The sequence below is a fragment of the Bos indicus genome, chromosome 16 (genome assembly GCF_029378745.1).
Source record: "Bos indicus isolate NIAB-ARS_2022 breed Sahiwal x Tharparkar chromosome 16, NIAB-ARS_B.indTharparkar_mat_pri_1.0, whole genome shotgun sequence".
Classification (NCBI taxonomy): Eukaryota; Metazoa; Chordata; class Mammalia; order Artiodactyla; family Bovidae; genus Bos; species Bos indicus.
In genome coordinates, this window is record NC_091775.1 from 4,452,616 (window position 1) to 4,524,184 (window position 71,569).

General features: G+C 44.3%; 1 protein-coding gene and 1 long non-coding RNA gene across 4 annotated transcripts; one reads left to right on the forward strand and one right to left on the reverse strand.

Annotated features, from left to right (window-relative positions):
• Positions 1–636: 636 nt before the first annotated feature.
• LOC109570729 (uncharacterized) lies at positions 637–33,352 on the reverse strand. 2 transcript variants are annotated; one of them, XR_011560711.1, is made up of 4 exons: positions 33,238–33,352; positions 28,752–28,888; positions 4,376–4,515; positions 637–754 (listed from the first exon to the last, which is right to left on the reverse strand). It is a non-coding gene; the product is annotated as an uncharacterized lncRNA (long non-coding RNA). The 2 variants fall into 2 exon arrangements; XR_011560713.1 differs by lacking the exon at positions 637–754 and adding an exon at positions 761–2,590.
• A 55-nt stretch (positions 33,353–33,407) lies between these two features.
• Positions 33,408–43,619, forward strand: DYRK3 (dual specificity tyrosine phosphorylation regulated kinase 3). 2 transcript variants are annotated; one of them, XM_070767848.1, is made up of 3 exons: positions 33,408–33,704; positions 35,672–35,783; positions 41,802–43,619. In XM_070767848.1, the coding sequence occupies exons 2-3, from the start codon at positions 35,700–35,702 to the stop codon at positions 43,374–43,376; spliced, it is 1,659 nt and encodes a 552-aa protein (XP_070623949.1). In that variant the 5' UTR covers positions 33,408–33,704; positions 35,672–35,699; the 3' UTR covers positions 43,377–43,619. The 2 variants fall into 2 exon arrangements, with proteins under 2 accessions (XP_070623949.1, XP_070623948.1); XM_070767847.1 differs by having other exon boundaries at positions 33,408–33,666.
• Positions 43,620–71,569: the final 27,950 nt, after the last annotated feature.

The window sequence follows — 71,569 nt, forward strand, 5'->3', positions numbered from 1 at the left end:
GATAAATTTATTTATTTTTGGGCTGGGTCTTCATTGCTGCGAGGGCTTTTCTCTAGTTGCCGCGAGCAGGCGCTAGTCTGCAGTTGTGGTGTGTGGGCTTCTTATGGCAGTGGTTTGTCTTGTTGTGAGCGTGGGCTCCAGGGCACGTGCACTTCAGGGGTTGCCCTGAGTGGACTCATTAGCTGTGGTTCCCAGGCTCTAGAGCCCAGGCTCAATAGCTGTGGCCCATGGGTTCAATGGCTCCGAGTATGGAACCTGGGATCTTCCCAGACCAGGGATTGAACCTGTGTCTCCTGCAATGGCAGGTGGACTGTTTACTACTGAGCCACCAGAGAAGCCCTTAATATTTTTATTTATTTATTTGGCTGTACCAGGTCTTAGTTGAGGCCTGTGGGGTCTAGTTTCCTGACCAGGGATCAAACCTGGGTCCCCTGCATTGGGAGCACGGAGTCTTAGCCACAGGGAAGTCCTGACACTTTAGACTTCTGGCCTCCCGAACTGCTGAGAGAATAAATTTCTGTTGTTGTTAGCCATAGAATTTGTGATAATTTGTTACCACAAACTAATACAAGAGAAACTAATATAAGCCCTGTGAAACTAATACAAGAGAAATAAAAACACATCCTCACAAAAAGATCTGTGTGCAATGTTCATAGAAACTTTATTCATAATAGCTCCAAACTGGAAACAGCTCACATGTTCACTGACAGGTGACTGGATAAACGTGGTAAATCCATTCAGTGGACTCATACTCCTTAAGAAAAAGAATAAGTGACTGAGATAAACACCCATATGGGCAAATCTCAGAAGCAACTTGTTGAGAGAAAGAAGCCAGACACTAAAGAGAACATACTGTAACTCCATTTATATGAAACTCAAGAACGAGCACCCACTCCAGTGTTCTTGCCTGGAAAATTCCATGGACAGAGGAGTCTGGGGGGCTACAGTCCATGCGGTCACATAGTTGGACACGACTGAGCACGCATGCATGCACAGGAACAAGCAACGCTAATCTATGGCAGTTGTCTCTGAGGCAACATCATTAACTGGAAAGGGGCCCAAGGGAACTTTTTGAGGTAATAGAAACAGTCTATATCTTGATTGGGGTATGTGTTTCACAGGGGTACAAATTGGTCAGAACTCATCAAATATACACTTAAGATCTGTGCATTTACTGGGTGTAAAATTTACCTTAATGGTAACTAAAAAAATCCAAAAATAAAAAAAGTGGGGAATACGATTATATGGACTTGAATGTATGTGAGAGTTTGTGTTTCCAGGAAAAAGGTAGAAAAGGGGAATTACTTGGTAATTACTTGGTAAAAGGTAGAAGAGGGTGATTTTTTTCCAAGATCAGATTTCAAGTCTAATCCAAAGTAGTTCAGATAAAGATTTTATTCCTACCTGTAGGGTTGCCAGATTTAGCAAACAAAAATAGGTGTCCAGTTAAATTTGAATTTCAGATGTATAATTTCTTGTATCACTGTATCCCAAATCTTGCATGAGACATATTTGTACCCTACCTATGATTCTGTCATATAGTGAGAATATGCTTGTAATCTGTGAGGTCCAGCCCAGGAAAGGCAGGTAAAGCCAGAGAAAAAAGGACTATCCTAGGAAGGTGAGTGGAAATTCCTATAGTAGGTATAAGTTCAATGACTGATTGAATCTGTGAGAGCTGATTCTTGGGGACTAAAAAACAAAAAGGGGCTAGGGCATGCAGATTATGGTGTGTGGATGGATCTGAGTCCTCTGTGCACCTAGCAATGGGCTTTGCCTATAAAAGACACCTGAAAAAAATCTGATTTTGGTGCACATAATCTGGAGGACAGGAAGTAGAAACTATGGGTTTGGGATCACATTCACATTGATGCTATTTCCTGCAAAGCTTAGGCAGTCTACAAAGAAAGCTATTTGTTTAAACAGAGACTGCATGAGAGAAGATGATGCTTGCCTTCTAATCATCAAATCCCAGGGAAAACAAAAATGTTCTCATCGCTTTTTTAGAGGTCAGCTTTAAAAAGTCATATTTCCTTTCCATTACTCTCTAGTTCCCAGGGCCATGGTACTTCTGGGAATGTTGGTGTGAGGACACATTGTTCTTCAGTGAGCCTTGTTTTTTTTTTTCTATTTTTGGCCACACAGCACAGCTTGTGGGATATTAGTTCCCCAACCAGGGATCAAACTCAGGCCCCTTCAGCAAAAGCACCAAGCCCTGACCACTGGACCGCCAGTGAATTTCCTCAGTGAGCCTTTCTTAACCTTCATACTCAGTAGGGTGAAGGAGCACAAACCAGATTATAGATGGAGTTTTCTAAAGTTATCTTTTTCCTTATTGAGAACTGTGATTTCCTGATTCACTTGTGCTTTCTGCTTCCAAGGAGGACAGCAGATGTAAAAAGCTCAGGTGAGGGAGCAAGCCCTGGGGCTCTCTCTGAACAGCGGAGAAACCCACCAGGAGCTCAGGAAGCCTGAAGAAAAGAGGCTGCTTTCCAGGGCCTGCCAGAAGTATACTTTGTGATCTCTGTGGCTCCTTGAGGGGTCTTACTGCAGAAAGACTGTTTCTTCATGAGCAAGACCAGGCTTTTGTCTTAAAAAGCAAGCAAACAAATAAAAGTGAAGACTTCCCTGCATCAGGTGACCAGCAAGCACAATTTTGAAGGGAGGAGTGGATTTTAAGATGGAGATTTCCATTTATCAGGGACTGGTTTCTAAAATTCTGGCGACATTGTCATCTTTACTGAGAGCCTCCTATGTGCTTGGTATTGTACTTGATGGGGGGGATATGAAGATTATCAATAAAACAAATTCCTGTCTTAAGGAGTAAGACAGACCCGTGCATGCATCGTTATAATCAAAGCCAGTGGAAGTACCTGGAATTCCTTCATACCTAGATATGTGCTTATTTGTTTAGAGGAGAGAGGGACTGAGCTGGCCAGGGAAAAGGGCAGAGAAGATCTCCAGCTTTAAGACCTCGAATCCCTGCAGACAACAGTACCAGCATCCTTAGAAGGCAATTTTGACATCATCAGTTTTTCTGAATTTTTTTGGGAATCTTACACTTGTCGCCTAACTGTCCCCACAAGGCACTTATCCAAGTATTTCTTCCAGGCACATATGGTTGTCTCCACTGGAGAAATCCAGATATAAACAGTATTCTCATTCATACATTTTCAGTTAATTTTAACTTTCCTAGTGGATTAACTCCCTGGGAAAATGTTTGACTACAACTTCCCTTAATCCAGCTTTTATTATGATACAAAGACATACATGAAATGAGAGGATTATGAACACGGAGACATATCGATAGGGCCCTTAGCGTTGGGATTAAATTATCTCGCATGGGGAATACTTCACCAATTGTTTTACAGAGCATACGAAGGGGGTGCATTTTTGATGGAGAGGGCAACCTGCCTGCCTCATTCAGGTGATGGCCGAGATGAATTGCACAGCCTGGCATCCAGACATTTGAGATCTGGGAAGGTGAAGATTTCCAGTAGCTAGGTGACCCAGTGCAAATTTTCAGGATTTAAGTGACATCAGAAAATCTGATCTCCATGTCCAGCTATAGCAAATATCAGTGGGTTTTGCTGCCCAACATCCATTCATGCCTTTCCTGGAACCTGCTCTAGCGGTTTTTCTCTGGAGAATTGCTATCTCCCTAACTCCTTGTCCTATGTACTTCAGATGACACTGCTTTTGGCTCCAGGTGGCTCCAGCCTGACCAATTACAGCATTGCATTTTCCTAGTCAGAGATTTGGTTCAAGAATGGAGCCAATCAAAGCCAACAACATACAGTTAGACTTCGTGGAGACTACTGAGAGAGCTTTTCCACTAAGTTGATCCTGGAAGTGCCACTAGGCAGCCTGAGAATGAAGCCAGTGTGGAGACAAGCAATAAGGAGGGAACAGGCACACGCCATGCCTGAATTTAGCCCTATTGCTTTTAAAAATTATTTTCAAATGTTTATAAGACATTTTCTTTAAGCAGTTCTAGTTGGTTTTTTTATATTTGCAATAGAAGAAGCCCTGACCTGTACACTAGGTGACAGAGAGCAAGTTTCCTTGGCCCAGGTGCCGTGAATGGAGCAGGTTTAGTGGGCTTCAGAGGTCCAGGTAACTCAGTAGGACTTGGTCTCCAAGGTCTACACTAGTGAGTTCCAAACTTTATTGATGAACAACAGCCACCACAAACATATTAATGGAGCTCCTTACCAAGAAATTCTTGATCACACTATCTAGAGAAATGGAGGATAGGCAGGAATTGATGTTTTTCAAAAGTACCCATAACATTTATCTGTTGCAGCACCCCAAAATTTAGTAGCTTAAAATAACAATAACTGTGTCTGTTCACAGTCCTCGAGGCGCTGCTGACCTGGTTTTTCTGTTCGCTTTGCTTGGGATCCTGATGGGGCTGCTATTATCTGTCAACTCATTTCCTGTCTTGCTAGCAGTTGATGTTGGTTGAGGGTTCTCCACTAATCTAGCTCAGATTTGTCCACATGGTGGCAGCATCTGAATGAGAGAGAGCAAGAAGGAAGGAAGAAAAGGAGAAAAAAAAGAAACTGTGAGGTCTCTGAGGCCTAAACTCATAACCACACAAGACCAATTTTGTTGCATTCTATTGGTCACAGCAAGTCACATGGCTAGCCAGAGTCAGGAGCTGGGAAACTACTCTTCACCACCTAATGGGAGCAGCTGCAAAGAATATGTGGCTGTGTTTAATTTACCATAGTACTCAAGCTTCTTAAGCTTTAATGTAACAAATTACCAAAAACTTAGTGGGTTAGAACAACACAGATGTAATATCTTACAGTTCTGAAGGCCAGAAGTCCTAAAATCAAGTTATTGGCAGAGCTGTCTTCTTTCTGAAGGCTTTATGGGAATCTGTTCCCTTGCTTTTTTCAGCTTCTAGAGGCCACTTTTATTCCTTGATTTGTGTCTCCTTCCTCGAGCTTTAAGACCGAAAACAAGCATCGTATATCCCATCCCTCCCCCCACTTCTGCTTCTGTTGTTACATCTTCTTTTCTAACCCTCCTGCCTCCCTCTTCCATATTATAAGATGCTTGTGATTACAGTGGGCCCATCCTGATAATTTAGGATAATTTCCCTAATTTAAGATCCTTAATAACATTTCAAAGTCCCTTTTGCCATATAAGGTGACTTACTGACAGGTTCTGGGGATCAGAACACGGACATATTTGGAAAACAGTATTCTGTCCACCACATTTGGGAATTTTATACCAAGGGAAACTGTCACACAATTCAAAGGATCCAGTGATCAAGTTTGGGTTACCTTGACAGGCTCTGAGAGCTCAGGTAGCCAAAGGACTGAGCTTTAGAATCAAGCAGACCAAGGTTTGGATTCTAGTTCACCACTGGGGGAAAAAAAAGAAACATACTGTGATAGTTGTGATTAAGTTTTATCTGGGACAAAATGAAAACTATATCCCAGGAGACAGCTTCTGTGATAACTCTGAGGGACTGCTCTGAAGTGGTAAGGGGGGAGATGAGTATATATATGATGATGGTAAAGAGGGATTCATGTAATCAAGTACACATTTTGGCAGAAGTTTGCTGTTAGTAACAAGAAACATATGTTTCCTTTTGAGAAGATACGAGAAGATGCAAGAAATTGGGCTTGTAAAACCTTCTCCTGAAAATATCTAACTAAATGAATGCCTGTTCTGCCAGTTTTTCTCAGAGCACAGTGCCTCACCCCTGATTTCCACCCTGAACCCCTTTCAGGGTAAGCCGCAGGGCAGCAACTACAGTGGCTTCATTCTTGCGGTGCCAGATGGCAGGTGATAGGTTTTAGTTGGCAGTGTCCGATCATGGTCATAAATTTGACCGTGGTTTGGGAGACATCTAGTGACTATTTTGTCCCACAGTGTTAAGGAACGGTTATTCCTAGGTCAGGTGAGGCTCTCAACATGCAAACTCAATGTGCTATTACCAGGCCAGGCGCTACTAATATAGTCAAATGTCTCTGAATCACAAGACAGTCTTACTAGTCTATTGTGGTCCAGGACACGATGCCCCCTCGTTGCTTTTTCTCACATCTAGAGTTACACTATATAACCATTGATCTAGTATAGAACTATCTATCTGGTCAACTGCTTCTAGTCCCCTGGTCATCATTTTATCAAACACTCAGTCACACACATTTGGTAATGCAAAAACAACAATTTTGTAAAACAGGAAAAATACAAATGATAGTAGTAAGGTTATAAGTAAGAATTTAAGCCAAGAACTTCTATTAGGTGCAGCCAGTATATTCCCAGGTCATCTGACTTAGTCTGTTCTGTGCCAATCCTTATTTTTAAGGGAAGTTATATACTGGCATTGCCCATAAGGCACCCAACCCAATTCCCTACTGCTGTTAGCTGATTATCCTTTGTATGATTTAATTGTTCCTGACATACAGGAGCCTTTAAATTTAAATGTCCATAGCCTGGTGTTAACCACATAAATATATACTGCAATTGTGGGAGGTTCCTTCTAATAAAAACAGGAGGTTATAGCTTTTGACTGAGATTTGACTCCGTATTCTGATTGAGCTTGAGTGATCCTAAAAGAAAATTCATTTTTATAGTAGGAGTCAGAGCAGTTATTATTAATTGGCCAGGTGAGGGGGTCCCACTTAGTAATATCAATACTGGCCTAAAGAGAACTATAATTTCTTTATTCTAGAATAAATTTTCCTAAGGGTCACCCAGTTGGAACCTTCGAGTGGAGAAATCCACTAAAGTAGGGTATAAGTAGTTGATCATAAACCAAACAATTAGGTTAAATTCAAACTCTGCAGGAGACTGAAATATGTTTGGTTCATAAGCAAAGGTATGAGCAATTATCAGAGTAATTGGTATCCAGGCCTGGTCCAGAACCTTGGGTCAGCTGTCTGCTTCAGATGTCATCTTCTTCTCATTCTGGTCTGGTAGTTTCTCCTCCACTTGAGTCCTGTTTTAAGGTGATTTTAAGGTCAGCAGTCCTTTCTATAGGCCAGTGCAGTGCAGGGGCCCTTTCTAAGTGGAAACATTGGTCCAAGAGGCAATTTCCTTAAGTTTCACTGTGTCTGAGCTAGGTAAGAGTACAGAGTACCTGATAAAGGTCTTTCCATCTAGGTTGGAAATAGTCCGTTCAGTTCAGTTCAGTCGCTCAGTCATGTCCGACTCTTTGCGACCCCGTGAACCGCAGCACGCCAGGCCTCCCTGTCCATCACCAACTCCTGGAGTTTACCCAGACCCATGTCCATTGAGTCGGTGATGCCATCCAGCCATCTCATCCTCTGTCGTCCCCTTCTCCTCCTGCCCCCAATCCCTCCCAGCATCAGGGTCTTTTCCAGTGAGTCAACCTTCATATGAGGTGGCCAAAGTATTGGAGTTTCAGCTTCAGCATCAGTCCTTCCAGTGAACACCCAGGACTGATCTCCTTTAGGATGGACTGGTTGGATCTCCTTGCAGTCCAAGGGACTCTCAAGAGTCTTCTCCAACACCACAGTTCAAAAGCATCAATTCTTCGGCGCTCAGCTTTCTTTATAGTCCAACTCTCACATCCATACATGACCACTGGAAAAACCATAGCTTTGACTAGATGGCTTTGTTGGCAAAGTAATGTCTTTTCTTTTTAATATGTTAAGTTGATCATAACTTTCCTTCCAAGGAGTAAGCGTCTTTTAATTTCATGGCTGCAATCTCCATCTGCAGTGATTTTGGAGCCCCCCCAAATAAACTCCACCTCTGATTCCACTGTTTCCCCATCTATTTACCATGAAGTGATGAGACCAGATGCCATGATCTTCGTTTTCTGAAGGTCAAGTTTTAAGCCAACTTTTTCACTCTCCTCTTTCACTTTCATCAAGAGGCTCTTTAGTTCTTCTTCACTTTCTGCCATAAGGGTGGTGTCATCTGCATATCTGAGGCTATTGATATTTCTCCCGGCAGTCTTGCTTCCAGCTTGTGCTTCTTCCAGCCCAGCGTTTCTCATGATGTACTCTGCATAGAAGTTAAATAAGCAGGGTGACAATATATAGCCTTGATGTGCTCCTTTTCCTATTGGAACCAGTCTGTTGTTCCATGTCCAGTTCTAACTGTTGCTTCTTGACCTGCATTCAGGTTTTTCAAGAGGTGGGTCAGGTGGACTGGTATTCCCATCTCTTTCAGAATTTTCCGGTTTATTGTGATCCACACAGTCAAAGGCTTTGGCATAGTCAATAAAGCAGAAATAGATGTTTTTCTGGCACTCTCTTGCTTTTTAAATGATGTCTTTTCCAGCATGCATAATCTCTGGCTGAAGGTCATGATGCATCTGATCTTCATCCAAAGATAGATTACTGAGATAAGCTTCAGAAACAAATTAGAATGTCCTTTTATTTTACAATAATATAACAGTAAGGAACTGACTTGGAACTGAGTCTTAGGCAGTAAGTACAGAGATAAATTAACAAAACCAGAATTTTTTTTTATTGAAAGATAATTGCTTTACAGAATTTTGTTGTTTTCTGTCAAACTTCAACATGAATCAGACAGAAGTTACATATATCCCCTCCCTTTTGAATCTCCCTCCTATCTCCCTCCCCATCCCACACCTCTAGGTTGACACAGAACACAGGGTTTCCCGAGTCATACAGCAAATTCCCGTTGGCTATCTGTTTTATATATGGTAATGTAAGTTTCCATATTACTCTCTCCGTACATCTTACCCTCTCCTGGCCTCTCCCCATGTCCATAAGTCTGTTCTCTATGTCTGTTTCTCCATTGCTGCCCTGTAAATAAATTCTTCAGTACCATTTTTCTAGATTCTGTGTATATGCATTAGAATACTACATTTATCTTTCTCTTTCTGACTCACTTCACTCTGTATAACAGGTTCTAGGTTCATCCACCTCATCCGAACTGATTCAAATGCATTCCTTTTTGTGGCTGAGTAATATTCCATTGTGTATATGTGCCACAGCTTCTTTATCCATGCATCTGTCAATGGACATCTAGGTTGCTTCCATGTTCTAGCTATTGTAAATAGTGCTGCAATGACAGTGGGATACATGTGTCTTTTTCAATTTTGGTTTCCTCAGGGTATATACCTAGGACTGGGATTGCTGGGTCATATGGTGGTTTTATTCCTAGTTTTTAAGGAATCTTCATACCATCTTCCATAGTGGCTGTATCAGTTTACATTCCCACCAACAATGCAAGAGGGTTCCCTCTTCTCCACACCCTCTCCAGCATTTATTGTTTGTAGACTTTTTGATGTTGGCCATTCTGACTGGTGTGAGGTGATATCTCACTGTAGTTTTGATTTGCATTTCTCTAATAATGAGTGACGTTGAAAATCTTTTCATGTGTTGTTAGCCATCCTATATCTTCTTTGGAGAAAAGTCTGTTTAGGTCTTTTTCCCACTTTCTGATTAGGTTGTTTGTTTTTCTGGCATTGAGCTATATGAGCTGTTTGTATATTTTGGAAATTATTCCTTTGTCAGTTGTTTCATTTGCTATTATTTTTTTCCCATTCTGAGGGTTGTCTTTTCACCTTGCTTAGAGTTTCCTTTGCTGTGCAAAAGCTTTTGAGTTTAATCAGGTCCCACTAGTTTACTTTTGTTTTTATTTCTGTTACTCTAGGAGGTGAGTCATAGCAGATCTTTGGTTTATGTCATCGAGTGCTCTGCCTATGTTTTCCTCTAAGAGTTTTATAGTTTCTGGTCTTACATTTAGGTCTTTAATCCATTTTGAGTTTATGTATGGTGTTAGGAAGTGTTCTAATTTCATTCTTTTACATGGAACTGTCCAGTCTTCCCAGCACCATTTATTGAAGAGGCTGTCTTTACCCCATTGTATATTCTTGCCTCCTTTGTCAAAAATAAAGTACCCATAAGTGCATGGGTTTATTTCTGGGCTCTCTGTCTTGTTCCATTGGTCTATACTTCTGTTTTTGTGCCAGTGCTATACTGTCTTGATGACTGTAGCTTTGTAGTATAAGCTGAAGTCAGGAAGGTTGATTCCTCCAGCTCCATTCTTCTTTCTCAAGACTGCTTTGGCTATTTGGGGTCTTTTGTGTTTCCATATGAATTGTGAAATTTTTTGTTCTAGCTCTGTGAAAAATGCCATTGGTAATTTGATAGGGATTGCATTGAATCTCTAGGTTGCATTTGGTAGTATAGTCATTTTCACAATATTGATGCTTCCTACCCAGGAACATGGAATATCCCTCCATCTGTTTATGTCATCTTTGATTTCTTTCATTAGTGTCTTATAATTTTCTGTGTACATTTCTTTTGTCTCCTTAAGTAAGTTTATTCCTAGGTATTTAATTCTTTTTGTTGCAATGGTGAATGGGATTAATTCCTTAATTTCTCTGATTTTTCATTGTTAGTATATAGAAATGCAAGTGATTTCTGTGTATTGATTTTGTATCCTACAACTTTGCTAAGTTCACTGATTAGCTCTAGTAGTTTTCTGATACTGTCTTTAGGGTTTTCTATGTACAGTATGTCATCTGCAAACAGTGAGAGCTTTACTTATTTCCTGATCTGGATTCCCTGTATTTCTTTTTCTTCTCTGATTGCTGTAGCTAGGACTTCCAGAACTATGTTGAATAATAGTGGTGAAAGTGGACACCCTTGTCTTGTTCCTGATCTTAGGGGGAATGTTTTCAGTTTTTCACCATTGAGAATATAATGTGTGCTATAGGCTTATCATATACGGCCTTTACTAGGTTGAGGTAGGTTCCTTCTATGCACATTTTTTTGAAGAGTTTTAATCATAAATGGGTGCTGAATTTTGTGAAAGGCTTTTTCTGCATCTATTGAGATTCAGTTTAGTTCAGTTCAGTCGCTCAGTCGTGTCCGACTTTTTGCGACCCCATGAATCGCAGCACGCCAGGCTGTCCATCACCAACTCCCAGACTTCACCCAGACTCACATCCACCGAGTCAGTGATGCCATCCAGCCATCTCATCCTCTGTCGTCCCCTTCTCCTCCTGCCCCCAATCCCTCCCAGCATCAGAGTCTTTTCCAATGAGTCAACTCTTTGCATGAGGTGGCCAAAGTACTGGAGTTTCAGCTTTAGCATCATTCCTTCCAAAGAAATCCTCTATTGAGATTATCATATGGTTTTTATGATTCAATTTGTTAATATGGTGTATCACATTGATTGATTTGCATATATTGAAGAATCCTTGCATCCCTGGAATAAACCCAATTTGATCATGGTGTGTGAGCTTTTTGATGTGTTGCTTAATTCTGCTTGCTAAAATTTTGTTGAGAATTTTTGCATCTATGTTCATCAAGGATATTGGCCTGTAGTTTTCTTTTTTGTATTGTCATCCGTTAACAAAACCAGAATTTAATATCCACTAAAACCTGCTCTTTTCTCTCTATAATTGCCCTCATTTTTACCAAATATAGCTAAATTGAGACGAATTTGTTTGTATATTAAATCTGCTTTTAATAAACTTTGTCTGATTACTTATATAAGTGTAATTGATGTAATAGGCTCTTTTAAATTGACTGTTAGGAAATGTTCATAAAGAGTTTCAGACTGAACTTTTTTAAAGGTCTCTCAGGGCAAGGAAAGCCATGCCAAAGGTTTATCACAGACTTTGCTTTACAAATTTGGGTGAATTCCTCCCTTTTCAAGGTTCCCAAAATATCACCAGCCAGGAGGTTGCCTTCCTCATTCACCTGATAAGGCTATTGGGAACCTATGAGTTTCCAATTTCTGGAGGGCTCAGGTAAAGAGAAAAGATAAATGTTTCAATTCTGTTTACAAAGGTCAGTTCAGTTCAGTTGCTCAGTCATGTCTAACTCTGCGACTCCATGAATTGCAGCACGCCAGGCCTCCCTGTCCATCACCAACTCCCGGAGTTCACTCAAACTCACGTCCACCGAGTCAGTGATGCCATCCAGCCATCTCATCCTCTGTTGTCCCCTTCTCCTCCTGCCCCAATCCCTCCCAGCATCAGAGTCTTTTCCAATGAGTCAACTCTTCGCATGAGGTGGCCAAAGTACTGGAGTTTCAGCTTTAGCATCATTCCTTCCAAAGAAATCCCAGGGCTGATCTCCTTCAGAATGGATTGGTTGGATCTCCTTGCAGTCCAAGGGACTCTCAAGAGTCTTCTCCAACACCACAGTTCAAAAGCATCAATTCTTCGGTGCTCAGGCTTCTTCACAGTCCAACTCTCACATCCATACATGACCACTGGAAAAACCATAGCTTTGACTAGATGGCTTTGTTGGCAAAGTAATGTCTTTTCTTTTTATTATGTTAAGTTGATCATAACTTTCCTTCCAAGGAGTAAGCGTCTTAATTTCATGGCTGCAATCTCCATCTGCAGTGATTTTGGAGCCCCCCCAAATAAACTCCACCTCTGTTTCCACTGTTTCCCCATCTATTTACCATGAAGTGATGAGACCAGATGCCATGATCTTCGTTTTCTGAAGGTCAAGTTTTAAGCCAACTTTTTCACTCTCCTCTTTCACTTTCATCAAGAGGCTCTTTAGTTCTTCTTCACTTTCTGCCATAAGGGTGGTGTCATCTGCATATCTGAGGTTATTGATATTTCTCCCGGCAGTCTTGCTTCCAGCTTGCGCTTCTTCCAGCCCAGCGTTTCTCATGATGTACTCTGCATAGAAGTTAAATAAGCAGGGTGACAATATATAGCCTTGATGTGCTCCTTTTCCTATTGGAACCAGTCTGTTGTTCCATGTCCAGTTCTAACTGTTGCTTCTTGACCTGCATACAGGTTTTTCAAGAGGTGGGTCAGGTGGACTGGTATTCCCATCTCTTTCAGAATTTTCCGGTTTATTGTGATCCACACAGTCAAAGGCTTTGGCATAGTCAATAAAGCAGAAATAGATGTTTTTCTGGCACTCTCTTGCTTTTTAAATGATGTCTTTTCCAGCATGCATAATCTCTGGCTGAAGGTCATGATGCATCTGATCTTCATCCAAAGATAGATTACTGAGATAAGCTTCAGAAACAAATTAGAATGTCCTTTTATTTTACAATAATATAACAGTAAGGAACTGACTTGGAACTGAGTCTTAGGCAGTAAGTACAGAGATAAATTAACAAAACCAGAATTTTTTTTTATTGAAAGATAATTGCTTTACAGAATTTTGTTGTTTTCTGTCAAACTTCAACATGAATCAGACAGAAGTTACATATATCCCCTCCCTTTTGAATCTCCCTCCTATCTCCCTCCCCATCCCACACCTCTAGGTTGACACAGAACACAGGGTTTCCCGAGTCATACAGCAAATTCCCGTTGGCTATCTGTTTTATATATGGTAATGTAAGTTTCCATATTACTCTCTCCGTACATCTTACCCTCTCCTGGCCTCTCCCCATGTCCATAAGTCTGTTCTCTATGTCTGTTTCTCCATTGCTGCCCTGTAAATAAATTCTTCAGTACCATTTTTCTAGATTCTGTGTATATGCATTAGAATACTACATTTATCTTTCTCTTTCTGACTCACTTCACTCTGTATAACAGGTTCTAGGTTCATCCACCTCATCCGAACTGATTCAAATGCATTCCTTTTTGTGGCTGAGTAATATTCCATTGTGTATATGTGCCACAGCTTCTTTATCCATGCATCTGTCAATGGACATCTAGGTTGCTTCCATGTTCTAGCTATTGTAAATAGTGCTGCAATGACAGTGGGATACATGTGTCTTTTTCAATTTTGGTTTCCTCAGGGTATATACCTAGGACTGGGATTGCTGGGTCATATGGTGGTTTTATTCCTAGTTTTTAAGGAATCTTCATACCATCTTCCATAGTGGCTGTATCAGTTTACATTCCCACCAACAATGCAAGAGGGTTCCCTCTTCTCCACACCCTCTCCAGCATTTATTGTTTGTAGACTTTTTGATGTTGGCCATTCTGACTGGTGTGAGGTGATATCTCACTGTAGTTTTGATTTGCATTTCTCTAATAATGAGTGACGTTGAAAATCTTTTCATGTGTTGTTAGCCATCCTATATCTTCTTTGGAGAAAAGTCTGTTTAGGTCTTTTTCCCACTTTCTGATTAGGTTGTTTGTTTTTCTGGCATTGAGCTATATGAGCTGTTTGTATATTTTGGAAATTATTCCTTTGTCAGTTGTTTCATTTGCTATTATTTTTTTCCCATTCTGAGGGTTGTCTTTTCACCTTGCTTAGAGTTTCCTTTGCTGTGCAAAAGCTTTTGAGTTTAATCAGGTCCCACTAGTTTACTTTTGTTTTTATTTCTGTTACTCTAGGAGGTGAGTCATAGCAGATCTTTGGTTTATGTCATCGAGTGCTCTGCCTATGTTTTCCTCTAAGAGTTTTATAGTTTCTGGTCTTACATTTAGGTCTTTAATCCATTTTGAGTTTATGTATGGTGTTAGGAAGTGTTCTAATTTCATTCTTTTACATGGAACTGTCCAGTCTTCCCAGCACCATTTATTGAAGAGGCTGTCTTTACCCCATTGTATATTCTTGCCTCCTTTGTCAAAAATAAAGTACCCATAAGTGCATGGGTTTATTTCTGGGCTCTCTGTCTTGTTCCATTGGTCTATACTTCTGTTTTTGTGCCAGTGCTATACTGTCTTGATGACTGTAGCTTTGTAGTATAAGCTGAAGTCAGGAAGGTTGATTCCTCCAGCTCCATTCTTCTTTCTCAAGACTGCTTTGGCTATTTGGGGTCTTTTGTGTTTCCATATGAATTGTGAAATTTTTTGTTCTAGCTCTGTGAAAAATGCCATTGGTAATTTGATAGGGATTGCATTGAATCTCTAGGTTGCATTTGGTAGTATAGTCATTTTCACAATATTGATGCTTCCTACCCAGGAACATGGAATATCCCTCCATCTGTTTATGTCATCTTTGATTTCTTTCATTAGTGTCTTATAATTTTCTGTGTACATTTCTTTTGTCTCCTTAAGTAAGTTTATTCCTAGGTATTTAATTCTTTTTGTTGCAATGGTGAATGGGATTAATTCCTTAATTTCTCTGATTTTTCATTGTTAGTATATAGAAATGCAAGTGATTTCTGTGTATTGATTTTGTATCCTACAACTTTGCTAAGTTCACTGATTAGCTCTAGTAGTTTTCTGATACTGTCTTTAGGGTTTTCTATGTACAGTATGTCATCTGCAAACAGTGAGAGCTTTACTTATTTCCTGATCTGGATTCCCTGTATTTCTTTTTCTTCTCTGATTGCTGTAGCTAGGACTTCCAGAACTATGTTGAATAATAGTGGTGAAAGTGGACACCCTTGTCTTGTTCCTGATCTTAGGGGGAATGTTTTCAGTTTTTCACCATTGAGAATATAATGTGTGCTATAGGCTTATCATATACGGCCTTTACTAGGTTGAGGTAGGTTCCTTCTATGCACATTTTTTTGAAGAGTTTTAATCATAAATGGGTGCTGAATTTTGTGAAAGGCTTTTTCTGCATCTATTGAGATTCAGTTTAGTTCAGTTCAGTCGCTCAGTCGTGTCCGACTTTTTGCGACCCCATGAATCGCAGCACGCCAGGCTGTCCATCACCAACTCCCAGACTTCACCCAGACTCACATCCACCGAGTCAGTGATGCCATCCAGCCATCTCATCCTCTGTCGTCCCCTTCTCCTCCTGCCCCCAATCCCTCCCAGCATCAGAGTCTTTTCCAATGAGTCAACTCTTTGCATGAGGTGGCCAAAGTACTGGAGTTTCAGCTTTAGCATCATTCCTTCCAAAGAAATCCTCTATTGAGATTATCATATGGTTTTTATGATTCAATTTGTTAATATGGTGTATCACATTGATTGATTTGCATATATTGAAGAATCCTTGCATCCCTGGAATAAACCCAATTTGATCATGGTGTGTGAGCTTTTTGATGTGTTGCTTAATTCTGCTTGCTAAAATTTTGTTGAGAATTTTTGCATCTATGTTCATCAAGGATATTGGCCTGTAGTTTTCTTTTTTGTATTGTCATCCGTTAACAAAACCAGAATTTAATATCCACTAAAACCTGCTCTTTTCTCTCTATAATTGCCCTCATTTTTACCAAATATAGCTAAATTGAGACGAATTTGTTTGTATATTAAATCTGCTTTTAATAAACTTTGTCTGATTACTTATATAAGTGTAATTGATGTAATAGGCTCTTTTAAATTGACTGTTAGGAAATGTTCATAAAGAGTTTCAGACTGAACTTTTTTAAAGGTCTCTCAGGGCAAGGAAAGCCATGCCAAAGGTTTATCACAGACTTTGCTTTACAAATTTGGGTGAATTCCTCCCTTTTCAAGGTTCCCAAAATATCACCAGCCAGGAGGTTGCCTTCCTCATTCACCTGATAAGGCTATTGGGAACCTATGAGTTTCCAATTTCTGGAGGGCTCAGGTAAAGAGAAAAGATAAATGTTTCAATTCTGTTTACAAAGGTCAGTTCAGTTCAGTTGCTCAGTCATGTCTAACTCTGCGACTCCATGAATTGCAGCACGCCAGGCCTCCCTGTCCATCACCAACTCCCGGAGTTCACTCAAACTCACGTCCACCGAGTCAGTGATGCCATCCAGCCATCTCATCCTCTGTTGTCCCCTTCTCCTCCTGCCCCAATCCCTCCCAGCATCAGAGTCTTTTCCAATGAGTCAACTCTTCGCATGAGGTGGCCAAAGTACTGGAGTTTCAGCTTTAGCATCATTCCTTCCAAAGAAATCCCAGGGCTGATCTCCTTCAGAATGGATTGGTTGGATCTCCTTGCAGTCCAAGGGACTCTCAAGAGTCTTCTCCAACACCACAGTTCAAAAGCATCAATTCTTCGGTGCTCAGGCTTCTTCACAGTCCAACTCTCACATCCATACATGACCACAGGAAAAACCATAGCCTTGACTAGACAGACCTTTGTTCGCAAAGTAATGTCTCTGCTTTTGAATATGCTATCTAGGTTGGACATAACTTTCCTTCCAAGGAGTGAGCGTCTTTTAATTTCATGGCTGCAGTCACCATCTGCAGTGATTTTGGAGCCCCAAAAAATAAGGTCTGCCACTGTTTCCACTGTTTCCCCATCTATTTCCCATGAAGTGATGGGACTGGATGCCGTGATCTTCGTTTTCTGAATGTTGAGCTTTAAGCCAACTTTTTCACTCTCCACTTTCACTTTCATCAAGAGGCTTTTTAGTTCCTCTTCACTTTCTGCCATAAGGGTGGTGTCATCTGCATATCTGAGGTTATTGATATTTCTTCCGGCAATCTTGATTCCAGCTTGTGCTTCTTCCAGTCCAGCTTTTCTCATGATGTACTCTGCATAGAAGGTAAATAAACAGGGTAACAATATACAGCCTTGACGAACTCCTTTTCCTATTTGGAACCAGTCTGTTGTTCCATGTCCAGTTCTAACTGTTGCTTCCTGACCTGCATACAGATTCCTCAAGAGGCAGATCAGGTGGTCTGGTATTCCCATCTCTTTCAGAATTTTCCACAGTTTATTGTGATCCACACAGTCAAAGGCTTTGGCATAGTCAATAAAGCAGAAATAGATGTTTTTCTGGAACTCTCTTGCTTTTTCCATGATCCAGCAGATGTTGGCAATTTGATCTCTGGTTCCTCTGCCTTTTCTAAAACCAGCTTGAACATCAGGAAGTTCACGGTGTACATATTGCTGAAGCCTGGCTTGGAGAATTTTGAGCATTACTTTACTAGCATGTGAGATGAGTGCAATTGTGCGGTAGTTTGAGCATTCTTTGGCATTGCCTTTCTTGGGGATTGGAATGAAAACTGACCTTTTCCAGTCCTGTGGCCACTGCTGAGTTTTCCAAATTTGCTGGCATATTGAGTGCACCACTTTCACAGCATCATCTTTCAGGATTTGGAATAGCTCAACTGGAATTCCATCACCTCCACTAGCTTTGTTCGTAGTGATGCTTTCTAAGGCCCGCCTAGAATGTTTTAAATTCTTACCCAGTTTGGCAGTGTGATCTGAAAGTTATCAGAAACCTGTACTTGTCAAAAAGTCCTTGCTATGAATCTCTGTGAAGAGGAAGCATGTTTGCAAAGGCATAAGTATAAAACAATAACTGTCTATAAATGACAAAACACTTAAGAAGGCACAGTTAAAATCCTGATTACAATGCAATAGACAAAGAAACTTCATTACTACTGTGACATTTTAACATTTTCAGAAAATAACCAGAATTATGACTGATAAATTTTACCAGGACATACCAGATTTTTAAGAATTCCATGCAATTTCTAGAATATGTATATTAATAACATTTACCCATAATACAACCTAAGAAGACATATTACTCATTTGACAATACATCCTATGTAATTTAACATACCAAATGAACCTGATTAGTTTAATATCGCTTTTAGGATGCTTCAGGGGCCCTTCAAAACATCCCAAAGTTTAGCTAGAGGTCAAAGGAACTTCATTAGAATTTGATTTGGGCCATTTGTCAAAAAATTTTTTTAAAGTTTTAAAACATTTGGTCATATGAGATCAGCTGTCACTGTGGAATAATATTTATCCACTTAACCAGTGACAATAAATATTTCAAAGGCAATTACACAAAGTTATAACAGATTACAAATTAAAGGTAAAAGAAACTTTACAGTTTGTAGCCAAAAGGGGATCAACATTTTAGGAAAACTTTGATGCCAATAAAGATAAAAACTAAATTCAGGTTTTGCACCAGCTTATTTATAAAATTTGCAATAAGGAGTTCATGATCTGAGCCACAGTCAGCTCCCGGTGTCGTTTTTGCTGACCGTATAGAGCATCTCCATCTTTGTCTGCAAAGAAAATGATTAATCTGATTTTGGTATTGACCATCTGGTGATGTCCATATGTAGAGTCTTCTCTTGTGTTATTGGAAGAGGGTGCTTGCTATGACCAGTGTGTTCTCTTGGCAAAACTCCGTTAGCCTTTTCCCAGCTTCATTTTGTACTCCAAGGCCAAATTTGCCTGTTACTCTAGGTATCTCTTGACTTTCTACTATTGCATTCTAGTCCTCTCTGATGAAAAGGACATCTTTTTTTCTTGGTGTTAATTCTAGAAGTTCTTGTAGGTCTTCATAAAACTATTCAATTTCAGCTACTTCGGCATTAGTGGTTGTGGCACAGACTTGGATTACTATCATACTGAATGGTTTGCTTTGGAAAGAACTGAGATCATTCTGTTGTTTTTCAGATTGCACCCAAGTACTGTATTTCAGACTCTTTTGTTGACTACGAGAGTTATTCCATTTCTTCTAAGGGATTCTTGCCCACTGTAGTAGATATAATGATCATCTGAATTAAATTTGTCCTTTCAAGTCCATTTTAGTTCACTGATTCCTAAAATATCGATGTTCATGCTTGTTATCTCCTGTTTGACCACTTCCAATTTACCTTGATTCATGGACCTAACATTCCAGATTCCTATGCAATTCTGTTCTTTATAGCACTGGACTTTACTTTCACCACCAGACACATCCACAACTGACTGTTGTTTCCACATTGGCTCAGCCTCTTCATTCCTTCTGGAGCTATTTCTCTGCTCTTCTCCAGTAACATACTGAGCACCTACCAACCTGGGGAGTTCATCTTTCAGTGTCATATCTTTTTGCCTTTTCATACAGTTCATGGTGTTCTCAAGAATGCTGAAGTGGTTTGCCATTCCCTTCTGCAGTGGACCACGTTTGTCAAAATTCAGATTTAAATTGAAATAGGGAAAATCACTAAGTCATTCAGGTAAGACCTAAATCAAATCCCCTACAATTATACAGTGGACGTAACAAGTAGATTCAGGGGATTAGATCTGATAGAGTGCCTGATGAGCTATGGACAGAGTTTCGTAACACTGAACAGGAGGCGGTGATCAAAACCAACCCCAAGGAGAATAAATGCAAAAAGGCAAAATGACTATTTGAGGAGGCCTTACAGATAGCTTAGAAAAGAAGACAAGCAAATGGCAAAAAAGAAAATGAAAGATATACCCATCTGAATGCAGAGTTCCAAAGAACAGCAAGGAGAGATAAAAAAGCCTTCCTCAGTGATCAGTGCAAATAGAGGAAAACAATAGAATGGGAAAGACTAGAAATCTCTTCAAGAAAATTAGGGATACCAAGGAAACATTTCATGCAAAGATGGGCTCAATAAAGAACAGAAATGGTATGGACCTAACAGAAGCAGATGGTGATTGCAGCCATGAAATTAAAAGACGCTTATTCCTTGGAAGGAAAGTCATGACCAACCTCCATGGGATTCTCCAGGCAAGAATACTGGAGTGGGTTGCCATTTCCTTCTCCAGGAGATATTCCCAACCCAGGGATTGAACCCAGGTCTCCCGCATTGCAAGCAGACGCTTTACCATCTGAGCCACCAGGGAAGCTCAACCAACCTAGACAGCATATTAAAAAGTAGAGACATTACTTTTCCAACAAAGGTCCGTCTAGTCAAGGCTGTGGTTTTTCCAGTGGTCATGTATGGATGTGAGAGTTGGACTGTGAAGAAAGCTGAGCGATGAAGAATTGATGCTTTTGAAATGTGGTGTTGGAGAAGACTCTTGAGAGTCCCTTGGATTGCAAGGAGATCCGACCAGTCCATCCTAAAGGAGACCAGTCCTGGGTGTTCATTGGAAGGATGGATGCTGAGGCTGAAACTCCAATACTTTGGCCATCTCATGCAAAGAGCTGACTCATTGGAAAAGACCCTGATGCTGGGAGGGATTGGAGGCAGGAGGAGAAGGGGACGACAGAGTATGAGATGGCTGGATGGCATCACATACTCAATGCACTTGAGTTTGGGTGGACTCCAGGAGTTGGTGATGTACAGGGAGGCCTGGCGTGCTGTGATTCATGGGGTCGCAGAGAGTCAGACACGACTGGGTGACTGAAGTAAACTGAACAGAAGCAGAAGATATTAAAACGAGGTGGCAAGAATACACAGAACTGTACAAAAAAGATCTTCATGATCCAGTTAACCACGATGGCATGATTACTCACCTAGAGCCAGACATCCTGGAGTGTGAAGTCAAGTGGGCCTTAGGAAGCCTCACTGCAAACAAAGCTAGTGGAGGTGAGGAATTCCAGCTGAGCTATTTCAAATCCTAAAAGATGATGCTGTGAAAATGCTGCACTCAGTATGCCAGCAAGTTTGGAAAACTCAGCAGTGGCCACAGGACTGGAAAAAGTCAGTTTTCATTCTAATCCCTAAGAAAGGCAATGCCAACGAATGCTCAAACTACCACACAATAGCACTCATTTCACATGCTAGCAAAGTAATGCTCAAAATCCTTCAAACTAGCTTCAACAGTATGTAAACTGAGAACTTCCAGATGTACAAGCTGGATTTAGAAAAGACAGAGAAACCAGAGATCAAACTGCAAACATCTGTTGGATCATAGAAAAAGCTAGAGAATTTAAAAAAAATCTACTTCTGCTTCACTGACTATGCTAAAACCTTTGATTATGTGGATCAGAACAAACTATGGAAAATTCTTAAAGAGATGGGAATACCAGACCAACTTACCTGCCTCCTGAGAAACCTGTACGATGCAGGTCAAGACGCAACAGTAAGAACTGGACACGGAACAAAGGACTGGTTCCAAGTTGGGAAAGGATTACGTCAAGGCTGTATATTGCCACTCTGCTTATTTAACTTATATGCAAAGTATATCATGAGAAATGCTGGGCTGGATGAAGCACAAGTTGGAATCAAGATGGCTGGGGAAAATATCAATAACCTCAGATATGCAGATGACACCCCCTTATGGCAGAAAGCAAAGAGGAACTAAAGGGTCTCTTGATGAAAGTGAAAGAGGAGAGTGAAAAAGCTGGCTTAAAATTCAACATTCAGAAAACTAAGATCATGGCATTTGGTCCCATCACTTCATGGCAAATAGATGGGGAAACAATGGAAACAGTGACAGACTTTATTTTCCTGGGCTCCAAAATCACTGCAGATGGTGACTTCAGGCATGAAATTAAAAGACACTTGCTGCTTGGAAGAAAAGCTATGACAATCCTAGACAATATTAAAAAGCAATGACATTACCTTGCTGACAAACGTCTGTATAGTCAAAGCTATGGTTTTTCCAGTGGTCATGTATGGATGTGAGAGTTGGACTATAAAGAAAGCTGAGCGCCAAAGAATTGATGCTTTTGAACTGTGGTGTTGGAGAAGACTCTTGAGAGTCCCTTGGATTGTAAGATCAAACCAATCAATCCTAAAGGAAATCAGTCCTGAATATTCATTGGAAGGACTGATGCTGAAGCTGAAGCTCCAATACTTTGGCCATGTGATGCAAAGAGCTAACTCATTAGGAAAAACCCTGATGCTGGGAAAGATTGAAGGCAGGAGGAAAAGAGGACAACAGAGGACGAGATGGTTGGATGGCATCATCGACTCAATGGACATGCGTTTGAGCAAACTCTGGAAGATGATGAAGGGAAACCTAGCATGCATAGGGTAGCAGAGTCAGACACGACTGAGCAACTGAACAACAAAAATTTCTAAAATTTATTTACTCAATTAAATTTATTCTAAACTTAGCCTGACCACATATAAAACTCTTCTATTTCTTTTTCCATAAACCTTCCATAAATTTCTGTATCCATATTAGTTTGTCCTCTATTTTTATTTATTTGTTTTAATTTGTGCCTGTGCTGAGTCTTCATTGCTGTGCAGAGACTTTCTCTATTTGCAGAGGGCAGGAGCTATTCTCTAGTCGTTGCGCACAGGTTTCTCATGGCCATGGCTTCTCGTTGAGGTCAGGGAGAACAGGCTTCGTTAGTTGCAGCAGGTAGGCTCAGTTGTTACAGTTCATGGGCTCTAGTGCATTGGCTCAGTAGTTGTGGTGCACAGGCTCAGCTGCTCCACGGTGTGTGGGATCTTCCCAGACCAGGGACCAAACCCAAGTCCCTGGCATTGCAGGGCGGATTCTTAACCACTCAACCACCAGGGAAGCCCTGCCCCTTATTTTTTTCCCTACCCAGAAACAAACAGGTCTAGGACAAAAATTACTTTATTTTCAGTTTGTTGTTAAGTTGCCAAGTCGTTCCTACTCTGCAACACCATGAACTGCAGCACACCAGGCCAGCTTGTCTTTCACTGTCTCCCAGAGTTTGCTCAGATTCATGTCCATTGAGTCGGTGATGCTATCCAATCATCTCGTCCTCTGTCACTCCCTTATCCCTGCCCTTAATCTTTCCCAGGATCAGGGTCTTTTCCAGTGAACCGGCTCTTCACATCAGGTGGCCAAAGTATTGGAGCTTCAGCTTCAGCATCAGTCCTTCCAGTGAATATTCAGGTTTCTTTTCCCTTCAGTCAGTTCAGTTCAGTGGCTCAGTTGTGTCCGACTCTTTGCAACTCCATAAATCGCAACACGCCAGGCCTCCCTGTCCATCACCAACTCCCAGAGTTCACTCAAACTCATGTCCATCGAGTCGGTGATGCCATTCAGCCATCTCATCCTCTGTCATCCCCTTCTCCTCCTGCCCCTAATCCCTCCCAGCATCAGGGTCTTTTCCAGTGAGTCAACTCTTCGCATGAGGTGGCCAAAGTACTGGAGTTTCACCTTCAGCATCAGTCCTTCCAAAGAACACCCAGGGCTGATCTCCTTTAGGATGGACTGGTTGGATCTCCTTGCAGTCCAAGGGACTCTCAAGAGTCTTCTCCAACACCACAGTTCAAAAGCATTGATTCTTCGGTGCTCAGCTTTCTTCACCATCCAACTCTCACATCCATACATGACCACAGGAAAAACCATAGCCTTGACTAGACGGACCTTTGTTGGCAAAGTAATATCTCTGCTTTTGAATATGCTATCTAGGTTGGTCATAACTTTCGTTCCAAGGAGTAAGCGTCTTTTAATTTCATGGCTGTAATCACCATCTGCAGTGATTTTGGAGCCCCAAAAAATAAAGTCTGACACTGTTTCCACTGTTTCCCCATCTATTTGCCATGAAATGATGGGACTGGATGCCATGATCTTCGTTTTCTGAATGCTGAACTTTAAGCCAACTTTTTCACTCTCCTCTTTCACTTTCATCAAGAGGCTTTTTAGTTCCTCTTCACTTTCTGCCATAAGGGTGGTGTCATCTGCATATCTGAGGTTATTGATATTTCTTCCGGCAATCTTGATTCCAGCTTGTGCTTCTTCCAGTCCAGCTTTTCTCATGATGCACCCTGCATAAAAGGTAAATAAGCAGGAAGACAATATACAGCCTTGACGTACTCCTTTTACTATTTGGAACCAGTCTGTTGTTCCATGTCCAGTTCTAACTGTTGCTTCCTGACCTGCATACAGATTTCTCAAGAGCCAGGTCAGGTAGTCTGGTATTCCCATCTCTTTCAGAATTTTCCACAGTTTATTGTGATCCACACAGTCAAAGGCTTTGGCATAGTCAACAAAGCAGAAATAGATGTTTTTCTGGAACTCTCTTGCTTTTTCCATGATCCAGCAGATGTTGGCAATTTGATCTCTGGTTCCTCTGCCTTTTCTAAAACCAGCTTGAACATCAGGAAGTTCATGGTGTACATATTGCTGAAGCCTGGCTTGGAGAATTTTGAGCATTACTTTACTAGCATGTGAGATGAGTGCAATTGTGCGGTAGTTTGAGCATTCTTTGGCATTGCCTTTCTTTGGGATTGGAATGAAAACTGACCTTTTCCAGTCCTGTGGCCACTGCTGAGTTTTCCAAAATTGCTGGCATATTGAGTGCAGCACTTTCACAGCATCATTTTCAGGATTTGGAATAGCTCAACTGGAATTCCATCACCTCCACTAGCTTTGTTCGTAGTGATGCTTTCTAAGGCCCACTTGACTTCACATTCCAGGATGTCTGGCTCTAGGTGAGTGATCACACCATTGTGATTATCTTGGTCGTGAAGATCTTTTTTGTACAGTTCTTCTGTGTATTCTTGCCACCTCTTCTTAGTATCTTCTGCTTCTGTTAGGTCCATACCATTTCTGTCCTTTATTGAGCCCATCTTTGCATGAAATGTTCCCTTGGTATCTCTAATTTTCTTGAAGAGATCTCTAGTCTTTCCCATTCTGTTGCTTTCCTTTATTTCTTTGCATTGATGGCTGAGGAAGGCTTTCTTATCTCTCCTTGCTATTCTTTGGAACTCTGCATTCAGATGCTTATATCTTTCCTTTTCTCCTTTGCTTTTCGCTTCTCTTCTTTTTACAGCTATTTGTAAGGCCTCCTCAGAGAGCCATTTTGCTTTTTTGCATTTCTTTTCCCTTAACAAAATGCAATTCCATTCCTCATACCTTCATTTATTGAAAACACCCTTTCTACTTTGCTACTATATACTGAAATGTTTCATTTATTATTTCTAGTAGCTTAAATTACATATTTAAATTAGAATCCACAACTGTTAAAACCTTACTTTCTAGTGAAGACTAAGAAGTAGGCAATTATGAACTATCATTTACATTTTCCTTCTGTTAATTGGCAAACATAAATACCAGCAATAATTTCTAAAGAACTGTGCTCTTTTTATAGAAAATATCTCAATGTGGCACCAAATATTTGGTTTAGTTTCTCCATAAAAGAAAGTTAATTAATAATCATTAACTAATAATTATTATTAACTAATATTATTAACTAATAATCATTATTAACTAATAAATATTATTAACTAATAATCATTAACTAATGTTTAAGTTTCTTGTTTTATTAGAGAATGACTGAGATATTCAATATACTTTCATCATTTAACTTATTTAGCACAACTTTCCCTTGTGGCTCAGCTAGTAAAGAATCTGCCTGCAATGCAGAAGACCTGGGTTTGATCCCTGGGTTGGGAAGATCCCCTGGAGAAGGGAAAGGCTACCCAGTCCAGTATTCTGGCCTGGAGAATTCCATGGACTATATAGTCCTTGGGGTCGCAAAGAGTGGGATACGACTGAGCAACTTTCACTTCACTTCACTTAAAACTTAAAGTTGCCACTTAAAGGTGGTCTTCCCTGGTGGTCAAGTGGTTAAGAATCCAACATGCAATGCAGGGGATACAAGTTCAATCCCTGGAAAGGGAACCAAGATGCCACATGCCGCAGAGCAATTAAGCCTACACACCATAACTAAAGAGCCCTTGTGCCACAACTACTGAAGCCATTTGTTCTGGAGCCCACATGTTGCAACTGCTGACCTCACATGACACAACTAGAGAGTCTTGGTATGCTGCAGTGAAAGATCCCGTATAATGCAATGAAGATCCTACATGCTGCAGTTAAGACCCAATGCATCTGAAGAAATAAATATTTCAAACTAAATGAATCTAGTCACAGACATAGAGAACAGACTTATGGACATGAGCAGGGGCAGGAGGAGGAAGGAAAAGATGAGATGAATGGAGAGAGGAGCATGGAAGCATATACACTACCATGTGTAAAATAGATAGCCAATGGAAATTTGCTATATGACTCAGGGAACACAAACTGGGGCTTTGTAACAATCTAGCAGGGTGGGAAAGGGTGGGAGGTGGGAAGGAGTTTCAAGAGGGAGGGTACATTTGTATATATATGGCTAATATCATAAAGCAATTATCATTCAATTAAAAATAAATAAATTAAAAAATAAATCTGGAGAGAGTATTTTTAAGTAGAGATTCCTGAAACAGTTTTTCTAAAGAGTTCACCAAAAACCTCTTTCCTCATTTACATTTAATTCATTTATAAAAAATTTCATTATACCAAGTTATTTTTCTTGCTAACAAATTTACAACATCTATAATAAAATCTCATTTGATTTTTATTAAGCCTAAGTACAATAAAGGTATACTTAATGTTGATGACTCTAAGACATGTATGTGTTAATTAAATCAACAAACCTTAATTCCATGTATTAATTTATAACTGAATATTTCATAGTTCATATGAACCTGAAATTCATCCTGTTCTGTTTCCTTTTATATTTCTGAGAACTTTTATAAGTGCTTAATTTGCAATTAAGCCAATTAACTAGAGCTCATTTACAAATTAATTTTGATAATACCATTCAAAGGTAAAGACATATGTGCACATATAGACAGATACAATCAGAGATCTCATAGTTTCATTTTAAAACTTAGTCATGAATCAGGTATTACAATATAAAACTCACTAGTTTATAACAATTGGAATAGGTTAAATTTTAAAAAGTCTCCTCCTTCCTTTTTTTCCCCTCAGTCTCAGGAATGATGATCTATGTAACTGTTCCTGAGAACCCTGGTCTCAAGGCATATTGAGAAGAAAGCAAGTGCTCCTAGAAGGACCTCTTCCTTCAAGAGTCAGAATTTTGAAGAGATGTTTTAACAAGCCAGTCTTCTCTTACAACTGCATAAAGGAGCCCATATTGACTATTTTCAGGGCAAAGTTTTCCTTTAATTCCCAATTAAGTATTTGTAAATTTAAGTTATGTATATACATAAACCTGGGGCTGGGGTGTTAGTCAGAGGTTGGCTTTCTGATACTCCTCGATTTTCTGTTTGAGAGTCTCTATTTCCCATCACTTCATGGGAAATAGATGGGGAAACAGTGGAAACAGTGTCAGACTTTATTTTTGGGGGCTCCAAAATCACTGCAGATGGTGATTACAGCCATGAAATTAAAAGATGCTTACTCCTTGGAAGGAAAGTTATGTCCAACCTAGATAGCATATTCAAAAGCAGAGACATTACTTTGCCAACAAAGGTCCATCTAGTCAAGGCTATGGTTTTTCCAGTGGTCATGTATGGATGTGAGAGTTGGACTGTGAAGAAGGCTGAGCGCCAAAGAATTGATGCTTTTGAACTGTGGTGTTGGAGAAGACTCTTGAGAGTCCCTTGGACTGCAAGGAGATCCGACCAGTCCATTCTGAAGGAGATCAGCCCTGGGATTTCTTTGGAAGGAATGATGCTAAAGCTGAAACTCCAGTACTTTGGCCACCTCATGCGAAGAGTTGACTCATTGGAAAAGACTCTGATGCTGGGAGGGATTGGGGGCAGGAGGAGAAGGGGAAGACAGAGGATGAGATGGTTGGATGGCATCACTGACTCGATGGACGTGAGTCTGAGTGAACTCTGGGAGTTGGCGATGGACAGGGAGGCCTGGCATGCTGCAATTCATGGGGTCGCAAAGAGTCGGACAGGACTGAGCGACTGAACTGAACTGACTGAACTGATTTCCCATTTTAAAGCTGAATTTGTCAGGGCTAAGATTACTAATAAAATTGTGTGGTAGGCCAGCAAGGTACTTGGTAGCATAAGTCCTCTAGGCATCACCCTAGAGTTGTTTTAGCCCCCTTACAAGGCTCAGTTTCTCCCTCAAGTGGTCCAAGACCACTGTGAATGCTCAGATCACTGAATGACCAATTCTTATACATGAATCCTGGATGAGCAATCTTTTAACTAGTAAGTGTGTTTCCCTATGGGACCACTGCACAGTATGAAATCCATAAATTTCTCAGTTGCTGAGAAAGCTTTAACTGACTGAGAGGGATCTTGTCCCTCTTCTTTGGAGCAAAGCTCTCATGTAATATCTTCATTTTTATCCTAACATATTTTAAAGGCAGCCAAATTGAGGGAAAGAGTCAGATCAGTTAGTCTCTTACCTAACTACTCAGCCCAGACCACTCAGTGAATTTCAACTGAGCAAACCCCAGTGTCTTTCAACTTCTCCCCACTCAGTATCTTTCAACTGGATGGGTGTTTTCCCAGTGTCTTTCAACAGACTCCACCTCCCCTCACCAATATCTTTCAGTTGAGATGGGCAGGTACCTGTTATATGCCTCCAAATGAAACTCAGAACCATCAACCAATACAAGAGGGCCAAGAACCAGAACAGACTCACCCAAATTGTCTTGAATTTCCAAGGAGGTGAATAGGTACAAGAGGCCTCTGCTGATACCAATATGCCAGTTCCTTGTAGAGTTTAGGTAAAGGAGAGAAGTTCCCTTTAGGTCCCTTCATGGTCGTTAAAAATATGGACTGGAAAAAAAAATGTACGTGAAAGTTGTGAGTTCAGTTTCATTTGGGGTAAATGAGGACTATAGCCCAGAAGACAGCCTCTAAGATAACTCTGAAGAACTGTTCTGAAGAGGTAAAGAGAGAGGTCACATATACAATATGTGATATTGGTCAAGCACATATTTTGGCAGAACGTTGTTGCTAGTCATGAGGAGTAGATGTTTCCATTAATGATTTTAGTGATTCTTTCTCTAGATATGAGAAGAAATCAGGCTCATAAAATCTTCTCCTGACAAAGTCTAACTATCTGAAGGCCTGTTGTGCTACTTTTTCCTAGAGCACAGAATGCCTCATTCCTGATCTCTACCCTAAACTCCTTTCAGGATGTATTGAAGGTCAGCAACTGCAGTGGCTAGAGACTTCATTTTTGTAGTGCCAGATTGTGTGACAATTTTCAGTTGACACCACACACCAGCTGTGTGAACCTGCACAAGTCATTCATCTTTGAGAATGTCTTCTGAAGTGTAAAATGGGGATAATACCTATCTCACAGGACTTGCATAAGATTTAAATGAGAAAATATACATAAAGTACTTCAGATAGTACCTAGAAAATAATAGACTTAATTAATGGTAATTATATTAGAAAGAGTCCTAGTTTAGGTTTTAAGAATTCGGAAATGTAGTTTCATATGTCCCCTCAGTCATGTAGGTGGAACTAAATTGGGAAGAGTAAGTGAGAAGAAGTGACAGATATTTGGGGAAAAGATAAATATTTCTGGGGTTAGGGATTAAGAAGAACAAACTTCAGGATTTAGGAGATATAGAACAAAGTGTCTACAGTATTGGAAGACACAAATAGATTTTTTTTGTTTTGTTGTTGTTTTCAAGATTCAGAAGGATTAATAGGGGGAACTTTCAAAGCTTGGGGAAGAGAGAGAGGAGGAAGTACAGCAAGTGAAACCATGAAGGCCCCTATGGGTCTGCTGTGGGGCCCTCCCAGGTACAAATGCTTTCCATGTCACCAGTTTCTTGTCTGTAAGAAATAGGCATCATTCAGCCTCTTTGACCTTCCCTGAATTCCAATGGGCAGATTTGAACAGTTGCTAATCAGGGAAGAGATAGATTGAAGAAAGAAAGGAGGAGCAATCAAGGAACAGTAGTGCAGTATGGGGCAGTTACTCCTTGGAAGTAACTTGGAAGTAACACTTACTCCTTGGAAGGAAAGTTATGACCAGCCTAGACAGCATATTAAAAAGCAGAGACATTACTTTGCCAACAAAGGTCCGTCTAGTCAAGGCTATGATTTTCCCAGTAGTCATGTACGGATGTGAGAGTTGGACTACAAAGCAAGCTGAGTGCCGGAGAATTGATGCTTTTGAACTGTGATGTTGGAGAAGACTCTTGAGAGTCCCTTGGACTGCAAGGAGATCCAAACAGTCCATCCTAAAGGAAATCAGTCCTGAATATTCATTGGAAGGACTGATGCTGAAGCTGAAACTCCAATATTTTGGCCACTTGATGCAAAGAGCTGACTCACTGGAAAAGACTCTGATGCTGGGAAAGATCGAAGGCATGAGAAGAGGATGACAGAGGTTTGAGATGGTTGGATGGCATCACCGACTCAATGGACATGAGTTTGAGTAAACTTCTGGAGTTGGTGATGGACAGGGAGGCCTGGCGTGCTGCAGTCCATGGGGTCGCAAAGAGTCAGACACAACTGAGCGACTGAACTGAACTGAGATGAATTTAAACCTAAACCACCAACAGGCTTTTCATCACAAAATTCCAGGTGCATGTGGTTACAGGAATATTTTCTTAATCTATACATTTAAAACTGTTACAAACCCATTTTGAATGCTTTGATTTTTGAAGACTCAGGAATAGTTCCATTTTTTGTTTGTTTATTTATTATAGGTTCCTTATTTTGCAAATATATTAGAACTGGCTTCAAAGAGCAGGCAAGTATCTTGTATGATATTTAGCCAATCCATAATAGGTAAATCTGGCTGTAGCTGCCCTGAGAGAGACAATGGAAATATTAACCACTCTTAGGGGGAGCTTGGGAGTGTAAGCAGATAGGGTAGGATGGTCCTTGAAGAAGAACCAGGCAAGGCTTTTTTGACCGAAGCCATTTGGTGATCTAGGTCTGGCCACAATGTTTGCCCCTGAGCAGGTCTCAGTAATCAATGATCTTAAGAGAAGAAAAGAATGAATAAACATTGCCTGTTATTAGGCAAGAGAAATTGTAAAGACTCCCAGTTCTCTTTCAATGACAAAGATTAAGCTGAAGTGCTCAACAACCAGATCTACTGGAACCTAAAGGATAATGATGTTGACCTTGTATAAACTATGACTTCAATCAACTAAAGCTTGAACTCTGTCAACCACCCAAGCCCTTTCATGAATATACTTAAAACTTCCCCAGTTTTGCAGTTCTGGGAGACACTGCTTTGTGGAAGATTCCCAGTGTTCTCCTTACTTGCTGCAAGTAATAAATCCTTCCTTCTCTCTCTCTGACTTGGTTGGGTCTTGTGGCTCAACACCCACCAAGAGGTGAACTCAGTATGGAGGCTCCTGCTGGCTCCCTCACTGGGCTTTAATCCAGTCACACTGTTATGAAACAGGGGCTCTGAAGAAATTACTTGGGTCACTAAGGTCAGAGACTCATAAAGTTCCAGCATCCTCAAGGAATCCTCACTCCCTTGACCTTAAGGTTAACAGACTAAAGATAAAGGAGTCCTCTGTGCTTCCCACCTCAGGGGCAGGAAGAAGAGCAGAAATGCTTCAAGAAGGCTTATGCAGATATGTCTTGAAACAGACTTGGAAAGATCAATGATTCAGAATGAGGTAAGCAAACTTGTTGAGGCAAGTCCCATTCAAATGTTCAAGGCAGTAAAGTGGTCTGAGGTGTCCACAGAAGTACTAAGAACAATAATTAAACAGAATTTCGCAATCTTTTCCAAACCTTTTGCTGCCATGGGACTTTTCCTTCAAACAAGCTTCTGTCGGAGTCCAAATACAAACCCATGTGAAAGCAGGTTGCTCTAGTTTCAGAAGGGTCGGGGAGGGGTTGGGCACGGTTAAAAAAAAAAAAAAGTCTATTAATAAAATTAGAAAATTGTAAATCATCATGGGAGAAAACCTTTGAATTCATATTTATATCATAGTCTAAAGAAACACTGATCAGAAAGTGAAGTTCCCCAAACCGACACTTCATTAGTTTTTAAAGTGAAGAGCTTTTGGATTTTAAGGACATTTTTACTTAAGGCTGGAGAAGGAAATGGCAACCCACTCCAGTACTCTTGCCTGGAAAATCCCATGGACGGAGCCTGGCGGGCTACAGTCTATGGGGTCGCAAAGAGTCGGACACGACTGAGCGACTTCACTTACTTAAAGGCATGGGAATAGGGAATATGATTTTTAGTCACATGGAAATGAGCCTTCGATGGAAATTTTCAGATTTAAGGACTGTGTTCTGCAGGCCCGGGGCAATGAGTCCCCAGGCCCCACCAGGTGGCGCGCATATTCGGCATTTCCAGAACGTTTAGTTCTCTAACTCTAGGGTCAGACGGCCTGCCTCGTGCTTTGTAGGTTTAGGAAATCCGATTGGATGTCACGCTGGAGAAAATAACACTTCTGTTCTTCTGTTGTAAACTTCTTCCCTTTCACTTTCGTCCCAACTAGATAAATCCGCCTAACCTTGGTGTTGCCAAGGCGTCTTAACGTTTCAGAAAAGGAAGGGGTAAAAAAATCCCAGCCATTCCAAGCAGTAAGACCAGAAGAACCTTCTGGCGGCGTCTGGCGCACCAGGAGGAAGCCTGGGAAGCTGGAGACGTTTTAGTTTAAGGCTTCGCCAACCACGTGATCGTCTCTGGACTCAGTTTCTTCATCTTTAACATGGCTCTGAGCCATACCAGCCCGTGGCATCCGTGGCAGGGTAGTCGGACCAACCTCAGCTTAAGTTATATAATTCCTAGTTAAATCTATGTAAAAGTGGGATGTCATCTGGTATGGTTAAATGAAAACTTTCGTCGCGCCGGAAGTGTCACAGACAAAAATGGGTTTATTATTATTGCTTCCCTTTGTTAACTCATTACCCTCCGGAGGGATGCCCCCTCAGTCTGACAAAGTACCCATTTTCCCCCCTCATTCTTCTAAAATTCATATTCAAGGGAGGTTTTAGAACTCCAAGCTGAAACGTGTTAAGGGACAGATGGCCGTGAGGGGCCAGCGGCACTTCGGAAAGCGAGGGCGGTTACTTCACAAACGCTCCGTCAGGGCCTTTCTCCCTCCACAGCCCCGGCCCCCAGCCCTCAGACTGCGGCCAGAGGACCTCCGCCGCCCTAAAGGTAGCCTCCCGCTCCCTACCTCCTGAGGTTGCTCCACAGGCGCTTCCCGGAGGCGCGCCCCGCGGCGGGGAACGCTCGGCCCCGCCCCCGTGCGTCACCGCGTACTAGCGCAGAGGCGTTTCCCGGGGCGTGCCGCGGTTGCTAGGCGACCGCGCCGCTCCCCCTCCCGCTTTCCTCCCTAGCTGCTCCTCTCGCTCTTCCCGACCCGGGCCAGTTCCGAGCGAACGCGCGCGGAGCGCCAGTGTCCAGACGAGAGTTCCCGGGGCAGCGTCGCGGCCCGGGAGGCAGCCGCCGCGGCGCAGGTGGACGCCGCCCGCTCGCCCGCCTCTCCAACCGCCGCCCCTCCCCCCAGCGGGGTCCCGAGCTGCGGGATGGGAGGCACGGCTCGCGGGCCCGGGCGGAAGGATGAGGGGCCGCCGGGGGCCGCACTCCCGCCGCAGCAGCGGAGGTAACGGCGCCGCGGGCGTAACGGGCTGGGGAGCCCCGGTGAGCGGGGCGGGGATGGGCGGGCTGGAGGCTGAGCGAACCCCCAGCGGGAGGGTTAGGGAAGGGGTCTGGCCCGCCGCCTTCTTCTCCATCCGCTGCCCTCCTCCCCAGCCCAGAGGGGGAGGAGGCTAGGGAAATAATTCCACCCTGGGGTTCTCTCTGAAGCCCTCGATCGGGGATGTACGGTCAAAAAGTCCAAGAATCTGGGACTTGGTAGGGCTTCTTAGCAAACTAGAGGGGATAAACAGGGATAACCGAGGACTTTGCCGTGAGGGGTGTGGTCTGGCCTCGGGGTGCAGGTGAGGGGCTCTGCCTGGTAGGGCTTTTCTGTGGATCCTGTTTTGAGAGTTTCTCCACCTTACATTGTATTTTACACCTTAATAGAAGGGACCCCCCCCCACCCGCTCCCCACTTCATTTGCATGGACACTTCCTTTGGCTCTTTATAGGAAATCTTGTAGGTCTTCCATCTGTCTTTCTCTGTAAATGTGGACGTCTGTCCTATTGTGTTTGTTTTATTCCTGCTGTTGGCAAAGAATCAGTCGCATCCAGAATTTTTGGTTCTTGTCAGTGAAGCAGTTCCCTTTAAAGACTTTATTCTATCAGAACGTGACTGTTTTTTTAAAAAGAGAACATTCCAAAAATATTTGTAGTGGGTCGTTAGGGTTTGTATTTTGAGCTTTTAAAAAACCTCTATTTCTGTAACACATTGATTAAGAAAACTCTAGAACTAATTCTGCAAAACAGTTTTTACAAGCCACTGAATTATTGCAGCGTGCTTTTAAAGATTAAAAAAGTTCTTCCCTGGCAGCTGGTCATTATCATTGCATTCATAATATATCATGTAAAAATGATACAATGAAGTGCTGATATGTGTTACTGGAAATCCGTGTTCTTGGTGGCAGATGAAGTACATTATTCAGGGCCATCTTGTGGATTAAAGAAATCTCCGTCTTTTGTTTTGCCTTCCAGTGGTGGAGGCAGAGTTTTAAACAGAGAAATAATCTGTAATCACTTGGCATTTAGCTTCCACCATCCACTGGAAAATTAAGTGGATAAAGATGTGAAATGCTTGTAATTTAGAGAATTTCTTTAGTATTTCCTGTAGAATTCACTGTATTTTTCTATAAATTAGATAGAGGTTAAGTAGGTAAGTAAAGAGAAGACAGCCCTAAGAAGGCCTTTTATTACTTGCTTGTAAGACCCAGAAAGGTGTAGACTAGAACTATTCTTCGCTTTACAACTGTGTCGAAAATGGCTCAGAGAGGGAGCTGGTGTAGCCAGTTTTAGAGCTGAAATTAAAATCCATGTCTCCGACTTTGAAAATACAGTCCTCCGTCTTGTTTGTTCTAGTTAGCTTTTAGGCTTCAGTATTTAAACTAGTCTTCAAGTAGTAAGTTAAATGAGATCCTTTGATAGTCCCTATCCTTAACAACATTCAGAAAATAAGAATTATTTTCAACCATTTCAAAATACAAACCTAGAAATACTTTGATTTCTTTAGATACAAAGAGAAAAGTTGGATTTCCTCTCTTCCTTTGCTTCCTCTGTAGTTTGTGTTCATTGCCAAAATTCGAAGTGACCATTTTTTTTTCCCACCATAATCATTTTTATTGGGATATAATTGCTTTACAATGTTGTGTTAGTTTCTGCTGTACAACAATGTGAATCAGCCACAGATGCACATATATCCCCTCCCTGCTGAGCCTCCGTTGTAGGTCCCCCACCCTAATCCCACCCCTCTAGATCATCACAGAGTGCCATCTGAGCTCCCTGTGCTATATATATACTGCAATTTCCCACTAGCTGTCTGTTGTACACATAGTAGTGTATATACAGAGGGGACATTTGTTTGTATTAATTATTCTTTGTAGAAGATAAGAAGTAGTTAAAACACAAGGTGTTTGGGAAATACAAATTTATTTACTTTAGTTACTGACAGATTTTATCTGTAATCCTTTCAACTAGATTGGGGGATGGTGTCTATGATACCTTCATGATGATAGATGAAACCAAATGCCCACCCTGTTCAAATGTACCCTGCAATCCTTCTGAACCACCTCTACCCAGAAGACTAAATGTAAGTAAATGAAGTAATTCTTTGAGCTTTGATGATCCTCCTGAAAAGGAGGAAGATCTACTTTGAATAATCAAGGTACAGTTATATCTCACTGGTTAACCCAGGCTCTTCTTTTGTTTCTTCTTGGTTTCTCTTGACTTTGAAATAACAGGTTCTGAGGTCCAAGTTTAGCTTTTCAGAATGATTTTGATTTGGAACCCATGTATTTATTCCTTCCAATCACTGGGATAAACAGGAAAAAAAAATAGCATGTTACTTTTGTCTAGATAATGGTTATTTTTTTAATAGAATGATAAATATATAGAGTGTATTATGATGGCTCATTTTAACAAAAACAAGGAACAGAAAATACCTCTGACCCTTAGAGTTATGTTTTTTCTGCAAGGTAGAAATGCAGTCCTAGCTTATTAGTATGCTTAAGAGAACCATTTTATAGATCATAAATAAAACTTAATCAGTACAGTTTGGGTTTTAATGCATTTATTCATTTTGGAGCTTGCAGGCATTTAGCTTTTGACACCATTTTATTAAGGTAATAAAAAAAACTAATTCTTATTCCCTTGGCACACATAGAGTGGTAGGGAGAGTGGGGTTTGGACAAGTTCCATGACAGGGAGAAGCTATCCTGTGGTTTTAAAATTTGCTGCATGTAATCTAATGAACAAATTGAATAATTGAGCTGACTAATTTATCAATAATTCTCCTTCATATTTCTGTTTAAGACCTAAAATTATTTCTATATAAAGAACTTCTTGCATTTTCCATAGTCCTTCCCAGCTGTTTTGTCAGCTTTGCCACTAAAAATCAACTTTTTCACAGCTTTCAAGGCTCATAATATTACAGAATATGGGCTAAATATATCTGGAAGGCCAGTAACCCTATTTTTAATCTCCTTTCTGGAGTGCAATAAGTTTCCTTTCCATTCTCTGCCAGCTTATTTTTATAATATATAAAAACTTCTGAAAACTCCAGAACCATATATGTAGTCCTTGTGTTGATGATCAGATTTCTCAGTTACTTGCTGACAGTTAGCATATCTCTATAGGAAACTTTTGCAGTTGGTCATCAGATCAGATCAGATCAGATCAGTTGCTCAGTCGTGTCCGACTCTTTGCGACCCCATGAATTGCAGCACGCCAGGCCTCCCTGTCCATCACCATCTCCTGGAGTTCACTCAAACTCATGTCCACTGAGTCAGTGATGCCATCCAGCCATCTCATCCTCTGTCGTCCCCTTTTCCTCCTGCCCCCAATCCCTCCCAGCATCAGTCTTTTCCAGTGAGTCAACTCTTCGCGTGAGGTGGCCAAAGTACTGGAGTTTCAGCTTTAGCATCATTCCTTCCAAAGAAATCCCAGGGCTGATCTCCTTTAGAATGGACTGGTTGGATCTCCTTGCAGTCCAAGGGACTCTCAAGAGTCTTCTCCAACACCACAGTTCAAAAGCATCAATTCTTCGGCACTCAGCTTTCTTCACAGTCCAATTCTCGCATCCATACATGACCACAGGAAAAACCATAGCCTTGACTAGATGGACCTTTGTTGGCAAAGTAATGTCTCTGCTTTTCAATATGTTATCTAGGTTGGTCATAACTTTTCTTCCAAGGAGTAAGCATCTTTTAATTTCATGGCTGCAGTCATCATGTGACTTAAAATACATTTTAACTAATTTTTTAAATTAAGAGCTAAGTCATTTATTAATTGATATAAATTATGTATAATTTATACATATTTTATAAAAATCCAAAAATTTTATAAAAATTTGTAAATTTTTAAAAATAAAGTCGCATAATTATTTATAATATACATTATTTTGGAAAGAATGCTAGAGAATTTGGAGATGATAATTGAATATAGATAATAGGCCATTTTAACTTTAGCACCAGCCATTAGTTGGCCAGTGCTAATCACTGTGTGTGTGTTAGTTGCTTAGTCATGTCTGACTCTTTGTGACTCAGTGGGGTGTAGCCCACCAGGCTACTCCATCCATGGGATTTTCCAGGCAGGAACACTGGAGTGGATTGCTATTTCCTTCTTCAGGGAATCTTCCTGACCCAGGGATCAAACCCAGGTCTCCTGCATTGCAGGCAGACTCTTTACCATCTGAGCCATCAGGGAAGCTGTCTAGTAGGGCAATTAAATTGTGTTTCAGGATCAAAATGAATTTTTTTACTCTATGATACTCACAGTAATACAATTTCAGAAACACAAGGTTTTATGTTCTAACCCAATGATGTCTTTGCAAACTTTGCTGAAAAAGTACTTTTGAGGGCTTCCCTGGTGGACTAGCAGTTAAAAATCCATGTGCCAGTGCAGGCGACACGGGTTCAATCCCTGGTCCAGGAAGATTGTATGTGCTGTGGAGCAACTAAGCCCGTGTACCACAGCTACTGAGCCAGCACCCAGGAGCCTGTGCTCTGCAACTAGAGAAAGCCCACACATAGCAGTGAAGACCCAGCTCAGCCAAAAATAAATAGATAAATTTTAAAAGAAATAAACCTTTTTTTAAAAGTGCTTTCGACGTCTTAGTGACACTTGTAGCTCGTTATGCCATGACTCCAAGACCCTGCTGCTCATTTCACAAAGGTTTTTAGCTTCGTTGTTTATCCGAGATGCCTTACATTCTCATTGTAAATAATAAATCATCTGCTCCTAGGCTTTTAATAGGTTAGCTTTGTGTTGCAGAGATTTAGGGTCGAGAGTGAGAGGGTGGTGTTCTATAACTACTTTAACATGTGTGTGGAATTGTAGATTCTTCTAGAACAATGAAAGAAAGATTTTATTTATAGCACAGCAGATTTGATACATAATTGATTCAGGCCAGTATTTGAGTTATTTACAAGAAAGGAAAGAAAGCTAAGAAAAGAACCCCTCCCTGTGTGGAAAAATTCCTTCCTGGAATTCTTCAGATGCATTGGAGATTCAGAACTTGACAATCCATGGGGGCCTAGACCTGAAGTGTTGGGTTCTATTCTGGGAGCTGTGCTTGCACAAAGTGCAGCCTCTGTTGAGAACGTGGGATCACAAGCCGTGTGACGTGGAGGTTGTGATGGGGGATGATGAGTCTACAGAAAAACAGTGGGGCAGAACAACCCTTTTAGGTATCTGAAGAGCTTTAGCGTGGAAATTTGGACACTCCTGTGTAAGTCTAGAGAGCAAAGTAGTACTTAAATTGCAGAGAGATTTAGGCTCATTTTAAGGAACAACCACGAGTCAGCAAATCCAAATGATGTCTTTATTGTAATAGTTTTATGACAGTTAATTTTCTGCTGTATATCTGTTCTTATTAACGTTCTGTACCTGAGACCCTCTCTTGATCACAAACAGAAATGAAGACCTCAAGAGCCAGGGCAGCCTTCCTTGTAGGCAGAGTTAGGTGAAGTAGCCAGGGATGGACCCTGGACCACGGATAGCTTTCCTACCAGCTTGTCGAGTTCCTAGAAAGTCATTCCTTTGGGTTAAGATACTAATCTTCTATTAAAGTTCAAATAGCTCTGGAGAGGTAGCACATTAAATTGTATAGCAAGTTGCAAGCAGGTTTTATGTGGGGGAGAAAGTGGGTGAAGTGTTTCCGTGCATCCTAAGAGAAGCCCAATCAAGGAGCCCTTCTTGGAGCAGAAGGCATATTTAATGCCAGACATCTGGTGGAGGGGGAGTCTGGAGCCACAGAGGAAGGCACCGCAGAGAGAAAAGATAAGCTAGATGGGGAAGGGAGGGTGTATCAGGGTTTAAACTTTACTGTGTTGAGAATTTTCCCTAATTGTTATCAGTATTTTTAACCTGTTTTATCATTTGTGAAGGTCTTTCCCATATATTATTAATTGATTCTCATAACATACTACAAGGAGGTATTATCAACATTTTACAGATGGAGAAACCAGGGCTAAGAAACTGGTCTAAAGGTTTTCCCTGTCCTGGGACCAACAGTTTTTGAGCAGTGTAGCCACCCCAGCCAAGGCCTCTGACTTCATATTTTTTAAGAATGTGTCCCCAAGACTTTAGAGTAAATATTTAGATGCGTTTAGGTTAGATAATAAAAATGTTAAGGAAAACTTGTTGAGATGCATGCAAATGTTCAGTTTTGTTGTGTATATCTAGCTAAAATCAAACAATTATAATTGTTCAGTTCAGCAAAGCATGTCTCCTAATAGACTGTAGAGCCTTGAGATGACCTGTTTTTTGGTGATCTCAATTGTTCACTACTGGTATAGTAGTAGTGAACATCCCTAAAAACAGGAATAATTATTTGACTTAATTGATGATAAGAAAAATGTTGCATTATATTTACATTTTAACACTTCTTGACTAGTGATCATTCTCTATTTTGGTATCAGTGATCTCTCCTGGTCCGTATCTTGCCTCTTTATTTAGAAACCCAATGTCAAAGTATGGCTACAGTTCTACTGGCTGCTTTGCTTATGTGTAAGATGGTGCAATGCCTCATTTTTGTAACTGTAGTACTCTATAAATGTTTAAATTAATTATAGGACCTAAAAGGAACAGGCCGGAACTAATATCCTGCTTTTGTAACTAAATTAGGGTCTGTCTAGATATGCTGACACTTAATTTTTTCATCCCCTTTTTTGTTTTTATTTATATTTTTATTTATATAGATGATAGATTAGGTGTTGTTTATTTAGGTCTTGTTAAAATTCTGTTTTTTAAATGTTTGGCCACTTTGGATCATTATCTTATAATTTGTATCGTATTTTAAGAGATCCTAACTATAGCTCAGAGCTCCCCTGAAATGATCGTAGAGGCTCTCAGACACATCAGGGGTACAGTTCTTCAGATCCATTAAAAAAAATTGTTTTTGGAACTATCCTGGAATTTTTTTTTGAACAGCAGATTTAACATTTTTTTCCCTTTTTTTCTTCTTAGCACCTTCTTACATTTTTCTCTTTTTCATGGTGTTTGGTTTTTTTGCTCTTTTTCTCCCATCTATTTTCAAAGAATCTTATTTCAGAGATACTCAGTAAGTAGAATTTTCCTCTGTGTGTTACTATTCCTTGCAGAAAAAGGTGACGTAAAATAAAGTAAAAAGAGTTGAGTGCCTCTGTCGTGTAGGCTCTTGCTGAGGATGAGTGGTGTATATGTCTGTGAGCCTGGGAGAGAGAGAAGGAAAGAAGGAGGCTATCTTTATTTAGGAAAGGGCCTTTCCATAGGGGCCTTGGATTCTCACTGTTCCTCATCAGATACAGAAAGAATCTGCCTCAGTGATCTCAAGAGTCTTCTCTGGATTAGAATTTTGTGATTGGGTGAAGGGAGGTAGAAAGATGGAATAATTTATTTGGGGCCCCGGGAGTAGATGATGAGGCCTTGGTTGATTGCAGGCCACGATCAGCACTCAGGCCCTACTGGAGGGTTAGAGCAGACACCAGAAGCTGGCACCAAGTTACAGTAACCTTCCGACTGAGTCAGAAGCCCTGGCTTCACATCCTGCCTCTGTCCCTTTATCACTTACAGAACACTGTAATATGCATTATTTTGTTCCTGATACGTGCCCTTAAGATTTGGGAAGATACTTGAAACAAGTGTGAACAGTGTAGGGCAGTATGTATATAATCAGGTGCCAGATTATACGGCAGATGGGAAAGCTACAGTTAAGACGTGAGTGGAGCCACAGTTAGTGTGGGCTTGGAGTAGCTCTGAGTAGGAGAGAGAGGGGACGAGAATTGGGCTTTGACAGAGTATAGGATTCAAGTGGATGCGTTGAAAAGATCCTCAGTCAGAACACACACCTGTTAGCAGGAATGTAGCATGTTTAGGGTATGGTAAGATGACCATCTTGTCTGAAACAAAGCAATATATATGTAGGGAGCCGGGGTGCCCATAAGTCACGGAGTCTAAAGATTAGCATAGCATAAGTTTCTAGGACCGCCTGCTTTTCTCATCTCACTTTTGGGTCTTTTAACTACACATCTGGACATGTTTTGTTGTTTTGTTCAGTTCAGGGGAGGATTCCTTCGTCCTTCCACTGTTTTTAGTGACTTTAACATGGATTCATTTCTCTTTGCCATAGATCACCACTGAGCATTTAACAAGAGATCCTACTCAACGCTTCCTGAATGGAGGTGAGATGAAGGTAGAACAGCTATTTCAAGACTTCAGCAACAGAAGAGCTGACAACCTTCAGTCGGATGGTGTCAACGACTCTGAAAAATGCTCTCCCACCGCTTCTCAGGGTAAAAGTTCGGATAGTTTGAATACAGTGAAATCCAGCAGCTCATCCAAAGCATCCAAAGCGGTGCCTCTGACTCCAGAACAGGCCCTGAAGCAATATAAGCATCACCTCACTGCTTATGAGAAGCTGGAAATTGTCAATTATCCAGAAATTTACTTTGTGGGTCCAAATGCCAAAAAAAGACATGGAGTTATTGGTGGTCCTAATAACGGCGGGTATGACGATGCAGATGGGTCCTATATTCACGTGCCTCGAGACCATCTAGCTTATCGATATGAGGTGCTGAAAATTATTGGCAAGGGCAGTTTTGGGCAGGTAGCCCGGGTCTATGATCACAAACTTCGACAGTACGTGGCCCTGAAGATGGTGCGCAATGAAAAGCGCTTCCATCGCCAAGCGGCAGAGGAGATCCGGATTTTGGAGCATCTTAAAAAGCAGGATAAAACCGGTAGCATGAACGTGATTCACATGCTAGAAAGTTTCACATTCCGGAACCATGTTTGCATGGCCTTTGAATTGCTGAGCATAGACCTTTATGAGCTCATTAAAAAAAACAAGTTCCAGGGCTTTAGCATCCAGTTAGTTCGCAAGTTCGCTCAATCCATCTTGCAATCCTTGGATGCGCTCCACAAAAACAAGATCATTCACTGTGACCTAAAGCCAGAAAACATTCTCCTGAAACAGCATGGGCGCAGCGCAACCAAGGTCATTGACTTTGGCTCCAGCTGTTTCGAGTACCAGAAGCTGTACACTTACATCCAGTCTCGGTTTTACAGAGCTCCGGAGATCATCCTGGGAAGCCGCTACAGCACACCCATCGACATATGGAGTTTTGGCTGCATCCTTGCAGAACTTTTAACAGGACAGCCGCTCTTCCCTGGAGAGGATGAAGGAGACCAGCTGGCCTGTATGATGGAACTTCTGGGGATGCCACCAGCAAAACTTCTGGAACAATCCAAACGTGCCAAGTACTTTATTAACTCCAAGGGCCTGCCTCGCTACTGTTCTGTGACCACGCAGGCCGATGGGAGGGCTGTGCTTGTGGGAGGTCGTTCGCGGAGGGGTAAGAAGCGGGGTCCCCCAGGCAGCAAAGATTGGGTGACGGCACTGAAAGGGTGTGAGGACTACTTATTTATAGAGTTTCTGAAAAGATGCCTCCACTGGGACCCCTCTGCCCGCTTGACCCCGGCTCAAGCATTAAGACACCCTTGGATTAGCAAATCTGTTCCTAGACCTCTCACCATTGAAAAGGTGTCAGGCAAACGGGTAGTAAATCCTGCAAATGCTTTCCAGGGCCTGGGTTCCAAGTTGCCTCCAGTTGTAGGAATAGCCAATAAGCTCAAAGCTAATTTAATGTCAGAGACGAGTGGTGGTATGCCTCTGTGCAGTGTATTGCCAAAGCTGATTAACTGATGGGCAGCAGTGTGCTCAGAGATGCGTATGGATGTATTTTTAATTATCTTGCAAACCTGAAAATGGAAAGGAAAAAAAGCCCATTGGTAGATGTGTTTTTTGTCAATGCAGATTTCTTTTTTTTTTAAATAAAACAAAGCATTTTTATATGACTGTTAAAAGAACTCTTCACAAGGGCTAAATTACCTAACCAGCTTGTATTGGCCATCCTGGAATATATATTAAAAGACTTTTTATAGGTCAGTGCATCTTTTGTTATTATTGGCAGGAGTGCATCACCTTCCATATTAAATTCAGTTGGTTTAAATCTCTGCCAGAAAGTATATCCTGATCATTAACTTCTAGACTCCCTCGGCATCTGTTCAGAGGGTTAATCTGGGACATTGCCGTAGTCACAGGTGAGAGCCAAAGCTCGATCTCTGGCCCCAGCCTGCTGTCTTGTGGGCTCCTGCCAGGTGGAAGGGCTCACAGGAGAATACGAGGTTGGAGGAGCGCCGGGATGCAGGGGGTCTCCTGGAGAAGTCACGTTGCTGCTTCCAAGCGCTCCTTTCAATTCTGTGATGGGTGCTGTTTTTATTTTATGTTGTCATTGTTTTGCCGCTGATTAGTTTCCTGGGCACTGAAAGCATTTTATAGACATCTTGTGTTTGTGCTGAGTCGCTCAGTCGTGTCCGACTCTTTCTGACCCCATGGACTGTAGCCCACCAGGCTCTTCTGTCCATGGGATTCTCCAGGCACGAACGCTGGAGTGGGTTGCCATGCCCTTCCTCAGGGGATCTTCCCAACCCAGGGATTTAACCCTGGTCTCCAACTGAGCCCGAACATTAGAGGTAACGTCAGCGTGCAAATGGCAGTTGTGCATGTCCATGGATTCTACGTCACGAAGTGACCACTATCGCATAGAGCTGACCACGGCCCCGTTACTTGGACTCCTCTTTCCAGCTGTCTGCCACCTTAATGTGCCACAGTTTTGTCACTTTCAGTGTAAACAGAAGATGATTCCCTGGATTCAGAGTGAGCTTCAGTTCTAAGAAAATCCAAAAACTAACCCGTTTCATTTTTTCTTTTATATATCCTATTTCTGTGCTAAGATTTAAACAGCGAGGGCTAGTAATAAAGTGAATTGCTAGCCAGATGCTTTCCTCAGAAGGGTGGGGAGGGACAGCAGCTAACGCACTTGCTGTCTTGTTCTCTTCCCCTGCCCTGCCTCTGCTTCTATCCTCCAGAACGGGGGTCCACCTGAACACTGTCCTGACGGGGTGTCCTGCAGAGTAGACCGTTGCTTTCTCTAATGCTGTTCACAGTGTTACCAGTTACAGTTTTAAGATGGAATTTAGTCTCTGCAGATTCCATAAGATCGGGAGGAGGCTTGTTTTGTTGGACAACACAGAAAAAGAAGGAACATGCCATGGGCACTTTGCTTCAGGAACTTTTGCCCTAAGAGAAGTTTTCCTGACAGCCACAGCACAGGCTATGAGAGCAAACGTCCGGAGCGTGGTCCCAGCCTCTCAGGTGCAAGGCTGCAGGGCAGGGCAAGGTTCAGACGGAGGCCTCAGCCTCTTAAAAGGGGATGTCCTGGTATTTCTGGGGCCTGAGCAACTGTATATTTAAAACCTTAGTTATTTGCCCTACCCCTGGTTTGCAGAAGGCAATGGAATATGCAAGTCCTTTCAGCCCTTTAACTCCTGCTGAATGCTCTGACTTGCAGAGAAGTTGTGTAGAACTCCTGCATTATCTAGACACAGCATATGTTGAAGTGGTTTTTCCAGTTGTTATCACACAGGGAGACCTGCTGTCTTCAGCAAACTGTTAAAAGGACTGCAACCTCAAACGCGTCTGCCACGTGCTAGATTTCGATGTTTGTGTTGTCGGTGAGCTGTCTCCTTGGTCACTCAGCGCTGTGTGTGACTTGGGAGAGAAGGGAGCCTGTGGTCCGATTTTGTGTATTGAAGGGACCATGAGGTTACGGAACCCTGGGCCAAGTGACAGGATGTACACAACCCATGACACTGTACAAATTCTAGAAAGCTCTGGGAAGGTGAACGGATGTGTTTATGCCTAAATTTGGCAGCCTAGAGGGTGACGCAGAGCAGAGTCATTCAAGTTGGCATGCCTGGCTGTTGTGGGCTACTTCAAGTTTGGGGAGAGTGGGCTGCTCGAAAACACTGTGTTTGTGCCAGATGGATTTGGAGAGGTTTATGAGTGCATTTCAAGTTTAGGGATAACTGAAGCTTTTAGAAGCTGTCACACTGTGCCCCTTTTCTCCAGCCATTGTCAGATATTGCTTGGATCCCTGCCCAGCCATAGCACTGAGTAACTGAATTGGATCAGAGTTGATAACAGCGATTCAGGCTGTGTATTACAGTTGTTGGATTGTTCTTTAGCCATTTTCGTTATTTCAATTAAATAGGTCAAGTTGGTTGACTTATTGATTTTTAAATTGAAAAAATCAACTGAGTTTCCACATTGTTACTGACGCAGTACAGAGCTGGGTAGGAATGTTTGTTTTATTTCATTCCTAAAATCATGGGTTTCTTTCAACGTGGAAAACTGACCTGTCCAGCTAATGCCTGCTCACCTTATTAGACTCCATCCCACCTTCTGCTCTCACAGTGATGGATCTGTGTATCATGTGCTGTCACGATTTCTCCTTTGTTAGAGTGCAAGCTTCAAACGGGCATGCCTGTTCATCGTGGAGCTCTGAGTTAACCGGGCGTGATGCTCCTGAGTGTGTACACATGCTGGGGGTCGTTTCCCTCCGTGTACAGGAGTGTGCTCACCTCTTATCTTCTTTCAAATTGACCTACACAGTAAACCTCTGACCCCTTCTTTTTGAGAGAGGATAATTAGAGAAGAGTTATGTGAGGCCACCTTTTTCTGATCCAATATTTGACATTTGATGATAACGAAAAAGAAAATGTAACCATAACCTAACTATGATACAAAGATTCTGCTTCTGTCCCACAAGGGCTCCATGAAAGAAGAGAGAGTCTAGCCTGGATCTCCTTTCCTGGAGGAGATTGATTATGACCATACTAGCATGCTTTATCCCGAGGTGTTTTTGAGTTGTTTTTTTTTTTAACTTAGGGGATAATTATGATACTGTGATGGTTTTCGCCATTCATCAGTTTTAATCAGCCACAGGTATACATGTGTCCCCCTCATCCTGAGCCCCCACCTCATCCCCGTGGGTTGTTTCAGAGCACTGGCTTTGGGTGCCCTGCTTCATGCCCTGAACTTGGACTCGTCATCTGTTTGACGTACAGTAATGTACACGTTTCAGTGCTCCTCCCTCAGATCACCCCCCTCGCCTTCTCCCACTGAGTCCAAACGCCTGTTCTTTACATCTGTGCCTCCTTTGCTGCCCTGCATGGAGGGTCGTTGGTGCCATCTTTCTGAATTCCACATATGTGCATTAATATACAGTGTTTGTCTCTCTTTCTGACTTACTTCACTCTGTATAATAGACTGCAGGTTCATCCACTTCATCAAAACTGACTCTAATGCATTCCTTTTTATAGCTGAGTGATATTCCACTGTGTACATGTACCACAGCTTCCTTATCCGTTCGTTTGCCTCTGGACATCTAGGTTGCTTCCATGTCCTGGCTATTGTAAACAGTGCTGCAGTGAACACTGGGGTGCACGTGTCTTTCAGTTATTCCTAGGTGTTTTAAGGGGAGGTGGGACAGACAGGTTAGCTAACTAATGTCATTATATTTTAGTTTTCATGACATTAAATTTGTTAAGAATGGGGTTTATTACATGATCAAAAAACTGAACAAAGGATTCAACAAAAATTTAACTGTGAAACTGAATCTATAGAAGCTGGTCATGTTGAAACTTTGTGTTTTAATTCCTGACTAGGTGTAAGTAAAGTTAAATGCTAAATTTTAGGTAGCAGGTGATACATGGTTCTAAGCTTTCCTGACTATCAAGACTACGCCTACTGCTTTAGTGAATCATGGAAAATTCTTTCTCATTTATTTTTAATGATTCCTCTTGCATCTGTTATTCAGCGTCACAAACACAGAAGTTGGCAGGGTGACAGTGATTGTTCCAGACTGCATCTGAATGCTTTTTTCTCCTTTGAGAATGAAGGATAAGTACTTATCCCAGAACACGTTTTCCTGCGTTTCTTCAGTCTCGCTGTAGAACTCTATAGCTTACTGTGCACAGAGCAATTGCAGTCCCCCACAACAGGAGCAACCTGGAGCCCTCCGGACATGGAGCGGCGAGGCCCGGGATTGGCAAGTCACGGACGCGCTGTCCCCTGCCAGGGGTCAGCCACTCGGTTTGCAACATTTCTAATCTCTTCAGTGTGCCCCACTTCATCTTCAGCCTATGCTTCCTGAAGCCCAAGATTTTAGAAGAATTTGCTTCCAAACCTGACCTTCAACCAGAATGTGATTAGGGGTAATCCTTTCAAGTGAGTCAAATTACGCCTACTATTTCAGTGAGAGAAGTTTTTAAGCAAACCCATCCATGTAAGGACTAAAAGCTCTGGTTGCTGAGAGCCATTTTCCCTGAGATAAGCCAGAGCTACAAATATATCGTCTAGACTTTGAAAGAAAGGATATGATTCTTAATATAGCTCACCAACCACTAAGTCAAGCCCAGGCTCTCATAATTTTTTCTATAACAGGAGAAGTCTGCCTGCCTGTTGACTCAGAAGATTCTTACTTTTGCTACCACACAAATAAATTAAAAAGAAAGGGCTCCCCTAAATCAGGCTAGATGGTGACCTGTGGCTATTTCAGCTCAGGATGTCAGTGTCTAACGTATCAGGTTTGAATCATTTGGTATCATGGGATTTGATCACTGTTCGCTTGAAACTGCTGACTCGCTTCCTCTGGAAAGAGTAGTTTGGCATGGATGAGTCAGTGTTTTTTTTGTTTTTTCCTTAGGGTGTTTGTTTTTAAAAAAAAAAAAATTGAGAATTTATCAGCATCTAATGATGGTTTCAAAATTAAGGCTGTCAACTTTCCCAGGAGGCCATGAATGCTATACTCTGAAGTGTTCCCAGTATAATGCGTAAGTATCAGTCACTGAATTCTTAGGGCTGCAGGTACAGCCTCTCTTAACTTGGTGATAATGATGGAGAAAGAAAATGCTCGAAAAAGAAAACACTGAGATGAGAAAAGCAGTGGAGTAGAGAGGCAGCCTGTGCCATCCTTTGAGTTCTCCAGAGCGCCCTCCAGGAACTCTGGCACTGTTGTAGAGAGGGAGCTGGGGAAGCTGGTGTGGGCTCGGGGATGCCCGTTGTCAGGGAGCCCTAACTAGCAGCTCTCTTGTCAGGAGTTACCACATGTACCTTCCTGGGGCCCACGCTCAGCCTAAGGGTGAAGTCTGGCAAGCAGCTTAAGGAATGCAGCTTATTTGGGAAGTTTTGGTGTTTTTGTCTACAGATAATGTAGCACTCCTGGAAACAGAGCAAATGGAAAGGGAAAGAATGTTCTTAGGGGCCCTCAGGCACCTTAGCTGCCACCTGCTTCTGGCTGGCCCTGGGCCCCTACTGCCTCAGCAACAGGAGCTAAGCAGACGCGGAAGAACTGCCTTCGGTCACTCTTGAATTTTCCCCGAGTTCTTGAGTTCCCCCTTCTTGCCCTGGCCTGCAGCTAGAAAAGGACCTTCCCATACTCACTTGAAGCAGCTGCATGTTAGAAAAACTAACTTCATCTGGAGAAACTGCAGGCCAGCGGGGAGTTAAAAGGATACCAGCCTTCACCATAGCGGTTTGACTTTGACACAGTGTACCCCAAGCCAGGACATGCCCATGGTTTTTTGGTTCCATTTAAGGCAAAAGCTATCTGAACTTGGAAAAGGCAGTGAAGTGACTATAAGAGCTCAAGGTGTACGGCCTGTTGCCTCAACATCCAGGAAGGTGTTCCAGTCCGGAGGCAGAAACGGGAAGTGACTGCAGTGCCAAGGGCCGATCCTGCCCTTCCTGGAGCGTGCCCGGGCCCAGCACACCCACAGTTTAAGAGGCTGCCCCGCCCCGCCTCACTCCTGACGGCACCCAGTGGGAACCAGTGGAGAGAATTCTTCATCCTGCCCTGGGTGGAGCCCTGGCCTGAACCAAACTCACCTCTGCCCTCCTGGAGCCCTCTGTACAGGCCTTGTTTAGTGCATTTGTTCTTTTGACAGTGACTTCTTGAGCAACTGCTGTGTGTGGACAAAAAAGAAAAACACTCCAGTGGCATTTGTCAGGAATGAAACGCACTGGCAGGACCACAGACCATTTGTTCAGAATTTTAGAAAGCCAGACAGTGGGGTTAGAGGGAACGTCAAGTTATCTACACTCTGTTCTGGTTTCAAATCTTCAAGTGAATGGGCCGGGAAGGGGAGAGAGTTTCAGAAGAGAATGCTCTGAGTTTGTGGGGTGTTGGAGCCTTTTCTGAGCTGAGAGCAGAGCAGAAAATACGGTAGAGATGAAAGGTGTAGCGACAAGCTATCCAGTTGCCACGTGGCTCTCACTTCCCTCCGTTTCTCACTTGAGATGGGGTCGCCCTTGGGGATTCTCCAGCATGATTTCAGGTGGGGGTGTGACTCTTGCCATCCCCTCCTCAACCATCTGAAGCTACCCCACAGAAGAAGGAAACGGCAGGCTCATCTCTTCCCTCTCTCGCCTTGATTTCCCTCGACAACAAACTGGCTTGTGAGCCAGCTTGCACTGCCGTTTTCTCCGGTTGCTAAAGCAACATTGTTTATTCCTGTCCCATCATCAAACCCTGTCTGAGCCTAAGACCGAAGTGAATGGTGGGATGGAGTCAGGGACTTCAACCCTGAGATCCTTTCCTGCAGTTTCCGATCGGCGGTCCCACATGGTCCCCGTGCCCCTTAGCAAACCCTCTTCACCCAGGAGTCCCTTTTCTCTCCTTGGAACCCAGAGTCACTCTCTGCTTTAAAACCTCAGGCAGATTTCCAGGCAGAGTGGCTCCAGACCTCTCTGGGAGACCGCAGATGCTTCCCCTCGACCTTGCTAAAATAAGGCACCAGGGCTTCCGCGGTGCGTCTTCCTGCAGGGACAGCTGTTTCCCAGCTGCTGTGTCAACCCTGCCGCCCCTGTTACCTTAACCCAGCAGCTGCCTTTCAGAAAGAGAGTGATCCCTCTGCCCTTGATGGATTCCCAGTCTTAAGTTCTACTGTATCCAGAGGAGGGAGGTGCAACTTTAGCCAGGAAAGCGTGGGTGGGGCTGAGAGCTCCTGACCACAGAGCTGCAGTCTGTAAAGTCAAAAGCCGGGCTGGACACCAGGGCCCCTGGAGCCCCGAGGCTCCTGGGGTGCCCTCTTTTGCTCCCAGGGGCTCCCCCAGCGGGCACCAGGCCCGACCTCCCACTTTCTCTGCCTGCCTCCCTTCTTTCAGTAAAGGAATGTGCCAGGCACTGCGCTGGGCGGCTCACACAGAAATGAGCCTTTATCCTCGCTCTCAAATTCTCTGGAAAGTTAAACTGGGGTGAAGAACTGGCATACAGAGGGATGCATGGGACAGCAGACACACTAAGTGCCTAGGAGTCCCTCCCAGCACCTGCTCGCAGGACGAAAGGTGAGGGGGAGAAGTCCGCGGAGGATTTTTGTGGTGACTCCGCGTCCATCACCAGCTCTGACCATTCTGCCCTTGACCGCCCCTTGTCTATAGTGCCTCCTGCCTCAGCGAGGCTCTTCCCACCTGAAAATGGGGGAGACTGAGCCCCAGACTGGAGAGAGCAAATCCATACCCTGTCCCTTCGGTTAGTAGCAGAGCCAGGGTTTGGAGCCAGACTCTGCGCGGCTACTAGCAAACAACCGTGTCCATTCAACACCCACCTCCAGGCAGTGTTTACACTGCGCTCCCAGCAACCCTCCTTCCCCTGGCCCCCATCCAGCTCCCCAAAGGTGCCAAAGTTGGGGGGGGTGTATTTTTATCAGCAGGGTTGGGAAAGGGGCAAAGGCTGAGGCCGGGCAATTCAGTGGCACCAGCTGAGGCTTAAATACGATGACAAAGCCCCACCCTGCCAACTCTGCCTGAGGACAACCCAGCAGGAAATCAGCAGACTGTGGGCCCGGCCTGAGGGCTGGCCTGCGTCTGTCTGCCTGGAGGAAAGCCAGTCACATGAGCCGAGGCTGGTTAAAAAGAGCTCGGTCATCTGCCCGCTCCAGTGTCTCCGCTGGTGTGGGGAGCTGTGTGGGGGCGAGGGTGCCAGCTTCTCTTCGTGGGTCCTGGAGGCCAGGGAGGGAAAGGAGGATGGGGCAACTCAGGCCACAGACAGAGCCAGCCGGTGGGACCCGACCCCAGGCAAATCCATCAGTCCTGCGTCCTGGCACCGAGTCGGGGTGATAGGTCTGGTGAGGACTGAAGGGGGAAGAGCTTGACCCCAGATCCCTGATGAAGCCAAGGGCCAGACCGTTGTTTGCCCCTCCCGCAGCGTGTGTGCACCCCTGCACCCACCCACCACCCACCGTGTATCTTTTCCTTGTGGCCTTGGCCCTGTGCGTGCGTTCCTCCCCCACCTCCACCCTCCCAGCTCAGCAGCTCAGTCTCAGCATCTTCTCCCGCCCTCCCAGACCCACGGCTGCATCTCCCCAGGCCTCAGTTTCCCCCCAGGCTGCATGTTTCAGATGCAGCTCTCAGGGCCTTCCAGGCAAACTAGGGCAGCACACAAGGCTCCCAGGAGAAGAGGGTAACTCTGGAACCGATCTTTTCACTGAACTAGGTGAGATGATTCTGCAAGCTCAGGACCTCTTTGTTCGGATCTGAGCTCCCTGAGACATTGGGGGAACCTTGAGCCAAGAGACTCCTTTGCTCAGATCCTACTGGGGAGACAAAACACCTTGGGTGGCATGGCTGGAAGCATGCAGCCTCACTGCAGTGGGGGCTGGATAGCAGCCTGGGGGTCACGAGGAGACAGAACTTGCTCTCTGCAGGGTGGGGAGGCCAAGGAAACAGCCTGAGCAGGCTGATGGATGGCTCCGGGTGGGAACACTCAACAACTCTGGAGGTTATTCCCAACTAGATGGTTGATTGTTCACCAGGGAGATTGGAACCCCTGAACTCCACCCCAAAATACTCCAAGTTAATGAATCTCACTGGTCCAGAAAAACACTGGGCCAACTGCAGGCACCGATGAAGAGTGGGCATCTAAAGAACACTGACAGGTACCCAGCTAGACATGAGGGTGATAAAGGTTCCCAGGGATGCTGGGTTCAATCCCCACTCAAAACAGAGGAGCTGGGGAGAGTCTGAGGAAGAGGCCACTTGCAAAATGTGGACATGTTTATATAAAACTATTGAGGGACAGCGAAGCACACACGCCATAGCCTCACAGCTAGGAGAACCACGGAGACCAGGAAGGAGCTGCAGGAGACGCCCCACCGGAGGAGGCCCTCGGTGGAGCAAGATGGCCTGCTGACCTCTGAGCAACCAAGAGGACGGACATGCTGCCCTCTCAACTCACTCCGGTGCGTCCACTGACCGAACCTCCCTGAAAGTCAGAGGTACAGAGCACAGCGGAGAAGGCCGAGGGGGGATCCAGCGGGAGGTTAGGAACGACAGCCTCCATGATGCTAAGCAGGCAACTTCATCAGCGTTAATCAACAGTTTGGGAGCATAAAACACACCAGCACTGTGCCAGCCACCGAGGGGGAAACTGCGAGAACCTGGACACCTGGGGAGGCCAGAGCAGAAATGTTCAGAGAAGCCTTCCTGGAGGAGGTGGGAACGTGAGAAGGGGCTCAGGGTACACGTAAGGCAAGGCTGGGGGAGCTTTCATTCCCGTAGCAGAATGCCACTTTGCAATTGGATCCGCCCCAAGGTCAATTTTCAGACCTTCCCTCCCTGAGATTTTATGTCCTAGCCAGGGCCAAAGACACCCATCTGGCTAGGCTGAGTCCACATATTACTCCCCTGGGAAGGATCAATTTTCCAAACTGCCTGTTTTCTCTCTGGGGTCTCTGGTTTCTCCACCTCCAAGAGTGATGTCCTAATTCATCAAGCAATTCATCAATAAAAATTCACTGGACTCTGTGGGGGGGAGTACGGGTGAATAAAACAGACCATCCTTGCCCTTTTGCTGCTGCTGCTGCTAAGTCGCTTCATTCGTGTCCGACTCTGTGCGACCCCATAGACGGCAGCCCACCAGGCTCCCCCGTCCCTGGGACTCTCCAGGCAAGAACACTGGAGTGGGTTGCCATTTCCTTCTCCAATGCATGAAAGTGAAAAGTGAAAAGGAAGTCGCTCAGTCGTGTCCGACTCTTCGAGACCCCATGGATTACAGCCCACCAGGCTCCTCCGTCCATGGGATTCTCCAGGCAAGAGTACTGGAGTCGGGTACCTCCTTGCCCTTAGGAGCTCATATTTTACACAGAACAAAAACACGTAAAAAATTATTAAAATATGTTTCATAGGAGGTGTAATGTAGATATGATCCAAGTTCTGTGGAAGTATAGCAGAGAGAGTGACTAATACCTGGAGGTTTAAAAAAAAAAAAAAAGACTTCAGAGAGGTCGTATTAACACTGTAAGTCCACTAGTGAGTAGAATTTGCTAGGCTGAGAAGGGAATTCCTGGTGGAGGACTTGAAGTGTGTTGAGACACAAGAGATGAAAAGACATGATGAAAAACTCAGGATGGCTAGAGTATATGATGGCAGGAAGTGAATCGGGTGAAAAAGGTTTGGGCTGGCTTACAGGGACCAAAGGGACCTTTGGAGTACACTTGAGCTTCCCTGGTGGCTCAGACGGTAAAGCGTCTGCCTACATTGTGGGAGACCTGGGTTCAATCCCTGGGTCCGGAAGATCTCCTGGAGAAGGAAATGGCAACCCACTCCAGTATTCTTGCCTGGAAAATCCCATGGATGGAGGAATCTGGTAGGCTACAGTCCATGGGGTCACAAAGAGTTGGACGCAACTGAGCGACTTCACTCATGTGGAGTACACTTAAGGATTTTGTCAGTTAAACAGGCAAATAAGGAACCAAAGGATGTTCTGATGCAGAGGAGTAAAATGAGCTTTCTTTTTGGAAAGTAAGTATTTTTCTAGAAGGAAACAGTATTTGTTCAAATGAAAGGAATGGAATGTGAGCTAGGGATTGGGCCCTCCTGTCCTCGCCCCCACCCCATATTCCACCCCTGCACCCTCCCCCACTCCTGCCATTTCTCTGCAGAGAACATACACAGTTGTTTGGAAACTGTTGCTGCTCTGACTTTGCAACAAGTAAGCCAAATAAATGAGCTTGTTTAGTCTTCTAGGAGAATGTGGGAGGAGTCACCCCCACCCCCCAGGGTATTTCCCCTTCTTTCAGACTTTACCACAACCTCAGATTTTATGACCCAGGGAATGGGATGGAACCTTAACTAGAACTAGAACTAGAACTAGGGCCTGCCAGTCCTAGAATAACCAGCCAACCCCAGAGCCCTTCAGTCTCCCTGCAGTTCCATCCAAACTTTGTGGCTATTCCTCCAGGTCTTGGCTGAAAAACACCAGAAATAGGCCAGCCCTTTTCAATTTAATTAGCCTTTCCTCTGAGGACACCAGATGGAATGAAGCAGAGACAGAAGCACTGGGGGCAAGGAGGGGTGGGAGTTGATGCTAAATGGGGTTGTCTCATGAGCCCTAACTCCCCCCCACAGAGGGTCCCTCTTAGAGCAAGGAGCCCAAGAGGCAGCCTTCAGGTTCGTAGGCCAGGGGTCCAGCTGATGCTCTCAGGCCTGGTCTGCGTGGTGGTCAGAGGGTGGAAGCAGATGTCTGCCCCAGCCCCAGGCAGAAGGAGGAAGCCAGCTTCCTCCACGGGACTCGCACACAGCTGCCTCACCTGAGGGAATTTACCTGCCCTCATCTGGCTCCTGTCTCAGTGGCTGTGGGCAGCCAGCAGCCCACGCTGGGAGCCTGTGACACAGCCAAGTAAGGTGCTGGAGTTTATTTCTGGAGCTGTTTAAGAGTGGGGGAAACAGCCAGCTGCCAGGGATCAGATGAGGCCTGCAGCGCCTTCCTTATCAGACAGTGACATTTGCTCAGTAAATGAAAGGCAGGAGGGGCAGAGGACGGCTGAAAGGACCCTTAGAGCCCTAGAGGGTCTCTCCCATGGCTTAGGTGCGGTGCACCTTCTCTGCAGGGCAGAGACCACCAACGTGGAGTGACTGCCCCCTCTGGTGGTGATTACAGGGATAAAGTTACTCTGGGGCCGCTTCCCTACCCTGCACCTTGGTCCAGGGGCAGTCCTTCCTTCGAAGCTTCAAAAAAAGAAGCCTGTGACTCCAGGCTAGAGCCCCTCTAGCTTCCTTCTCTTTCTCCTGATTTCAGTCATGGCTCCTAGCTGGGATCTTCTTTCAGTTTTACAGATTGACACGTTTAGTGGCAAAAAACCCCCACTGGAGCTATGCTGTGAACAGCAGCCTGGTTCCAACGAGAACACGGTCACTTTTCGTTTTTGCTCCATGGAGGAAAACAGACTTCTTGTTTGCATCTTTAGTCAAGCCTAGCTGTTTCCATATTTGCAATGTGGCAAAGAGGGAAGCACTGTGACCCCTCCCCCAAAAGGCCATTGCCTCTCCCAGTGTTGCACGTGGGGCGCGAGCAGTCACCGTGTGTCCAGCGGAGGGGACCGCGTCCTGATCCTGGGACCACCACTAGAGTGGTCTTCCCTGTTGGAAGCTGGCGTCACTGTCCCTCCAGCCTGGACGGAGACCCCCACATGGCTCAGCCCCCTGGATCCTGGTCAGGAAGTCACCTTTTCCAGCTGTCTGGGGCTGCCTGCCAAGGAACGTCAGAGTGATCTGGTGATTGCGGCACTCAGGCTGGAAAGACAAAGTCCTGGGTCTGTTTTGCTGTTGCCGTTGTCACTTAGTCTTTATGATTTACGTCTATTTTTAGGCACCTTACTTACTGGACACTTTAAACATGTGCGCTGTGACTCATTCTATCAGATACTGGATGCTCTCAGCAGGAAACAAGCCAGAAGAACAAGTTCCATGCTTCGATGATGGTCCTGACCTTTCCACATACAAATTAATGGAGCTTTCGGTACTGTTTGTCCCCACCCTCCCTACCCCTTCCCTTCCTTCCTTTCTTTCTGTACTGATAGCTTGAAAGTAAAATGAGCTGAGTGCATGAGTATTATGAACAGTCAGTTCTTTGGATAGGTGTCCATGCAGAAGAAATGTTGCACAGTATGTTTCAGGATTATTGTTTACTTTGCCAAGTGTACTTTTCATTGTGATAACATGTATATATATCTTGAAATTTACGATAGTAACCATTTTTAAAGCGTGCAATGCTGTGGCACTAAAGGATATTTATGTTAGGCAACTGTCACCACTATCCATCTCTAGAACTTTCTCATGATCCCAAAAAGAGACGGCACTGAACCCTGGGAGAGACAGCTGGAGTCTAGTGTGGCCACTGAACTTCTGGTGACTTGCCCTTCTACTGTTCTTCCTAGCCTGGGCAGAAAAGTAGTGTTCACTGTGTTCTTCCCCAGTGCAAATTCATCAGATACTGGCAACAGAAGATAAAGAGGCTATGCTGCCTGTTTTCTACAGTTGTTGAACTCTGTTGCCAGAAGACACCCCTAGAGGTTCTTTGAATACCCCTTCCCAAAGCAGAAACACAGCTACACTGAAGCCTAGCTCTGTGTATGATTTATAAGGGGCACAAAATAAAAACTTGCTTAATGAATGAATGAGCCTGTACATACAGATCACCCTCTCTGGAAAGGAGACTTCATGGCTGTTCGTGGTCATAGGAAGATGACAAAGCATGTGTTTTAGGGTCTTAAAGATCTGGGTTCAAGTGCTGGCTTTTCCCTTAACTGAACTTGAGCCTCCCAATTTATTTTTTTTTTTTCCAATTTCTACTTTATTGGAGAAAATAGATTTGTTGTGATTTGTTTGTTCATGTTATGCATTTTCTCTTTCCTCCTACCCACCCTCATACACAATCACCCTCATAAGCCACTCCTCATCCTTTAAACTAAACTTTCACGCCTTTTATTATTTCCAAATCCAAGAACTTGGCTCTGCTCTCCTGGGGCAGAGGACACAGGGCTTACTATGGGCCCCAGGTTTTAATAGTAACCAGATCCTATCAATCATTCATTGGAGGCAATGCAGTTATACGGCTCCTGCAGTGAATTTGCTGGGGAAGAAAGCAGAGAAATGGGGCAGGTGTCAGGGAGAAGCAGAACTGAAAGCCAAGGATACTTAAACATGTTACAAGATCAAAGGGAAGAGTCAGCTGAGGGGGGATTGGGACACACACTGTCAGTTACAAAAGCTGACCTCTCTTTCTTCCCTCGGGATGGGTGACTCCTGACAGGGAGGAGTTGTAGGAATTCCACTTGCTCTTTCCAGTGATTGGTGGAGGATGAGCATGTGACCCACTTCTGGCCAATGAGACGTAAGGATGAATCTGCTGAGGTTACCTGGAAATCAGTCAGTTCAGTCCAGTCGCTCAGTCGTGTCCAACTCTGCAACCCCATGGACTACAGCCCGCCAGGCCCTCCCTGTCCATCACCAACTCCTGGAGTTCACCCAAACTCATGTCCCTTGAGTCAGTGATGCCATTGAACCACCTCATCCTCTGTTGTCCCCTTCTCCTCCCACCTTCAATCTTTCCTAGCATCAGGGTTTCTTCAAATCAGTCAGCTCTTTGCATCAGGTGGCCAAAGGATTGGAGTTTCAGCTTCAACATCAGTCCTTCCAATGAATATTCAGGACTGATTTCCTTTAGGATGGACTGGTTGAATCTCCTTGCTGTCCAAATATGTTTGGGTAAATAAGATAGTCAACACGGCAAAAAAGCCTTTAAAAATTTTAAATTTATTTGTATTCTTTGTTTCACTCCCGCCTCTTTCCTGGCTCTGTTGAACCGTATCCTCTGGAGATGAGAAGCTTGAAGCCACAGCCTCCTTGGAACAGGGAAGGGATGTGCTGAGGACACCCAGTCCTCTGAGGATGGCAATACAGCAGGGTGGTGGGACCTGGATCCTTGATGGTATTTGACAACTTAGTTGAGCTGCCAAACAACCAGAGATCACTCTGTTAGGGCTTATTAAGAAACTATTATCTGCTCTATGAGTTAAGCCACTGCTAGTTACCTTTCCAGGGCTTCGCTGGTAGCTCAGTTGGTAAAGAATCCACCTGCAATGCAGAAGACCCTGGTTCAATTCCTGGGCCAGAAAGATCCCCTGGAGAAGGGATAGGCTACCCTCTCCAGTATTCTTGGGCTTCCCTGGTGGCTCAGATGGTGAAGAGTCCACCTGCAATGTGGGAGACCTGGGTTTGATCCCTGGGTTGGGAAGATCCCCTAGAGAAGGGCATGGCAACCCACTCCAGTGTTCTAGCCTGAAGAATCCCCATGGACAGAAGAGCCTGGTGGGCTACAGTCCATGGGGTCGCAAAGAGTCGGACACAGCTGCACAACAAAGCACAGTACGGTACAACACAGTTACCTTTCCAGCCGAGTGCATCTTCACTGGCATGGGGAGGTTGTTATATTCTGAACCCAAGGTATTTTAGGTTAGTCTTAAAATGGGATCAGGGTACCAGTATGACTTTTAAAGATGTTGAGGTAAAGCATCTCTGACTGGGGCTTCTTCACCTAAAGTAGCGATCAAGACCAGTGCTCTTTAAAACAATCGTGAGCTGCCAGTTACTTTGTGATGGATAGTGAAGGTTATGGAAGTCAGATCTCTTTATCTTTCTGATTGAAGCCAGGCTAACCTACTTAAAATCTTTCAAGCTAGGCTTCAACAGTACATGAACTGAGGTGTTCAAGCTGGATTTAGAAAAGGCAGAGGAATCAGAGATCAAATTGCCAACATCTGTTGGATCATAGAAAAAGCAAGGGAGTTCCAAAAAATATCTACTTCTGCTTCATTGACTACACTAAAGCCTTTGACTGTGTGGATCACAACAAACTGTGGAAAGTTCTTAAAGAGATGGGATTACCAGACCATCTTACCTGCCTCCTGAGAAACCTGTATGCAGGTCAGGAAGCGAATAGTTAGAACCGGACATGGAACAACTCACTGATGCAAAATTGAGAAACGAGTATGTCAAGTCTGTGTATTGTCACCCTGCTTATTTAACTTCTATACAGAGTACATCATGCAAAATTCCAGGCTGGATGACTCACAAGCTGGAATCAAGATTGCCAGGAGAATATCAACAACCTCAGATATGCAGATGATACCACTCTAATGGCAGAAAGCAAAGAGGAACTAAAGAGCCTCTTGATGAAAGAAGGGAGTGAAAAAGCTGGCTTAAAACTCAACATTCAAAAAACTAAGATCATGGCATCCAGTCCCATCACTTCATGACAAATAGATGGGGAAAAAGTGGAAACAGTGAGAGATTTTATTACCTTGGGCTCCAAAATCACTGCGGATGGTGACTGCAGCCACAAAATTAAAAGATGCTTGCTTCTGGAAAGAAAAGCTATGACAAACCTAGACAGCATATTTAAAGCAGAAACATCACTTAGCCAATGAAGGTTCATATAGTCAAAGTTATGGTTTTTCCAGTAGTCATGTATGGATAGGAGAAGGCAATGGAAACCCACTCCGGTACTCTCACCTGGAAAATCTCTTGGATGGAGGAGCCTGGTGGGCTGCAGTCCATGGGGTCACTAAGGGTCGGACACAACTGAGTGACTTCACTTTCACTTTTCACTTTCATGAATTGGAGAAGGAAATGGCAACACACTCCAGTGTTCTTGCCTGGAGAATCCCAGGGACGGGGGAGCCTGGTGGGTCTATGGGGTCGCACAGAGTTGGACACGACTGAAGTGACTTAGTAGCAGCAGCAGCAGCATGTATGGATATGAGAGTTGGACCATAAAGATGGCTGAGCACTGAAGAACTGGTGCTTTCAAACTGTGGTGCTGGAGAAGACTCTTAAGAGTCCCTGGGACTGCAAAGCAATCAAACCAGTCCATCCTAAAGGAAATCTACCCTGCCTATTCACTGGGAGGACTGATGCTGAAGCTGAAACTCCAATATTTTGGCCACCTGGTGTGAAGAGCCCTCTCATTGAAAAAGACCCTGGTGCTGGGCAAGAGGAGAAGGAGGATGACAGAGGATGGGATGGTTGGATGGCATCACCGACTCAATGGACCTGAGTTTGAGCAAACTCTGGGAGGCAGTGAAGGATAGGGAGGCCTGGCATGCTGCAGTTCATGGGGTCGCAAAGAGTCGGACTCGACTTTGTTACTGAACAATAGTCCTAAGCAAGAAACAATGATTAGCCCTCTCCATCACTTATCATTACTGGTCATTCTTGATCCTCTGGGAGGAAGATCTTCCTAACTTTTCTAGCTGGCCACCATTTGATCGTAATAGGAGACAGAACTCTGGAAGTCATGCTTTCCTCTGGAATTTAGACGGAAGGCAGCTCTCTTGATTGCGAGTTCAAGAGGCTGGGCTATGGCTCAGAACATGGGCCTGAAGGAAAAGAAAGTGAGAGTGAAGTCGCTCAGTCGTGTCGGACTCTCTGCGACCCCATGGACTGTAGCCTACCAGGCTCCTCTATCCATGGGATTTTCCAGGCAATAGTACTGAAGCGGGGTGTCGTTGCCTTCTCTGAAGGAAAAGAAGAGACATGCAAAGGAGGCACTGAGGAAGCAGCCAGAAGGCACAGGCTGCCCTTCTCAGAGCTACTGAGGGAGGCCTGGGTGAGTGAGAACAGAGTACCCACCTGGAGAAGTGTGCGACAGAGGGGAGAGCCCGTTCTCAAAAGTGACTAGTAAAAGCCCAAGAGTAACCAGCAGAGTGAAGGATGGATTGGAAACACCCGGGGCTGAAAACAAGGCATCTAGTTAGCCAGTTACTGGGATATTCTAGGCGAGGGAAAACTAGGGCGGTGACAGGGGAGATGGAAAAGAGGGCAGGATACAGGAGGCCTCGCAGAGGTAGAAGCAGCAAGGACTGCCAACCAATGGGACGCGGGATGTAAGGAGAGGGGAGAATGGAAGGACATATCTAATACAGCGTCGTTGGGAGAGACCTTAAAATTCAACTAGATCCGCGGTCCTCAGAGCTTTTGGCGCCAGGGCCTGGCTTCACGGAAGACCATTATTTTCCATGGTCCCAGGGAATGGGGAGGATGGTTTCAGGACGACTCTCGTAAGGCATGAGCAACTGAGATCCCTCACCTGTGCAGTTCAGAGGAGGGTTCCTGCTCCGACGAGAATCTAATCCCCTGCTGATCTGACAGGATAAGGAGCTCAGGGGGTGATGTGCGAAACGGGGAGCGGCCGCGAATACAGACGAAGTTTCTGCTCGCTCACCCTGCCACTCACCTCTTGCTGTGCAGCCTGGTTCCTAACAGGCCATGAACTGGTGAGTGACCCCTGAGCTGGGTCAAGTCTGGAAACCAAACTTGAGATACCTTCTTCAACAAAGCCGTATGATGTCCATGGGATGCAATGTGCTTTTCTCACTCTGTTTCCTTGTTCAGGACTAGGGCACAAACCAGAGTCATATCACAGAAGACAGCACAATTGTTCCATGCAAGGGTTTGGGGGCAGGTGGTGGATCTCTGCAGGGCCAGGTTCAGGGGTGTGTGACCTGTGTGTTCACACAGGGACCTGTGCTTTCGGAACTCTATATTTGGCTTAATGCTCTGCAGTTGCTCTCTCGAAATTCTTCATAATTTCTGGATAATTTACTCAGGACAGCCAGGGTTAAAATGAGCGTGGATGACAAGCATGTGGATTATAAGGGTTGCAGCCTATCTCACAGGCTTGCTGTGAGTGTAAATAAGCAAATATATACAAAGAGCTCGGAATAGTGTCTGGCACACAATGATGGCCATGTGCGTGTTTAGGGTTAGTATTATCCCCTCCCCATGTGGATTCCTCACCTGACAGCCTCAGGTTGATTATTCACAGGGTTGCAGTTAGCTTCTCATATTCACATTGTTAGACTGGCACTCACCATCCAGCCCCAGGCTTATGATTGTCCTTGGGGGAAAAAGAAACTCCACAATAATAAATACCACAATAAATAAATGCATGATCTCACATCCTCTCATCCCTAGTGTAGCTAAATAGTGCTTCGGGGTGCATCTGTGTGGGATGTGTGTCTGTGTGTGTCTTTGCGTCTGAGCGGAAGCTTTTTTTTTTTATCTTAACTCAAAATTAGAGGTTCTCTCTGGTGGTTTAATTTTTTTCTTTACCTGCCTTCTTTTTTGTTCATATGGAAGAGACTCTTGAGCCACCTGTTTCCTCCCTCCCTCTGTGTGTCCTCAGATCCCCAAGGGGAGGGCGGGATGAAAGGAAGGACAAGTCACTACTGTCATCAGGGTAATGGCTCCCTCCCCCGCTTCCCTCCACTCCCATCTGAGTCCCCAGAGCCTATCAAGTGCCCAACCTCTGTGCTCCGTTGGAGCACAGCTCCTTTGACTGGTGGTAAAAAATTAAAATACTGGCCTGACACTTCTATTCCACGAACCTCCGTTGTGATCAAAGTCTGGAAGCTGTTCCCCCCTGCCCCGTCCTAATCTTGGATGGTCCAACCCATTCCCAGTAAGCAGAGCTGTCTCTTACTGTCCTGGGGTTTCAGGCCTGCGGAGGACTGCATATTTTTTCCTTAGCAGAAATAGTTGTGGTTTTTCCTAACAACTTTGCAAGTTCCCCATAGAGTTGGAAATTCCCTTCTTGGTTATGGCTTTTAGTGGATGGACAAGAAAACTGGTCCGGTCCTATCTTTCCTGCTGTGTGACTCTAGGAAGTCAGCTGAAGGTCTCTGGGCCTCGGATCACAGGAATTTCCTAGACTGAAACAGACCTGGGGCTGAAAAGGGAAGGATTGATTTTTGGAGGACCCTGGGAGAAGGGGTTTACAAACATCCCTGTGGTGAGAATAACCATCTGGGGAAGTACCAACCCATTTAAGACTTCTCTTCTTGGAAAAAAAGAGTTTAATAATTTCTGTTGGTAATTCCTATCCCCTACGCTCACCTCCATGCCTGCCTCCACCCCCAGCTGTTGACTGATAGAGCGGATAAGCTGTGCCCTCTCCCTCCCACTTATACATGCACTTCTGGGAGGCCCTAGATAAATAGGAGGCAGTGGCAAGCCTGAGGAACTATTATTATCATTATGATGATTATTATGTTTTCTGCATGAGAAACAGGAAGTGAAACTGTCTAAAATGACCAGTGATACATGCCTAGCCCCGTCTTCTCAGCCAGACCCAAAGGCAAAGAAGCCAAAGAAAATGGGCTCTGCCGCAGCCTGTGTCAGCCTCCAGTGTGTGTGTGTGTGTGTGTGCGTGCGTGTGAGACAAGGAGTGTCTTTCAATAACTGGTTTCCAGGACTTGCGATCTTTCAACCTAATTCTAAAGCCCGTTCTTCACACTTCACGTGATATCCTCAGGGTCCTTTCTTACGGCTTCCTTCCCCATTTCCTAGACAGGGCTTCCCACAGCTGTCAGATGGTAAAGGACACGTCCAGTGATTAATTGGTCTCTCTGCACACACACCTTATCTGCTGAGGCCAGGTCTGAGCCTGATGCCTTCCTCGGGAGCCCGTTGCATCCCCAGAGCCGACATTCCCTGAGCCAGAGGTCTTTCCTCCCTCTCCCTTCAGGGGAGCTCTGCTTCCTCCTCTGGCCTGGCTGCCCCACACTCCATCTGCACGGCTGATTATTCACATCCTTTGTCTTTCTCAGGAATCGATTGAGGATAAACGGTAGTCATAGAACAGGGCATGGGGCAATGTAATGGCCCCATGTTGACATTTCCACTTGCAGCACCAGAGCCCCTGGAAACTCTGAATAACAGTAGAAATGACCTGATTCTCAGACTGCCTTGTTAGCTCCACTTCCCAGGGGGAAAAGAGCTGGCAGCTGTGTGGGGAGCATATGAAGCAAGCTGGCGTTTCGGAAATGCCCCCGCATCTGGACAGTGTTCCGAAAAATGCAGAGGGAAGAGCAGAGAAAAGGCATCAGGACAGGGAGCAGAGAAGTGAAGAGAGAGCAGGATGGTGCACTCTGCTTCTCCTCCCAGCACCGTTAATGGACTAAGATCTCGATCCAAATGAATGGATTATTGGCATTACAATGTGGGAAAAACATAACTGTCTCATCGTGACTTTTTCCAAGCCTAAAACAGGGTCCAGTGGCACCCACTCAGGTCTGAGGTGGGGGTGAGGTCAGAGCCGGGCACCTGATCAGAGAGGAAACTCTAACAAAGAGTCTTACGCCCCAGGCTCGTCTGCCTTTGGGTGGGCCCCTCTCCCTGTTCCCTGTCTTGGGTTGGGTCCCAGCTTCCTGCCTTCAGATCTCCACTCCAAGTCCTTAAGTTAAGTCAGTTAAGTACACGGGGCCTCAGTTTCCTCACCTGGGCTCCTGAAAAGGTATTAGTAATACTTACCTTGTAGGGCTCTTGTGAGAACTCATTGAGTCAACATACGGTGGGCACTTAGAACCACGTCGGGAACACAGTAAGCACTTGATCAATGGGCGTGATCCTTACGGCCTCCGTCTATCTCTGAGTGGCAGGCACCATCCTGCATTCCGTCTGCCCAGCACGAGTGAGTGTCGTGTTCAGGGGCCGGCACTGGGCATGTCACTGGGGGTGGAACCGAGCCTGCGGGACACGCATCTCCCCAGAGGCTGCACTGCCGCCCAGGTCTCTGTCCCTAACATGGAGCGGAGCACGAAACAGGGGGAGTCACCTTGCCTCCAGTTCCTCCTGGCTCCTTGCCCTGGCTCTCTTTTCCCAGCTCTGGGGAAGACGGTCCCCCATGTCCTGGCGCAGGCCGCCCTGGAGTTCTGCCGGGCCCACCCCTGACGCGTCCCAATGAGGACACCCACCAGTCTCCCCACGCAGCCCCTGTCTCTTTCCAGGCCCCAGGTCCTCCCCCCACAACACTCCCTGGGGGAGCTGGAGGAGGATCCCTCCCCTGACCCGTCCCAGTGGGGACGCCCACCAGTCTCCCCACGCAGCATCTCTCCTTCCAGGCCCCGGGTCCCCCCACACTCCCTTGGGGAGCTGGAGGAGGGCCCCGCGGCTCCGTCGTCACACTTCTTGGTATGAACGAGAACTGGATTCCCTAGAGAGTGATGCCGGCAGGCCAGCCGTGATGACACCGGGGCTGGAAGAAACACCCCTGCTCGGCCCAGCCTGTCTGGGTAAGGCCCAGGGGATGGCTGCCCGCGTGACGGGCTCCGTCTGAGTGACCGGGGCCTTGGCCCCAGATGGCTCTGCAGACAGCAGGGGAGCGGCCAGGGGGTCAGCCTCAGAGGCCTCGCCTCTTGGACCAGAGCTCAGCCCATCTCGCCACTTCCCGGCCTGGCCTCAGCCTCCTCCCTGCTGTATATCCACTCCCACCCCAGGCCGTCCCCACCTGCTTCCTTTCCTTCCCTACAGAAGCTAGGAGAACCTCAGAGGGAAAAGGATGACCTGATCCCAGGAAGCTCAGAGTGAAGGCCCCACGCTGCCCAGGCCTCCGGACTCAGGTGACACGGTGGGTCCAGGGCTTCCTGCTTGACAGCATGACTTTGGAGTTGAGGATCTGATGTCCTGGGATTCAGGCCAAACCCAATCCATGCCAGTTCCTAAGTGAAAGGTTGGCCTGGCTCAAATACCGCTGGAAGGATGCACCGGTGAACGGGTGGAGAACTGGGTGGCTGAGGGCTTCAAGCGGGACAGAGCTGTTTATTACATGGCCTTCAGGGTCCCTACGCTGGGTACCATGCGGATGTGTTAAAGTCTCCAGAAGAGAGAGAGAGAGACTATTCTGTACTTTTGTAAATCTTCTACGTGTTGAGTATAAAGAAGAGCCCTTTGGTCCTCTCTTCAGGGCAGAAGGGAGACTGATGTAGTCGCGTTGGGGAGGCCACATCTGGGCCTGACTTCAGGCTCAGAAGAGGCTGTCAGAGGCGGGTGGCTGCTCGGGGAGATTTTCTGAGCATCTGAACCACTTGGAATCTTGATCTATGAGGCGACACATTGCTAAGCGCAGTGGTCCATCCCAGCCTGGAAGTCCACTCTCCTATCCAATGGATTAATGGACAGTTGAGAGGAGAGGATGACAGAGGGGAGCCATTCGGGTGCCTATGCACTCAGGGCCAATGTGGAGGGGCTGGCCAGAGCTAGCACCCCGGGGACCCATCCTTATAGATGCCAGAAGCTGCCTCCAATTTCCAGGTGGGGCTTCCTGTGTGGCTCAGATGGTAAAGCGTCAGCCTGCAATGCGGGAGACCTGGGTTCGACCCCTGGGTTGGGAAGATCCCCTGGAGAAGGAAATGGCACCCCACTCCAGTACTCTTGCATGGAACATCCCATGGACAGAGGAGCCTGGTGGGCTACAGTCCATGGGGTCGCAAAGAGTTGGACACGACTGAGCGATGTCACTTAGTACATTTGTTTCTTTAAAAACATTTCTTTCTTTTTCTTGCATTTTTATCCTTGTTGAAGCTTGTGCAGCACTTTCACATAATATCACTTATGGCTCCTGCTGTCCAAAGTCCAAAGCCTTAGCAGAGTGTTAGCCCTTAAGCCTGCCTGTCACCTCACAGCTTGGCACCCTCCCCTACACACCCCATGCTCACCACCTGCTGCTTCAGAAGAGGCCGTGCAATTTCTTCTCTCCCTTTGCTCCATTGTTTGATGTTACCCCTTTCTCCTCCTCTGCCTGGAGAATTCTTGCCTATCTTTAGATTCCTAGGTCAAATGCCATTTCTTTGGTGAGAACTTTCAGATGATTCTCTCTTGTTAGTGAGTCGAGAAGCCTCATGCTTAAACTCTCTCAACGCCACACCCATTAGGATGGCTATCACCAAAATGCAAAAACAAAACACCAAGAAAATAACAAGTGTTAGCTAAGTAGAGAAATTGGAACTCTTATGCATTGCTGATGGGAATGTAAAATGATGCAGCTGCTATGGAAAATAGCATCACAGTTCTTAAAGAATTTCATGTAGAACTACCACATTACCTAGCAATTCAACTTCTGGGTATATACCCAAAAGAGTTGTAAGCAGGGACTCAAACAGTTATTTGTACACCCATGTTCATAGCTAGCAAGGTAATGCTCAAAATCCTTCAAGCTAGGCTTCAACAGTATGTGAACTGAAAACGTCCAGATGTACAAATTGCATATAGAAAAGGCAGAGGAACCAGAGACCAAATTGTCAACATCCACTGTGTGTGTGTGTGCTTAGTCGCTCAGTTGTGTCCGACTCTTGCAACCCCACAGACTGTAGCCTGCCAGGCTCCTCTGTCCGTGGAATTTTCCAGGCAAGAATACTGGAATGGGTTGCCATTTCCTTATCCATTGGATCATAGAAAAAGCAAGAGAATTTCGGAAACATCTACTTCTGCTTCGTTGACTACGCTAAAACCTTAGACTGTGTGGATCACAACAAACTATGGAAAATTCTTAAAGAGATGGAAATACCAGACCACCTTACCTGCCTCCTGAGAAACCTGTACGTAGGTCAAGAAGCAACAGTCAGAACCAGACATGAAAGAATGGACAGGTTCCAAATTGGGAAAGGAGTACGTCAAAGCTGTATATTGCCACCCTGCTTATTTAACTCCTATGCAGAGTACATCATGAGAAATGCCAGGCTGAATGAAGCACAAGCTGGAATCAAGTTTGTCCAGAGAAATATCAATAACCTCAGATATGCAGATGACACCATCCTTACGGTAGAAAGCAAAGAGGAACTAAAAAGCCTCTTGATAAAAGTAAAAGAGGAGAGTGAAAAAGTTGGCTTAAAGCTCAACATTCAGAAAACTAAGATCATGGCATCTGGTCCCATCACGTCATGGCAAATAGATGGGGAAACAATGGAAATAGTGACAGACTTTATTTTCTTAGGCTCCAAAATCACTGTGGACAGTGACTGCAGTCATGAAATTAAAAGATGCTTGCTCCCTGGAAGAAAAACTATGACAAATGTAGACAGTGTATTAAAAAGCCGGTGATATTACTTTACTGACAAAGTCCATACAGTCAGAGCTATAGTTTTCCCAGTAGTCATGTATGGATATGAGAGTTGGACTATAAAGAAGCCTGAGCATCAAGGAATCGATGCTTTCAAATTGTGATGTTGGAGAAGACTTTTGAGAGTCCCTTGAACTGCAAGGAGATCCAACCAGTCTATCCTAAAGGAAATCAATACTGAATATTCACTGGAAGGACTGATGTTGAAGCTGAAACTCCAATACTTCGGCCACCTGGGGTGAAGAGCCAACTTACTGGAAAAGACACTGATACTGGGCAAGATTGAAGGCAGGAGGAGAAGGGAACGACAGAGGATGAGATGGTTGGATGGCATCCTGGACTCAATGGACATGAGTTTGAGCAGGCTCCAGGAGATGGTGATGGACAGGGAGGCCTGGCAGTGCTGCGGTCCATGGCGTTCCAAATAGTCAGACACGACTGAGCAACTGAGCGGTGAAGATGATGTTCATAGCACCATTATTCACACTAGCCAAAGGGTGAAAGCAAAGCAAGTGTCTATCAAGAGGGATGAATGAATAAACAAAAGCTGCTGTATATATACCTCCTGGAGAAGGAAATAGCACCCCACTCCAGTATTCTTGCCTGGAAAATCCCATGGATGGAGGAGCCTGGTTGGCTACTGTCCATGGGGTCACAAAGACTCAGACACGACTGAGCGACTTCACTATCTATCTATGTATCTATATATATACAATCAAGTCATCTAGTCGCTCAGTCGTGTCTGACTCTTTGTGACCCCAGGATCCAGAAAGTTCCTCTGTCCATGGGATTCTCCAGGCAAGAATCTCCTGGAGTGGATTGATAGCTCATTCTCCAGGGGATTTTCCTGACCTAGGAATCGAACCCGGGTCTCCCACATCACAGGCAGATTCTTTACCATCTGAGCCACCAGGGAAGCCCAATATATATGATGGCACACCCTGAAAAAAAAAAAAAAAAAGACATTCTGACACCTGCTACAACATGAATTTAAATACATTGTGGTAAGTAAAACAAGCCAGTCAAGAAGACAAATACTGTATGATTTCACATATATGAGTTTCCTAGAATAGTCAAATCCATAGAGACAGCAAGTAGAGTGGTGGCTGCCAGGGGCCAGGAGGAGGATGGGAGTGGGGAGTTATTATTTAATGGGAACAGAGAAACAACTTGGGAAGATGAGAAGGTCTAGAGGTGGATGACGCTGATGGCTGCACGACAACGTGAATGTACTTAATGCCTCTGAACTAGTTAAGGGTTAAAATGACAAATTTCATGTTATGTCTGTATAACCATCATATGCATTCACACGTGTGTATATGCGTGTAACTTTTCAGGCACTCAAGGTCTGTCAGGGTGCCCTGGGCATTCCTAAGCCTAGCACAGTCCTTGGGCTTCAGTGGTGCTCTGTCAGGGTTTGTGGCTATGAAAAGGGCCGCAAGACTTGTGGTGGGGGCAGGTGCAGGTGTCAGGACGGCCCACATGCCGACTTCTCTCTTCCAGCATATCCAACTTTCTCTTGCACTTACCGCTCCAAAGAAGGGGCGGGGGCTCTGGACATCTATCCAGAGGTGTAGGGAGACCCCTCACCAGCATCAGTGAGTGAGCTTCCAGGAATGAGAGGGACTTTCCCACAATGTGTACTATATAGGTCATGTAAAAGAAAGAACTTCCTCTTGCGGTACAGAAGGCACCGGAAGTTTTGAGCCCAAAGTTTCTCAGGTCACACACCTACTTGTCTACACACAGGTGCAGACAATCTTTTTTTTTTTTTTCTTTTTTTGTTACAGCTCTATTTTATTTAGAAGATAGCAAGAGAGTAAGAGAGAGAGAGAGAGAAAGAGAAAGAGAGAGAGAGAGAGAAAAGAGCGCACGCACATGGGAGAGACAGTCCCGGTGCAGACAATCTGAAAGCTGACAGATAAGGTCCTTTTCATCTCTATGATATTACAGTTTTTGTAACCTAAAGAGAAACATGGGGGAAAAGGTTAGCTCCTACCTCTGTCACTTAAGAAGCAAAAAACAAAACGAAATGTGGGATATAGCACATACGTCACATATTTAGGTCCTTTCCCAAAAGCTTGTACATCCTAAGACCCCAAATTCGTTGCTTTTTAAATGACTTTATTCTTTGCCTCTAACTCTTGGTCTTGGAGGGAGAGAGTCTTTGGAATCTGATGATTGCAGACGTTTTCCTTCTTTGAGCCATGAGCACAGCCTGGGATGGTTTCCCCAGGGTGGTCTTGCAGGCGTCAGGTGGCTGGACCACCCACAGGAGCATTTAGTAACATGGCCCCTGACGTGTGGAAACAGCAAGGGCCTTAACCCCAGTTTTTCTGTCTAGTGTGATGACTTCAGTCTGGTATTTCACCTTTCTGAGCAACAATGTTTTCAGTGATTGAAATAGCAGAAATAATCCTAAGTACAGCCTTGTTGAGAGGACTGAAGGAGATGATGGGTGTTGAAGGTACCTGCCGCATAATAACAGGTCCCATTTATAGAGGCCAATTAGTAAGTGTCAGTAACAGCTCAAAATGTTGTCTGGGTATTTAATCTAGGGAATATTCTCATCCCTGTCTTTATACAAAAAGAACGCAGAGCCACAGTTACTATAGTGGTAAGTGGTGGAGGTAGGATTTGAACCCAGACTTCATTCCACTATGCTCCGCCGCCTCAAAATTACGGTCTCGTGGGAAGCTGCTTGTTTTTTATACCTTTTGAAGATCACTACCCAGCCCCCCCACACACACTCACATCTCTTCCTGCCTTTCCTGCTTGTCCACCTACATTTACTCATCTTAAGTGAGGGATGGAGAAAAAGCCCAGGGGTCAGCAGGTGACCAGATGAAGACCAGTGACCCTTTGGGTTGACACACCCTGGCTGTGTTCCTGGATGATAAATCCCTCTCCCTTCCCCACTTCACTCTCCAGGCTGAACTCTCATCTGAATTGCAACTGACATGCCAGACATAGGCTAAATTGGAGGGGCACAGCTTTTAATACTGGACAACAGTCTTGGGCTGTCTTGACTATGGTGGAATAATTACCTCTTTCCTCTTCATTTCCTATAGTAAGGCACAGAATTTACAATTAGGCATCCTGTAGTCTTAAGTATGGAGAAGGCAATGGCACCCCACTCCAGCACTCTTGCCTGGAAAATCCCATGGACAGAGGAGCCTGGTAGGCTGCAGTCCATTCGGTCGTGAAGAGTCGGACATGACTGAGAGACTTCACTTTCACTTTTCGCTTTCATGCACTGGAG

Excerpts from the sequence above, each read along its gene's own strand:
- DYRK3 (XM_070767847.1), top strand. The coding sequence starts at position 33,590 with ATGGGAGGCACGGCTCGCGGGCCCGGGCGGAAGGATGAGGGGCCGCCG. Across the intron at positions 33,667-35,671 it reads CTCCCGCCGCAGCAGCGGAG|ATTGGGGGATGGTGTCTATG; the intron begins GTAACGGCGCCG and ends CCTTTCAACTAG. Across the intron at positions 35,784-41,801 it reads CTCTACCCAGAAGACTAAAT|ATCACCACTGAGCATTTAAC; the intron begins GTAAGTAAATGA and ends TCTTTGCCATAG.